Source organism: Excalfactoria chinensis, chromosome 10 (assembly GCF_039878825.1).
Source record: "Excalfactoria chinensis isolate bCotChi1 chromosome 10, bCotChi1.hap2, whole genome shotgun sequence".
Classification (NCBI taxonomy): Eukaryota; Metazoa; Chordata; class Aves; order Galliformes; family Phasianidae; genus Excalfactoria; species Excalfactoria chinensis.
In genome coordinates, this window is record NC_092834.1 from 10,957,129 (window position 1) to 11,012,520 (window position 55,392).

A 55,392-nucleotide genomic window follows, 5' to 3' on the forward strand; every position below is an offset into this window, starting at 1 on the left:
CAGGAGGGACTGACATGTGCAGGGGCAGCCGGGAGCTGCCACTCCTGGTTTTCTGCCTCTGCTGCAGCAGGACGTGCACTCTGTGAGGGCTGTGCAAAGTGCTGCTTTCCTTCATGTGAAGAACGGGCACAAATGCTTCTCCCTGTGCGTGACTGTCTTTGTAGCACTCAGAGGCCCCGTGGGAAGCAGCGCTGCAAATGTCAGGTATTAAAGCTGCAGGAGGAGGCCCGCAGCAGAAGAAATAATGGCTGGTTGCTTTTATCCCAGCAATCTGCCTGTTTCTGAAACACTTGAGTGAAATAGAGGTGGAAGCTCAGCCAAGCATTGCACTCGAGCAGCAGCTTGTGTTTACAGTGTAAGACTGTAGATGGGGAGTGTGTGCACATGAAGTGTGTGTGCATGTGTGGAGCTGGTGGTGTTGTGTGCGCACACAGCAGATGCTCCCTGCATGTGCAGCTACACTGCCTTGTGCCTGAGTCCTGGCCAGCAGCCCGTGGTTTGCTTTGGGACTGTATCGGTGTGGCTGCTGGCCTTCCCAGCAGAGTTAAAGTGTGGCAGGGGAGCACTGATGTACATGGGGAAGAATTTGATTTTGTTATCTGCAAGGCTCCTGTGCTGAGCTCCTTTGGGCCATGAGAATTTTTGCAGCCAAGGTTGTATCTTCTGCAGGCATCATGGATGGTAGAAATAAGGCACAGAGCAGGGAGATGCCTTTGCCTTTAATCCCTCGGAGACTCCGCAGCCACGTGCACAGGCAGTTTGAGCAGCTCTAGGGACTGCACTGTGGGACCCAAGGTGCTTGGTGGCTTTGCAAAGAGACAGCTGCACAATGAGCAATGTCAGACAACTTCAGTATGTTTCTTTAAACCAAGAAGGGGCAGGAGCAATGTTCCTTGTGCTTGCTGAGAGAAACTTGAAAACATGTAAGGACATAAGCAGAAAGTCAGGAGCCAAAGAGGAACTCACTGTTGTTCTGTGACCACTTCTGGGATGGGGTGGGTATGAGTAGAAAGACCAACAGCAAACCACACAAAGGGTGATAATCCCCTTTTCATGCTGAGCATTAGTATTGAGTTCTGATCCATGCAAACCTGTGTCCTGGTACTGCTGCCTTTCAGAGAATCACCTGTTTCAGAGTATTCCACTCCCAGGTACTGTGCAGGGCTAAGGAGCAGCACAGTATGGAGCTGGCTGCTAAAACAGCACTGCAGTGCCTTCTAGGTTAAGGCTGTCCATAATTTCTGTCCCTGAGAGCCTTGCCATGACCTGGCTGGAGCCAAGCTCCCCTGATGGCTGCAGGACACCTTGAAAAGATGCTTCAGCACAACTCTGCTTCTGTGGAGGAGCTGAGAGCTCTGTGCAGCTTGCTTATTGAAATGCAAACCTCATCACAGCACAGCTCTTCTGGCATCCCCTTTGACAAACCGATAATCCATGATAATAGGGAATTTTATCTCCACCCTTAACCATCGCCAGGCATGATTAATGACTCCTTATTGCACGTGGTTACATGGAGCCCTCAGCTTTTCTGAAAGCAGGAGGCATTCAGGTTACACCTGCACTGTGGGTGAGCTGTGCATTCACTGCTCCCGCAGTCAGCCAACAAACCCCTCCAGATTTCCGAGGCCAGAATGTTGCTGCTGGCAGTTTCTGTCTTTACTCAACACCAGAGCAGACTCTCAGGGTGAAAAGCCGGGCCGGCTGGAATCAGTGGACAAAGTTCTGCTCACTGCACTTCAGTCAGGATTTTGTGGTTGAGCTCTTCATTTCTGAGTGGGCAGATGAAAAGGTCCTTTCTTCCCTGAGAGCCTTTTTTGGAGTGCAGACCATGTAGACGTTCTGCTTTTGATTGCTCAAAGGGTGAGTGTGCTGCTGGCTGCTGCAATCTCTCGGTAACTTTCACTTGATGCCCTCATCTGATGAAGCAAACAGTACTGCAAGAACCAAACTCCTCATTCTCTTTGCGAAGCGTGAACTTTCCTACAAGCAGCCCTGATTTATTTGCAGGTGTGTGGGCAGAGCGCTGCTCATGCATATAGCAGTAATACAATGGTATTGCATATCCTCAAAATACAAAGGTTTGTGTCCCCTTCCTGATGGCTGCAGCAGGCTGTGACGTGGCTGAGATCAACCGTGACAGTCTCCAAAAGCTACAGCAGTTATCACACAATGCATATGTTCAGTTCTCAGTAGGAGGAGCCCTGGAACCAGCAGCTCGAGGGAGATTTCTGACCAAGTATAGATAGAACTGCTGCTATGCCTCGTCTAATTCAGAATAAAAACTTTTATCACTTTAAACAGTTGCTCATCGTGATGCAATCATGGCATGAGCACTGCCAGGCACAGTGAGGAGTTCAGCTTTGCCTCCCTGAAGGTATCCTGCACTGCCCATTGGCCTCTTCTTCTTCTGTGAGCAAAGCAGAGCTGTCAGAGCCAACTGTTCTGGAGGGCAAAGACCTGCACCTCACTGGTGTCACTGCAGCTGGTTGGCTTTCATTCCACTGAGACCTGCCCTGAGTTGCTCTCACTGTCTAAAGAGCAATTACACAACCCTTTATCTCATCTCTCTTTTCTGCTGAAGACCTCAGCTGTACCTGTTTGGGGGCAGGGTTGGGGTTTTTTCATTTGTTCTTGGGGTTTGGTGGTTTTTTGCTTTTAAGAATCCTTTTACTTCCTAGAGTCTGTGATGGGCCCAGCCACTCGTTTTTAAGAAGGACAACACTTTGATCACAGAGGACCTTAGAGATAAGTCTGGTTGTGTTTTTTCAAGTCATTTCCTCTTTTTCTTTCCATGGTAAACGTTGGTAGAGCCCCATTGAAACACTGGCTGAATCTCTAGCCTGGTATGTGCTTTTGCCATTGGAAAAATCCTTCTAAAATGTCTTTCCTTGTGCTCCTGAAGTGCCAGCAATAAAACCCCAGGTGAGGGGGAGGTGGTGGCCAGAGCTCAGCTGTGTGTGCTGGCAGCGCTGTGGGATTGCTCGCTGGGACCTGAATGCCGCCCGGTGCTACATGCCCATGCTGCGCCTTGCGGGGCTGACGTGAGCTTGAGTCATTGCTCAGATCTGCTCCTGGCACAGCTTGCGTCAGCCTCAATCAAACAGGGAGAAAATAGGAGCAGAGGCAGAGGCTGGCTTCTCTGCAGCCAAAGTGTTGTAGGCTCTAGACTGGAGCTGGGCACTTTCTAGCAGTGCGGGCCCGATGCAAGCAGAAGGCTGGTGCAGAAGCACACTGGAGAGCTGCTGTGCCAGGGGCTACTGTGCTCCAGAAGGGATGCTGGACTGGCAGTGCACATGTACCAGAAGGGCAGGCTGTGTCCCTTACTTCTCCCCTCCACTGGAATAGGGATGACCCCCAACCTGCTTCTTTGTATGGGGGCTGCTCTACACAGCCCCATGGTGCTGTGTGAATCCTGTGCAGGCGTTTCCCCTAAGTTCCCCTTGCAGGATGGCTTCCAGATTGAACTCGGGCTTCAGCAAAGGTTCTGTCATTGCTGCCCTGTTTTAGTAAACCAACCAGCACAGCCTGAGACTTTCATTTTCTTTCCCAGCACCTTTCCCCTCTCTTCCTTTCTGCTGTCATATGGTACTTGCAGTCATATGCTTCCATACATTTTCCCGTGTGCCTTCTGTTTTGATAGCAGTAATGCAAGGTCAGGAATTCCCATCCCTCTCTTTCCTGCCCCCATCCCTCTCTGCATCCCAAGCCCTGTGCAGATGCAGGGCAATGCCCATGAGCAGTTCCCCTGAACAGCCCCACTAAGTGCTTCAGCCTGAACTGGGAGCTGCAGGAGGCCCATGCCCTACTCGTCCTCACTGCCCAGGCCACATTCTGGTCACTGTGGCACATGGCAGCAGGGATGCGTGGCTCTGGCTTGAAGTTGCAATCTCACCATCACTTCTGAATAGCATCAGCCCTGCTGTGCAAAAGAGATGAGGTGCGGTTTGAGAATGTGGCAGGAGGGCTCCTGGCAAAGATTCTGGGTCCCCAGTCTTTGTTGTCATAGGTTTTGTCTGTTCATCCCTCCTTAGCTAGTGCTGGGGGAGCTGGAGTTGTGCTGGCAGGAGTCTAAATGAGCTCAGCTCATGAAACCTGGGCTTTTTGTGCCTCCAATTGGGAATCTGCCCAGGTGCTGTCTTGATGTTCAGGAGCAGGCTTCTGATACAGACAGGACTTTGGCTATGAATCAGAGAACAGGAAAGAGTGAATTATATGCAAATGGTCCATCCACAGTACAGGCTGTTCAGCAGGGGCTGGCAGGCTCTGATCCCCTGGCACTACAGGTAGAAGGCACGCTGTGTTCCACTGTGATGGGCAGGCTGGGTGCTCCCCACAGCACAGCCGGCTGCTGGGGTACAGGAAGCAGCTGCAGACCTCCATGGGCAGCGAGCAGGGGAAGTGAAGGCTCAGTGCATGGCTCTGCTCTAGGCACAAGGCAGCAGCACAAAGGCAGGCCAAGCATTTGCTGAAGCAGTGCTCAGCATGGTGGCCAGCTGCAGCAGGAGCTGCCTTTGCAGAGAAAAATCTGCATTCATGCATGTCTATGTGCACGCTTGCATGACCAAAACATCGAATTGGATAATTTATATTTGCCTTATGATCTGTTCTCTTGTATTTAAACATTGCCAGCTGTGTTAATTATGACTGCATCACCTTGAATGCTTCTGTTTCTCCCTAACATGTTATTTCTCCCACTGGTTGTTCTGTCTAGTTCCAAAGAGTGTCAGAATGCAGTTTATTTCACTCAAGCAGTCGCAGGTAGGAAATTGTTCAGGAGAATATACATATTTTTAGTACTTCTTAATTTGGAATGGCAGTGCCCTGGGTTTGGTAGAGCAGAAAAAGACCTCCTGGCTGTCATCAGCTACTGGGGCTGAGATGGGCTGAAGAGCAGGGAAGTAAATAGATAAAGTGCATGTTATCATCTTTGGGAGATATAAAAAACATATGCCTTCCCTTCAGCCCTCCAGACTATTGAGCTTTATCAGTTTTTACTGCACACTACAAATGCTTTTTGTGTAATGACAGCTCTTTAATTAGAACTTGGAAGCAATAGCATCTGCTGATGATAGCGTGGTCCAGCATGTTCATATCCCTCAGTTTTATTTCCAGCTCTGCATCTAAATTGCTGCATGCCTCAAGGCAAGTGACTTCACTTCTCCATGTCTCCACTTCCACGAATGGGTTTAAAACCTCCATCAGAGACCGAGAGACAGAATCTGCTACTGTGGCAATCTTGGGTTACTTTTCCATGTCCATGTTTGGGAACCATATATCAGTGCAGCTGATGGGGGTCTGGGATTCACCTTGTCCATGCATACTCCTGTGAGATAATCCAGGTTTGAACAATGGAAATTTTATAGGCTTTAATTAAATGTCTGGGCAAGAAACAACAGCTTCTCAGTCATGAGTCCTCACTTGCATGGAATTCCATTTAATGCACAATATCTCCTTACCACAGAGATATTAAAATCTGTCGACCCAGGGTACATTGCTGCAGTGACAAAGAAAGAAGGGCGAAAAATCTTCTCATTCTAAAAACAGTGCTGAGTTCTGTTTGGATTCATTTCCCTGGAGGGATCTGATATACTAACGATTATGGAAAAAAACAAAGCCATACCGTTCAGAAAAAGACACTGTGATTGATTCTGCAGTCTGCATTCTCTCTTCTCACCTTGGAGGGGGTATATGGCTGTTGATGCAGGAAGATGACAGTGGTTGCTGTGATACCTTCCCTTAAATGCTTTGTTTCAGGATTACCAGCTTGAACGACAGGAGTCGAGAATTTACCCCCACAGCCAAAGGCAGCAGAGCTGTGTGGTCTCTGACCAAGTCCCTGCAGTCTGCAGGCAGGGATCTCAAATGGAGGCACAGGAAGGTTTTTAAGCAGCTTCAGTCATTATCTCCAACCGGAGCAGTGTCAGAAGTGAAGTGCCCAAGAAAAAGAAGGTCGGATCAGTGCCAAAAAGTGTCAGGAAGGAGGGTAGACTGGCACTGCGTATCCTTACAGACAGGCAGTGGAGTAAATCATGACAAGCAAGTCCCTTATTATTTTTTTTTAATTATTCTTGCATTAAAACATTCCCCAAATCTGTCCGTACTGCGTAGCAGAACGCCTGATATTTTGTAATGCTGCGCAAGCTGACCTGAAACGACACCAGAAATCTCATTGGGAGTTTTATCCGTTTGCACTGGGAACATAAGGCCTTTAATACTAAGAATGTTTCAACAACTTTCTGGGATTTTTTCCACTTTGGCACAGCTGCTCCCTGACAGATTGCAAAAGAGAGGAATGCAGTAGCAGCAGCGCGATGCTGCGGGACGTCAGCGCCTGTCTGTGTGCCCACCCCATGCACGGGGTGTCAGCCCCTCATAGGGTTACTCAGCTTTCTGCAGCCTGCAGCCTCACTTACCCCCTTGGCCTCACCATCGCCTCTTCTGTTTCTGTTCCTGTGGACGTGAGCCAACACCCACGCCTTTCTCTGAGGGGGCTCCTCAGCCTTCCTGGCTAGGAAAAGGTTCCTTGTTGTTATGTGGAAGCTGAAGAGCGATAATGCTACCAGAAAATTTATGCCTGGATTTCTCCCTCATAGAAAAGGAGCATCTAGGTGCCAGATTTAGCAGCAGCAGCACCATAACTGAATTGCTTATCACGGTGCATTAAGGTTATGGAGAGGAAATGTGACGGAAAACGGCTTCCCCCCTTTCTAAAACTAAGAGTAGGTTCCAAACGGGTGTTTGTTTAACAGAGCTTAACAGTTTGGGAAGATTCCTTAAATCAATTAAAGAGGGAAAAAAAAATGTACTATCTTTGCTGCAGTTGGCGCAGCCAACGTTGATGAAACTCCTTGTTCAGCCCTAGAACACCTCCTGTTGCACAATCAGTCCCCGGGTTTCCCCATGGAGAAGGGTCATGGTGACGTTCTGGCCAGCTGCAGCAGCCAGAGGAGAGCAGGCTGTTCCAGCCCTTCCTGGGACTCACTACTCCCTGTCTCGCAGGGCAGCAGATTGCTGAATCAATCCCCTCTTGTTCAAAAGGCAGAAAACATGTTTTCTCTCCTTTTACCCTTGCCTTTCCTCCATTCCCTGGTGATTCTTAATAAGTTTGTCAGTGATGGACACAAAGCCAAAGAGCTGTTGTTCTGCAGGATGTGATGCTGCTGAATCCCAGAAGGCAGCATGCCTGCTGCCTGCACAAGAGCACAGGGCCAGGGCAGGCTCTGGGCTGCTTGAGCTCCCCAGGAGCCACCTGGGCCTGGTGTGCTTGTTCTCAAAGCTGTCTGCAAGTGTCTTCTATCTTAAAACAAAAAGAGAATTCAAGTGTGCAGTGCCCTTTAAAAACGAGCAACCAAAGCAAGTGTTTGCCTTGCATATTGGGGAGCCTCTGCATCTGCTAATGATAATGGTTACAGATAGTTACAGCATGAAGTGACTTGCAGCTTTGTTTCATAGAATCATGGAATGGTTTGGGTTGGAGGGGACCCAGGTCATGTAGTTCCAACCCCCTGCTATAGTTTGCTCACAGCCCCATCCAGCCTGGCACTGAGCGCCTCCAAGGGAGCAGGCATCCACTGCTGCTCTGGGCAACCTGTTCCACTGCTTTACCAGCCTCACAGTAAAGAATTTCTTCCTGATATCCAGTCTAAATGTACCCTCTCCCAGCATACAACCATTTCCCCTCATCCTGTTGCTACACACCCTTATAAGAAGTCCCTCCCCACCTTTCATTTAAGCTCCATTCGGGTACTTTGTCCCTCATGTCCCTAAGGCCAGGCCTACATTAGTAGCTCATGACAATAAGGAAATGCTGGTTAAAGGCAAGATTTCTTTTATGCCATTTCTGAATTGCTAAAATATCATTGTAGGTGTATAATTAAGTCAACTCATTTTGATCCCATTTTAGGTATTTTACTTCCTGAAATAGAAGATGCTTTCCAGGAAAAATACCCTTACTTGAAAGTTTGTCATTTTTACTGTGCCAGAAAAACCCGGTGTTAGAGACAAGGCAGCTGCATCAAGGCTTTCTGTATCCTAAACTGTATCTTCAGGCCAGGGAAGTGAAAGTGTTGTGGAAGCAGGTAGCTGCCAAACTGCCTGCAGTTGTTGGGAACTGAAGTCCCATCCACTGCCAGTGTCACGTCTGACAGTGTGACAGCCCGCTCTGCGCCCCGGGCCAGCAGCCTCTGCCTTTCTGATGAACGATGAGTTTGGTTGGGGACAGCACACACATTCTCTCCTACACAAATGCAAATGTGGGAAAAAAGATATCTTTCACTTACACGTACTGTTTAAGTGAATAGCATAACTGAGGTATGAAAGCAGTTTTTCAGTAGAGAATCTAAGTGCTTTTTCGATTCTGATTCCAACAGCAAACTGTCGGAGCGTGTGCTTATCTGTGCTGTAGATCTGACTGGTTTAGAAAGAAAAGAGAGAACTGAAGCATAGCAGCTGGTTCTCTGGAGTTATTTAAGGCCTTTCTTCCCTCTGTGATTCTCTTCTGTCTGTGGTTTGTAGGGGACCGACACAGATGAGTAGCTGCTGGCCTCCCTGGCAGTGCTGAGCTGCTCCTGGGTAGTGCCAAGCAACCTTTCATCCCAGGAGCTGAGCATAAGGCCCAGAACACAGAAGGGGTTTGCAGCAGTGTTCATCAAGCAAGGTTTTGACATAGACCCTGCTGGCCAAGTTTAGGCTACTGTGCTTTTACAGTCAACGTGTCCAGCCTGCAGGCAGCACTTGAGAGGGGCAGGGTGAGCTATTTTGACTCCCCACACTGGGTCCAAGTGCCGCTGTGTCCTACATTTCTGACATTGCTGAGCTTGCAGCAAACAAGGAGAACAGGCTGCTAAAAAGAGTAAGCACAATAGGTGCCCAGCTTGGATTACAGCATTTCCAGGAAGGAAGGCACAGAGTGGTGGCTGAGAGCAGGCAGACCACAGGGTGCTCAACCCAGAGCCCCCACCAAGGGGGGTGCATCAGAGAGCTGTGCAATGGAAACATTTCTGGTTCTTACTCCTGTTGGGTAACAAGCAGATATGGTAATTAAGGCAAATAATGTCATCATTGTGTACGGGGATTTATGTCTATCCCAAGCACAGATATAAGCTGTGTGGAGAATGGATTGAGAAGTCTTCAGAAAGCTGGAGAGGGATCTTTTTGAGGCAATGTAGTGATAGGACAAGGAATAATGGATTTAAACTGAAAGAGACTATGTGTATGTTAATTGTGAGGATGAAATTCTTCACCATGAGTGTGGTGAGGCCCAGGCACGGGCCACCCAGATAGCTGTGTGTGCCCCATCCCTGGAGGTGCCCTAGGCCAGGCTGCATGGGGCTGAGCTGGTGGGAGGTGTCCGTACCCCTGGTGGAGGGGTTGGAATGAGGTATCTCTGAGGTCCTTTCCAAAACAAACCGCTCTATGATTCTATAATTCTACTGCTACCAGAAATCTTGACAGCTCAGAAATCAGTTGGGTTGTTGTAGCAATGGATGTCCGGGCTTCCTGTCATGTGCTAGATAGTTTCTGCTACTCTGAGAAGCGGGACGAGACTTGTGGCTTGCCCATTTTCTCCTTGTTTCAGCTCTTCCCACGGTGCTGACAGGCTCCGGGCTGGGAGAGGCACTGGGAGCCAGCGGCTGTTTTCCTCCCAGTCTGAACCTTGATGCCTTGCCCATAGAGATTTGAATTTTGAGCAAAACCTGGACTAAGGTAGTTAGTTTGGGTGGATATTCTGTAAAAGTCTGTGGTTTCAGCAGTTTTGCTTTGAGTTTTGGGTGAAAGCCTGCACTCCAAGTGAGGTTCATGTGCTGCCAAGGAACCTGCAATGGCAGAAACATTCACATAAACTTCTGAAAGTCATCCTTCCTTCTGCTCCTCACCATTTCTTCATCCAAGCACTGGCACTAGTTCTCAGGTAGTTACAGGTCCTGCTGTGCGAGTGGTACCTGGCCTCTTATCAAGCCCAGATTTGACAGGGCTGTATATTACTAAGCTCCATCTTTATTTAAATACCTGTTTGTCAACAGTTCACAGATGTAGTTTTCTTTCCCCCTCCCCTCTGTGCTGCTGGTTGGATGCCTTGCATGCTGTATTCCTGGAGGTTTTTGCCATGCCCTATGAAAGACAAGGCTGTGTCTGAGCCTTTATTCCATGACAAGTTCAGAGTCTTTTGGAAGTATCCAGATTGAGGTTCATGCATAAGGAAAGGAAGGACCCAAACATACCTGGTGGACTCCTTTCTCCAGGAAGAAACAGCATCGGTCTCAGTACTCATTGCTCACTCATAGCTTTGTTCCATTATAGGTCAAATGAAGTACCAAATACTAATACTACAAAATACTGGGGGAGCCACATTAGTGGCATTATTTGTCACTATCAGTATCCATCCTAAAGCCTCCCTGTAAATACATCTAGAAGAAAAGAACTCTGTAACTTCCCAGGCTGAGGACAGAGACACTGCTCCATTTGTACTCGTCCAGCATGCTCTCCATGCTGGAGCTGGAAGTCATAAGCTGGCATGAGTCCATCTAGTTTGGACTCTGATCTAAGCTTATTATGGCAGTTTCCTCTGTAGCTCTGTACAGTGCTGATTTCACTGCTGCCTTGATGAAAGAGTAGCTGTTTGGCAGCTTAAATACTACCTCTTTGCTTCCTTGTGACCTGCTTGTAAGATATGAGCTAATAAGGCAGGACTGTAGGTATTTGCTGTCCCCCACCTGTGCTGTGGGAAGGAAGTGTGTGCCTGTTTCAGTGGGAAGTTGTCTGGGATGCAGGAAGCCTGCTCCGGAACAGGCATAGCTGGAAGGCTCTGGGAACATATATGAGCCATATGTAACTCAGAGCACTACTGAGTGTGTTTCTTGTCCTGAGAGAGAAAATGAGGAAATGAGCCCCATTCATCTTTGCAATCGGTGAGATTTTGTCTGGGTAAGTGGGGTAGGACTCACTGTGTTGACAAACCTCTTGGCAAAAGCAGGGATTAAAACGAAGCTTAATGCCATACTAACTCTGCTCAGATTGAACTCGGTAGGGAGAGACAAAGGGTTTTAAGAGTAGGATATCAAAAGCAAATCTGTGACTAGGTGGTCCTGGAGAAATTTAACTGAGGGATATCTAAACTGTTTATTCTTTCCCTGGGGTAAGGAGAGTCATGAATAAACCAATGTGTGTTTTGATTGATAGTTAATGGCTTCATTCAGTTCTGTCCCTTATCTCTCCATGAGAAATCATTAGTGAACAAAGCCCTGTCCAGGCTGGGTGTATAAATGTATTAAACAGTTTCTGTTTGAACATGATATGCTGATCTGAAGTATTCTGTGAATATACAGGTACATTCCAGTAATGATAGCATCTGGTTCAAAACGAAAGGAATACCATGCCATTTGACTGTTTGTAATAACTACCAAGGATAGACACAGTTTCCCTGAGAACAGCTGCTGTTTCATTTTACTCCAAGGGCATTTATACAAAGGATTTGATGGCACTTTAAGCTGCCTGATCCTCAGATACAATACAACCTCTGTTGAAGTTTTTTCCCTTCCCTCTTTCCTCTATTCCCCCTCCTTCTAACAGTTGTTGAAGAGCTTGAGCTCCTGAGAGAGGCCTTGCTCCTTCACCAGTCTTTGGCACTGTTCATGCACAGAGTCAAGACTGAGCCAGCCGAGGTAAGGATGTCACAGGAGTATTTCCATGTTAAGGGTGGCATATCTGTTGTGGCCATTATGCTTCTAGACTCTGATCCAATCCCCTTGTGTTGGACTGATAGCTAAAAATCAAGACAATCAGCAGCAGGGTGAATTGCTCCTTATGGAATTGCCTCTGACAGTTGGGCATGTGCAGCAGGCACTTGTCTTCACAAAACCTGTAGGTCTCTACCAGGGTGGTTGCATCTGTTCTGCCAGGTGTCAGCTGCCTCTCAGCTGTGACCTTAAGGCTTCTGTCTTTTACTGTCCAGGCTGCTGAGATGACTTTTGCTGGGCCAAGGAAAGGAGGTTGAGCAGGTAGAGCAGGTAAAGCAGGGAGGTGAGTTTCTCAAGCAATATCTAAGCCTGCTTTAGCATCTCTGTTGAAAGTGTCAGAGCTGCTGGTACTGAAGACAAAACAAGAGCCAGCCGCGAGGTCTGGAGGGAGATGCCAGCCAAGAGAACATCCCACAGACAGCTTCTTTCACAGCTCCTGTGTGCTGAGCTGGCAGAAGATTGCAGGCTGCTGGGGGCCTGTGCCTGCAGGCAGGGCAGTTCTTGCAGGTGGCAGCACCAAGGCCAGGTGCCAAGCTGCAGCATCATCAGCCAGGGCGGTGGGTGCTCCAGGATGAGGTGCCTGTCTTGCCTTCAGCTGCTCTTACAGGTAGAGGTGCCATTTGTATACCAAGACTGCTGACGGCCATGTGGTTTTTGAACTTGTTCTGCTGAATCTTGCAGATTGACCATGGGCACTTCTTTCTGACCACACAAACCGACAGCCCAAAACCTGGGTCTCAAGTCCAGAAGCACAGCTTAGGACACTTTGTTACCCCATGCCTAGCAGAGCTTGGGCAGGACACAGTGTGCTTTGTTCCCCAAGTCCCTCAGGAGCTGCCCCAGAAGCACAAGTACCCTAGAAAAGCCAGGCCACAAAGAGAAGAAAGGGACCAAGCTGTGCTGGCTTGGCCAGTCCTGGTGACAGTGTGGGGCCTCCTGGGAGCCGCAGGCTCTGCTGCAAGAACTCATTCCGGTAAACTGACCTAATCTCTCCTAGTCTGTTTGGGCTGTGACTAATGTGTGCAGGTTGCAGTTAGAGGCCCGATGGCTGAGTAAGAGTGGTTTTTTGGTTGGTTGGTTGGTTTGGCTATTTTTTTTTTTTCTCCTAATGAGGCACTGTCAGGTCTGGGCCAGCTACGTGGGATGTGGCAGCCTTTCTTCAGCAGGCCCTGCGGTCTACCTGCACTGAAGGTAAAAGGGTCTTCTTCTCATTGTTTCCTTTGTTGTTTTTTTAATGGAAAACAGCACCTTTTGCCATTTCTTTTCTGCTCTTTGTTGGAACATTGAGTTTATTTTTTTCCTTACCCAGCCCTTTCCACAAAATATTATACCTGTCTTTCTTAACAACTCCTCTTGCTTGGGTGAATTCTGATTACAAAGCAGCTCTGGACTGTGAGTAGAGGCTTGGCAAGGTCACAAAGACCCCTGACATGGGCAACTGTGCAAGACAGTTCCAGTGTGTGTAAACCTATTTCAGAGAAGGGCAGGAATGGGGATCCTGTGCTCACCTTAGTTTGTGCCCCAAGAGCAGGGTCCTGAACAAGACTGCCTTTTCTGGTCCTGCTAACAAGGGTGAGCTGTGTGGTGTGGGCTTGTCAGCACAGCCAGGCTGCGTGTCATGACAGATGGAGGGAGAGAGAACCGTAGGCGTGGAGAACTGTGGGTGTAGAGAAACTGTTCATAGAGGGGTGAGGCTGGAAGGAGTGCATAGGGAAGAGCCAGAGGCATAGGTGTTGATTAGGATACCAGAGAGGCCACTCCTGCTGCTGTGGCAAACAGTATGACCTTCTGAGCAAACCCACTGTCTGGGCTTTTGGAGTGAGGAAGGGTTTTGCAGAGCATCTCATCCAATGAACTCCCTCAAAAACTTGCCACGGGGTCCTACAGCTCTGTGGAATGATAGGCCTGGTCGTTCTCCAGTGTCACAGGTCCCAGCTGGCAGCAACAGGCATGTATTTGTGCCAGCTGCAGCCACTAGCACAACCAAATGCGGAATGGCATTCAGGTATGTGCTGGCCGTGTCACTCACCAATTCTTACAATAGGTAAATAAATTAACAAATCAGACTTTAAACTAGACTCCCCTATTTCTGATTCTTTCCCTGCCTATGGCAACAGAGGACATATGTGATTTATGTTTCCGGAGTGAAAATGATGGCAGAAGACCTGGGAGAATAAGCAGTGTTATCGTCTGTCCCCTTTCTCTGTAAATAGGGCCGGTAGAGAACAGGGAGAAATGAAAGCTGCCTTTTCCTATCTGCTTCTTTAAGTGTAGGTGCAGTGTAACTCAATATCGAACCTCAAGGAGTTGTGCTGAAAATGAGCTGGTCTGTACCAAGGTCGCTCATGGGTCAGGAAGCAACAAAACAGAGTCTGTGCTACCCCGGGCAAGGAAGGAAGTTATTGTTTCACGATACGGTCAGCTGAGTGGAGTCTCTGTTAATGTTTCACTTGGTAGAAACTGTATTGACAAGGAAGATTTCCAGACCTTCCTGAGGAAAATTCCTTGGGATTCTGTTGGGCTTTCTTCCAGGCAAAGAATAACTGTTTGGATCATAAGCTGAAAACTGACCCAGGGATGCACACTCCCTGTTCACCAGTTACCTTTAGGAAAGAAAAGGTTAAAAAACTCCAAGGCAGAGCCAAACACTTGAAGTCAGAATTCTTTGCACAGATTCCAGTGGTAAAAATGCCAAGCCTTGTGCTTTTATGGACTAATTGCAAAGAAGTGGTGAATGTGAAAAGGCCAAATACTGAGATCCTCATTACAGAAAAGAGCCACCTGAGAATGCCTAAGGTCTGGCCTTTCATCAGGAGGATACAATTACTGGGGAAGCTCTCGTGGCAGTCCCCAGCCATAGCTTTGTGCTCAGCATCCTCAGCAGCCTTCTTTTTCCTCATGTGTCATCTTTCTTTTTGCTTCTGTGCCAACAGCAACAACAACAAGAACAAAAAAAAGCAAGAAAGAAAAAGAAAGACGAAACTACCTGCTCTATTTTTAATCCTATTTGTCTGTAGATAAACAGCATGTTAGATGATTCACAGATTTTTATCACTTCATAAAGTTTAGACTATAAAAAGCCTACCCCTCTTTTTTGACTGGTAAACAACTATGTAAGCCTTGCTGCTGTTACTCAAAATCTAAGCTGCACTGCTGAGATCATTTGTTAATTCCCTAACAAATAGTTTCCCATTGTGAACTCAGTGGCCATTGCAGAGCCAGCATTGTGTATGCCCACTTTTGTGGCCTTCGGGAAGCACAACTGCCTGGTTTCATCCAAAGACCAAGCCACGGAGCCCATCTAATTTGAGAAATGTTTGGGCATGAGCATAATGTGTTCAACTCTGTCAGTGTCTGGGCCCGACAGTCTTCATCCCATGGTTCTAACTTTAAATCCTAGTGCTGCTAATGAAGAATTTGCATGTGATGAGGGCTAGGTGGTCTGGTGCCAGTGGGGCTCTTCACGCTGATCTCTCTGTTCTTAGCACAAGTGTGGTGGCCAGCCTTGCAGTAAACTTTATTTCCATCATTTGCTCGGCAGCTGTGGCAGAGACTTGATGTCTGGCTGCGAGAGGAATGAATGAGTGGTATGATGTCTCTTGAGTCAGGACTTAGACTACTACTTTTGAAATGAAATTTAGCAGTGGAGCTAATCACCACTGAGCAGTGTTTGAATTTCTTTCTGAGGGGAGTGGAGACTACCCCAAATCCCCAGGAGAGAAGTTTCAGTGCAAAAGTACACCCAGCAGCATTTGTGAAACTAGTGGTGTCCACCTTGGGCAGGATTTCCCTTATCGATACCGGGTTTTAGAAACAAAAGAACTGGATGATTTGTTTGTTTGTTTGTTTTCCTTTCTATTTAACTAGGAGCATGGGCTGAGTCGAGTAGGATTTGAGTATACCTTGGACAAAGCCTAAAAAAGCTTTGCCCTCAAGGGAACTTGTCAACATTGGCTGGAGGCCTTTTGTGAATTTATGTTAAACTAGCAACTTCTCTGGTGGCTGCAAGGAGAGCAAATCTAAGCATGGACTTCTGGGCCTCCTCAGACTTTGTACACAAATCTAGTTGCCACCTAGGCCAGCTGGAAGCTTCTGATTGCCCTTACAGACAGTATAATGTTGCAATGCAGTATTTTATGGAACCTATTAAATCTGTCAGCTGACCCAATCTGTACTTGAAGGTGTTTATCTTCTATCACACTTTCACCTTCAATTAGCAATTCAGCAGTTGCACAGCCTGTTTAACCTTTGTCTGAAATTTTTCTTGTGACTTAAAACCACACATTAGCGTTCTCTCCTTGTTAATGTGTGTTACTATGTTTTGTGTGCTTGGTTTTTAAAAAGGCAGACTAAAAGGTAGTGAGCCCTCCCTGCCTTGCTAACCTTTTCATCTCGCTGAGTATCAGTGGAAAAACTGGAGGCTGCTTTGTAGATTGTTTCAACAATTCTATGTGAATGCTTTGAAATCTGGGCAACGGCTTGCACAAGGAAGATTTTGGTACTAAATAGTATGCGGTAGTAGTAAGGAGGTCGAACAAAGAGAAGCAAATTTGGCTTCTCTTATAACGTGTTTGGTACTACAAACAGAAGGCAGAAAATGTTTTACATTCTTGTTTAACCCCAGAGGGCTAGACCTAACCTCATCACCGAGAAAGAGAGGCTTGTTGCTTCTTTTGCTTCTTCTAGAATTTTCCCCCAACACTTTTGTGACCAGTAACACACCATCCAAGCTGGCTGAAGACCGAGCCCTCCAATTGCTGAGATATTAGTGAGGGTGCATCAGTGGGAGTGCAACTGGTCTTCAACCTCATGGATGCCAGATGATGCTTGTTAGGGCTGGAGCTGTCACCAAAGGGTGACGCAGAAGCTCAAGGAACTGGAGAATGGCTTCCACCTTTCAGTGTGGTTGAGAACATGTGGGTCACAGCTGTGAGCACTAACGGGGTAGGTGGCCAATTCTAGCCTTGTGTATCAGAGCTCTGCACTGCTTGGAGCTCCTATCCATGAGGCAGCAGTGTTGGTGGAGCTGGAAAGAGGACTCTATCAGTAATTAAGGCTAGATTGGGCAGGAGGAGCACAACTTCTCCAGCCTTAATTACTAACACAGAGAGGAGGTTATCCTCTTGGAGACCTCCGTGGTTTACTCCTGTTAGCAGTTTAGGTACTCTTTGTTCTTCCTGCATGACCAGGGGGTTGATCTTCCTTCAGGCACAGATCTTTGTGGCAATTTATGAAGGCCAGTTTTATATGGTCACTCAATGGTGACACTAACAATGGATATGGAGAAGCTCTGCAGAACTGTGTTTCCTGCTGTGTGTTAATAACACAAACCCTGTTGTGCAGGATGAAGCAAATAAAATCTGTATTGATCAGTTAAAATTAATATCAGCTCTAACCCGGGTGGTTTGCAAAGTTGATCTTGCAGGATTACGCTGAAGAAATAAAAGGGAGAAATATCTGCTTGAATAGGAGAAAATGGGAAATTTCAGATGAAGAACTTATCTCAGAGCACTGGTGCTACTGCATTAGCTTTGCATCTCTTAATGATTTTAATTTGCATATCTTCTGTTTTCCCAGTGAGCATCGAGCTGAATCTCTCTGTGTGGATTTGTTCTAAGCTATTTGTTACACATCACCCTCGTCATTTCTGGAGTTTGTGTCTGTATTCCTGGTTAAATGGTTGCTTATTACCTTTATACATCTGTATTGCCAACAATGCAGTGCTCAGCCAGGGGTGTCATAGTAACCCATTTTCTGCTGACAAGGAGGAGTTACACCGAATTTGAAAAGAAACCCAACACCTCAAAGGGTAGCATGTGAGAGGTGGCGTTCATACTGAAGTTGTGCAACCCTATACGCAGCCAAGCGTGGCCAGGTTGTCGCTCCTGCCAGGGATGCCACCCACATCTGTCTGGGTTGTGCCTGCATCAGCTGTTTCCTGCAGCCCCGTGCTGTTGCTGGGTGTTGCTGTGCCTCCCGCAGCTCGCTGCAGCTCTCGGCACCCTCTCCTGCAGGCAGGCGCTCCTGCTCTGCCTCAGGTGCCAGCGGTTTCCTGAAGCTGCTTGTGCGAGAGACCCTGCTGGGCTGAGGTGGGAGCAGAAGCCTGAGGTAAGTGAGTGCTGATTAAAGAGAGGGATTTTATCGCCGTGTCTGTAGAAAAACGGCAACGCACAGCAGCGGTTCAGTTCCCTGAGTCAGGCAAGGCTCCCACGGGCAGCTCTTTGCAAGAAGCGAAGCTCTCTGGAAATATACTGAAATCATAGAAACAACGTGCCGACCTGGAGCACTAATTCCCCAGTCAGTTTGTTCTTCAGGCAGTGGCTTCTTCTGAAAGCAGACACAGAATTCAGCTTTCAGCAGTAAAAGCAGCGTAGTTTGCAGACCGATTCGGGGACCAGTTTGCCCACTTTTATTCAAGAGGAAATAAAAACGAACCTTCCCACTCTGTGGCTCCTAATGCTCTGTCCGTATTGGTGGCCTATTTTTCTGCTTAAGGACAGGGAGGGACTGTTGAGTCACACACAGTCTCATGCCCTCCTCCTCCTCTCATTTAAATATTAATATGATGAATTATTACTAGAGTAACAGCTGTGCACTGCTCGTATCACAGAAACATAACCTCCTCCTCCTCATCAGGTCGCGGCTATTCCTGACTAGCATTTTCTGGTCGACCTTCTCACTTGTTCTGTATGACTTTTTAAACATCATTTTGTTAGTTCTGGTGTGGTGTCATTAGGATAATTGTTTCGCTCTGTTCTTTCTGCTTAAATATTAATGATACTGAGGAAGTCAAAAGATAGCTTCAATAATGGTAAGTTAAATGTCTGTGTATGCTCCTATGAGATTTGTATGTTTAGAGAGAAAAGTATAAAGGATTAAGGAGGAATTTTCTACCTAACATTTAAAAACCTCTCTCTTGAGAATAACCAAAATAGCGATAGATGGTCTGTTCTACAAATGAAAGCATTGTACTTTAGCCAGCTAATGCCTCCAGATAATTCAAAGGAATAACTAACACTGTACCAAGAAGTACTAACGCATTGCATTCTCTGTAGATAAAGCATTATAAGACAGGCCGCTAATTAATAGGGAGGCAATCTGTAAAGACTGCTGAAAATAAGTATTTAGCATCAAAGAAGGGGAGGGGGTATGAAAGAAATTCATAACTACAGGTTATCTCAGTAGGATCGGGAACACCAAGGTGGAGTATTCACAGGGAGATCGGAAAACGTTCAGTCCTGTGAGTAAAGACCTTCCTCTGCTAAACACCTTTAGAATGTTTCTTGTGTTTGTGTGTGTGTGTGTGAGTGGTTTAACAAACCCACGAGCTCTTTCTCATCTCGAGTGTCACTTCTTGTAGTGCCTTCACGCTGCAGAAAGGGTGGCTGGTTTTGTTGGTGCCTGGACTGCTGCTGGGAGGGCTTAGTGCCAGCTGGGCTGTGTAGAAAGCAGCTTTCCTGGATTTTCCTAATTGCTGATGCTTAACATTGAATGAAAACTTGCCCAAACTTCCTTGAATTTTAACTCGCTGCTCTTGTTACTTAGGGAGAAAAATCTGAGATACTCTTACGGAGACTTTAAAATGAAATGTCCGTATTTTGATCTGAAAATCCTCACTTTAATTTTTTCCCCGTAAGTGAGCCGTGTTCTAAAGCCAAACAAAACGCTTTCAGCTTGAATAAAATATTGTGTAATTTGTTGTTTTTATTTTTAAAGCTGCTCGCAAATTGAATGGGGAACCTTAAAAAAACAAACAACAAATGGAGTGTGACCCCATTTGTAAATCGTGCCCTTCTTTTCCCAAGCCTGAAGAAACTGGTAGAAACTCAGTGCCCCAGTCAGCCCAGTGCCCCAGTCAGCCCAGTGCCCCAGTCAGCCGGGACAGTGGCTGCAGGAGGGTGACAAGGTGCTGAAAAGGAAGAGTGGGAACAGAGTACTGAAAAATCTCTCTCTTCAGTCCCGGAGCCTTCTAATGCAGTGCTAAAAGTAGTGCTGCTACCTCTTGAATAACTTTCCTACTCTGTGCTCTTTTCTTTCTGAGCAAGTACTTCACTGGATGCAAAACGCCCAGTCCTGACCGCTCTCGATTCCCACTGTAGCCTGCAAGGGTAAGCTCAGGGCTTGGGACGCGCTTGGTGCCAGGCAGCGCTGGCTGGCAGGGAGCTGTGTGCTCTCTCTGTCTATATAGATAAACAGATATTTTTTCCCATCTGTGTTCTGTTCCTCCTAAGGTTTATGGGAGTCGGAGGTTGTTATGTTTTTTTCTTTAACTTACCGTTCACATCAGTTGTTGTCGATCTTTAATTTGTGTGAAGGTTACTGTGCTGCAAATTATTTATCAAATATGCTGCTTCTTTATTAAGGCTTTTATACCTTATTAAACTCAGCGTGTATCCCTAGGTAAGATCCCATTCCAAACAGTGCCTTCAGATGATTATTGGCTGTGATTGCAAAGGAACCTTGTAGCAATCTCCTAACAGCCATCCGTCCTTGTGGACAGAAGAGAAACCTGCTGTCAGAACTACAAATAATTTACGTAACCCAATTTAAAGCTCTAACAAAATGTTCCCTTGTTAAGAGGATTGCTATACTTAATGTGCGAGATGGAAATACTTTCTGAAGGTCAGGAATGCACAGAAGATAGATTAGATCTCTGGAAAAGACCAAAAATATATTTTTAACAGAAGATTTTCCTGTCAGACATTGGGCTTGGCAATGTGTGAAGCTTTATGTAAGCACAGCTCCGTTCCTGTAAATATAAACACTGTGCTCTCTCTGCAGAGGGAGAGGAGTGTCAAAGCTTCATCTCGGCACGTGGGAAAACATGAGTGAGTGAGGGTAGACTGGGGGCTGCCATCACCTGCAGCACAAATAAACGCTGGTTTTAAAGAACAGAAGGGTGAATTTGGAGATGTATTTCCTAGGCTTCTGCTTGCTGTAACTGGGAGCATTTTGCTGAAGGATCACAAGCAGCTTGTGTGCCTTCTTCAGGTGATGTGGGGTGGCAGAGGGCAGCTCACGTGGGCAGGGGCAGCAGGAGGGACAGGTCTCACTTTGGGATCTCCTGTCCCTCACTCAGTAAAGACCCCAGGAGCAGACCTGCTGCTAAATGACAGGCAGGTGGATCAGCCTCCATGAAAGCCAGAGAGCGGGGATGTGCAAAGGGCCTGTCAGCCAGGTCAGGCTCCGGCTCATGCTCCTCAACTGTGACCCATCTTTGTGAAACTGTCTGGGGAAGCCACAAAACCTGGGTATGACATGTTGGAAAACAGCTTTGTGAAATCTAGCTTTTCATAATAGGATTGGTGTGGGGGTGTCTTGGAGTGCTTGTCATGTGGAGATAATAACAAGTTACAGCCTCTGTCACCACCTGAAAGCCAAGCTAACGCTGCCTTGTTGCTGTCTCTTCCTATTCTCTGAGCACAGTCCCTCCAACCAGCCAAAAGCTGAGGTTATGGAGAAGCTAACAATGGAGATTAGTCCATAGAATCGTGCAATATTTTTACGGAACAGGGAATCATTGGGTATATCAAATAGAGCCTTCCATACCCCCAGCAGCAGCACACAGCCTCCCTGTGCCTCCACACCTCCACACTGCCACTGCTCCTTTGGTCTCGTTTCTCAGCATGCCTAGTGGCTTTCAAGCTCTCAGGGCATTTCAGGAAAAGGCCGCCTAGAAATGCAGTGCAGCCTGATAAGGGGTCTGGGTGCAGAGAAGCAGCTGTGTATCTGTTCCTTTGCCCTCAAGGAGAAGTGATGGGGAGCAGCTTTAGGGCAGTGGCATGGCAAAGCACAGCGTGGCTCTGGCGAGGCTGCAGAGCTCCTGCATTGCCACGGTCTGGAGGAGTACTTGCCTCTTTTTGGGTAGATGCAACTTGACTGACTGCTGAGTCAGTCTTTGGATAGAAAGGTTTTGTGCCAGATACACTTCCAAGTCCGAACTTGAGCTAGAAAATTTAGCTCAACTGCTTTGTCATTTTACAAGAACTGGGCTGGAGGAAAGCATTGATTTTGCCCTACTTTTAACACAGGTGAACAAAGAGAGTCTTTAGAAGCCCCTTGCCTGTTCCAGAACAGGAGGGAATTCTTGAAATCAGGAATCAAAGCTGTGTTTTATCCTTGTGGAAAATCTCTTAATGTACATGAACTGGAGACCTCAGGTTTTGCAGGCTGGATAGATGTGGGAGCAGGCAAATTCCCTGAGCGGTCTGTCACAACTGGGTGTGTTCCAGCTGAGAAAACTTCTGCACAGGAATTCTCCTATGACTGTATCTGTGGGCTGCTGCAGGTTTTGCTGGGTTGGGGCACCTTAATGTGATGTAAGCAGACCGTTCCTCCCATGTGCTGCTCTCAAAGGCAGGTAAGGAGCTGGAAGCAGCTGGTTGGCTTAAAAGCAGAAATGAGGACTGAATGAGTTGGGAATTTTTAAGGAATAGGTTGGGGAGAAAACTTTGTGAAAAAATATTTTAAAAAATCTTACTTGAATTTGAAAGGAGAAAAGCAAATAGCAACTGGGCATTGAATGGGAAATGAGAGCTGGAGAAGTCAGCGGAGCACCTGAAAGGGGGTGAAGGGGCTGGTGTGGAGGCTGTGCAAACACAGCTACATGGGGATGTTCTGGTGCTGGGGGAAGAACCTGGACAAAGCCCAGAATTATCCACAAATGCTCAAAATTCAGAACTTTGTGGTTCTGCAGTTGGTGAAAGAAGTACCAACCACTTTGAACACCTGAATGGCAGAATAAAGTACCAATTGCTTTGAAAGTTCTAGGAATTTCGAATTGGCTGCTATTAACGGTTACTGTGACCTTGATCTTTGTGACTCAGATCACAAAAGGGGAAATGATAATGTCCTGGTAGCTTTGCAGATTGTAGAAATAAAATTAATGGATATTTGCAGAACCCTTAAGCCCTGTAAAGCAAAAAATTCCCCCCTCATTCTGTCCTTAGACCAGGGCAGGACGCAATGAATAAGACATAGGGCAGTACATGGATTTTATTTTTCCTGGTATCCAATTACTGCTAATCAGGTGAGCACTATCTGTCTTGTACAATGAATGAAGCAAAGCACTGAGCACTTGTGGAGACAAAAAGAGGTATCTGCTCACACAGCCAACCTATGTGAGAGCAGATAGAGCTTGTTCTGATTACCATGATCATCATGGCAGATATAGCTCCCTTGAAAGGTCACAGAAGTTTACTAGTTGACATTAAGGCCATATTCCCATGTTCTCCTGCTATCTGAAACATTAGAGCAATCAGGAAGATAAATTTTCTTGCTCCTCTGTGTAAAAAGGTTCAAAAGTTTCAATTACTGCTCTGCTTTTTCATTTGATTTCAGCAGTTACTGCATGTTCTTGGCTGAAGTTTTCCAACTTGACAGTGGCCTGTACGAGCCTTGCCACTGATTTACTATTACTCCTAGCAGTGATTACATCCGTCTTGTTTACTAACAAGTATCATCGGACCAAGGAAGATAAACACTGGGTTCGGGGTAGTACTTTGAACACCAATTGTACGTATAGTCCTTGAATCATTTTTTTCTACAAGTAAATGAATTGCCTAAATTATTTAAACAGGAGTATTATCACAGACAATTATAATCTCTTTTTTCTCAAGTATTTAGACAGTCCGTGCAGCTGTGGAAATACCAGCCTGGGTAGTCTGACAGCAAAAAATAAATAGCTGACATTCTGAAACCTTTGCTGGGCTGGGGCAGAAAACAGCAATTTGGTTTTAGTGAATATTGCACTGCATTTTGAAGACAGCGTGTGTGTAACAGGCCAGCCTGAGGGTCAGGTCTTCCTTGGAGCTGCCCTTGAAGAAGGATGTTGGAGCAGCACAAAGGAGACTCTTTGTCCAGACCTGTCAGGATGGTTGGACTCTGAGGGCAAGGGGTGAGACTTGCACCCATCCTTGGCATAAAGGGTATGTCTTTTCTGAGACAACTTGTAGCTTAGAGAGGCTGTTTTGGAGAATTTAATAATGAGGAAAAGATGAGAGTTTTGTAGGCTGCATTCTGTCCCTCTGGGCTGCTCTTTCAAGACAGACTACCAGAAGAGTCTTCTCACTGTTCCATGGCTAAAGCCTAACACTTCATTGCTTTGGATCACCAAGTGTAATCTCACATTGAGCAGCCTGGTTTGTCACAAGTATTCTCCTGCAGCTGAACAGGAATGAACGGACTTGTGTGCCTGTCTTCTGTGATAATGGGTGCAAAGGAACTGAGACTGGGCTTTCACCTGGCTTGTGGCACTGCCAGCTGCCAGGAACATTAGACACAGTGTCCATATGTGCTCAGTTACATTGCCCTGGATGACAGCAAGAGCAGTCATGTAATTTCTGTTATGACATCAAGGTCTGCTGAATTGCAGCAATCGTGAGAATGAAGTATTGCAATTAGAGCTGATCCAAAGGTTGAAACTCTCCTTCTTCGATTATCTCAGATGCCTTGTTTTGGGAGTGTCCAGATTAAATAATAAGAAGGATACTGAGATAAGGGTTAGCAACATTTCTGTTTATTAAATAGTGCTGTCAGTAATTGATTTTAGATGAGGCTTAAATGTTTCTCCAGTGTTTCATTAAACAAAGAATGAGGGCAGAATATATTCTGCCACAGAATACAGCTTTAGGTACATGTGGTGTCTCATAAGTTTCGGTTCTAACAGCTTTGTACCAAACATTGTATGTGATGTGACTGGGCTGCTTCTCAGTGATTTCTCAGCACTGTGATGTCCTGTGGAGATATTTCTGTGAAGCAGTCTGCATTAGCTCTTTACAAGAGGAGCGTGTCTTTGTGGAGCAGACTGTTCAATAAATAGGCATGTAGATACATTTTCTTGTAGGTCAAGAGGCAAACAGCATATATAGGTTTTCTTTCCAAGTGCGGAAAAGAATGAGGTCCAGGTTTATAGTTCTAGGTTTTTTTTTATGCTGGTGATCATTAAGGACAGTTGGATCTCATGCCCTGGCATTCTCATTGAGCTCTGCAGAGGCTGAGAGCTTTGCCCACCTTCTCCTGTATCCTCTCAGACTCTTTTTCTCTCGTGCTCACACACCATGCATGAACAGCACTAACGAGTAGACTTGCTTTTATTCCTGGAATTTGTACACAGGCAGACGGATTCTGTTTCTGTTTGCACAGCCTTTAACAGAGAAGGTTTGGGACGGTTCAGTTTCAATACTGTCTGATAGAGGTTATAACTGTATATCTCCAAAATAACAAAAATTCAGTCAGATTCATTGCTTTCGTTGAAAAAAAAAAAAAATCAAGTTCTTCTTTAGAGTTTAATAAATTCAGAGCTCTGGTAAAGTCAGTTACTTGGTTCAGAAGCTTAAGAAATGTGTTGTGTATTATGTATTCCTGTCATAGGTAGGAAGCAATTCGAGGCTGCTTTGTCTGTTGTGGGAACAGATAAGTAACAAACAGTGAGCAGAAACTCTCCACTTCTGAAAGCAGGGCCACCAGAAGGAACAAATGCTAGCTCTTTGTCGAAGAAAAACACCAGCAGAGGCCTCATGCTACTGTGCCTGGGGCTGACCCTGCATGAGATGGCACTGCGAGTGGCTGTGGGGATGCTGCCAGGCAGAGGAGCTCTGTGCAAATGCACCTTGAGTGCTTGATGACCCACCAAAGAAAGACAGCTCTTCTGCATGCTGCAGCCGTGCTGCTCTCAGCACTGAGAGACTCAGCAGGCACATCTGTCGGGTAGGTCACTGTGTCTCACTAACACTTGTAGCCTGCTGTACATAGAACACTGTCAGTCAGCGGTGGTGTGAAAGCGTGGTGAGGAATGGGATGAGCAGGGCTCGCTGGTGATGGGAAGAGATGCGCCTTGGTAGGGAGCACTGCGGGAAAGCTGCAGTTAACGTGCTGAACTTCAGCCCATTGAGAATACTACTGTGGACTTTACCCCTGTTGCAACTATATGGGGGTATGTGGTTGAGTTTTACCTTCGTAAACGAAATGAGACAGTGAATTGCTTATCCAATCTGTACTAATATTGCGAAGAGGAACAGATAGTTATTAGGATCAAATGAATAGATAAAGATGAACTTCTAAGCAGCTATTATTAGAGCCCATTTAAAGCAGTTTGAATTGGAAGAGACTTTGCTGAAGCTGATGGTAAATGCCAGGGTAAGAAGATGATCCTGGTGTTTGGCACCAGCCACAGTCTGGAGAATCTCCAATGCCTGCTGGCATTTAGAGCATGTCAGGAGCAGAAAGCTCCACCTTATTAGTAAAAGACAAAGCGAGTTTAGACAATTCTGCTCAGTTTTTCCTCTTCAAAGGAAAATTTAATTGTCCTGGTTTTCACTGTAGTGTAGTTGCAAGCAAATACTTTTTTTGCTGGAGCTGTAATATGGAGGGTAGAGATCTTGTGCTACACAAACCTGAAACCCTCTGCATAAATGATGCTTCTCTGCAGTTGTTTTGGGGTTTTGTTGTGGGTTGTTTTTTTCCTGTGCAGTAGTCAAAAGTGCAAGTCTCTCTTTCCCGGGCACTACAGGCAGTTGCCCTCTGTGGAGTGGACTGATACTTTACATCATTTCCTGTCCAAAGCTATTTATAAAACGTCTGCTGATCGTGGCATCCAGGCAAAACTCAGTTTTCATGATAAAACAAATCGTTTGGAAATGCATTCCCTCCCAGCAAGTGTCTCAAAACTGTTGAAAAAGGCTTGAAGTATCTTTGAAAATCATAATGAAAGTTGAGATTTAATGGGGTTGGAGAAAGTGGGGAAACAAAGTATCTCATATAGTTACACTGGAAACCTTTAGAAATAGGTGGTGGAATGTATACTGAGAAAAAAGTTATGGATGAAGAGAGAGAGGAGTTGATTCCAGAGCTCTCTGTTATTAAAGTAAAATCTTCCAGTTTTGATGTCTGAAGGTACATCAGAAACAACTTAGGCTGCCTTTCGCAGTGCTGAGTACGTGTCATACAATTGGACGGCAGAAGTTCTGTTAAAATGTTCTACTTTTCTGATATCTGCTGAAGGGGAAAAAGAAAAAAAAGAAAAGAAAGAGAGAAAAGAAAAAGATGAGAGAACGTAATTAGCACAGTTAATGACACTTGCGCTCTCTCTCCAGCATCAGGAGGCTGGTGGGGGTAGGAGGCTGATGGTGGCTGTAGGAGGTGCTGGGAGAAGCAGTGTGCTTCCAAGCAGGCTTGCTCTGCTATTTCAGGAATCCTGAATAAGTGTTGGCCATGGCTGACACACACCCCGAGCAGCAGCACTCCCACCTGCTGCCCAACTGCCCTGGCCCCACGGTGCTTCTCACCTGCTGGCCTTTCACCATCCTCTGTTGCATCCCGAGCTCTGGGTACAGGCAGTATGGTATGCAGGGCAAAGTGAATGGAGGATGGTTCCTGCCTGATGGGCTGTGAATTAGTTCCAAAGGTACTCCATGCAACTCGAAGTCCAACTGGTTTCACCCTATTGCACTGTGCTCTGCACAGTGACACAGGTGACCTAGGCTGGATTCGAGCCCGTAACCCAGCCATGCAGGGCTCTGCAGGGGCCGTGTCTGAGTGGCAGCAGTGGTCTAAGACTCCTTCAGCACAACCAGTTAGCAATGTTTTTCCAGCCCCAAACGTCTCGTGGCAGCACCACATCTCCTCCTGATTGCTCACAAAGATTTCCTCCTGGCTGTGAGCCAGCCCATGTGCAGTTTATTGCAAAGTAATCTCGGAAAGTGTTTGAAATGCCTCAGCTTGCTCACTGCTCCTCCCCTTACGAGCCTGCAGATAACATTTGTTGCTATTTGATATGTAAAAGTTGCACAGCCTCAGGCTGAAAGAAGTGTATCAGCTGCTGCACGTGTGTTTGTATTGAGCTTTGCCCCCTGTAAATGTATTTCAAGAGGATTCTGGTGCTAGCGAACATGTTAGCAAATGTTAGTTGGATAATTTTTTCTCTGTCAGTGACAAGCACTGCAATACCAGCTGTATTTACAGTCATACAACAGACACTTCATCTCTGTAATGCAATAGCAATTAAAATGCTGCAAAAAGCTGCAAGTAGGAAGGGTTACTGTTCTATAGGAACTAACTGGAGTAGTTCTGCATGAAAATGTGTATAGTTCTAATACGAAATGCAGTAGCTCTGTAGTGAAATATGATTGTTCTAGGTAAATCCATCATCGGGCCCTTATAACGTGTGCTGAAGTGCCAACATATTTTCAGGTAGCTATACAAAAACAGGTTTTGCTGACACTATCCCAATGTATTTCCAGGGCATCTCTCCACTTTGGAGTGACCAAGGTATTACTGATATTTAAACAACATCTCTGCAGTGATATGCTTCCTTACCGCACTAGCTGTACTGAGGCTGCAAGGACCGGTACAGAGTTGTGCCAGGATAGTAGTGCAGAGATGCCCCTGACAACTAGCTTGGTGCCACTTCTGCAGGCTGATGTTCTCTAAAGAGCTTTGCTTGAGGCTTTGGATGCTGGGATCAGAGCAGGACCGTAGTGCAGTCAGAGGAAGCAGGACTGAATGGGGGAGGACTGTCACACACAGAATTCCCTTGTTCTGAAGAGCTGAAAATAGACCCCAACATTTGGTGCTTCTTGTTTCCACTTCATCCTATGCCTTGCATTACCACAACAGTCCTATTCCTCTTTCTGAGAGTATTTTCCAGCTGTAGATTCATCCACTGACAGGATCTGCACATGGCTACAGCACCCCTCCCGTGTCCTGTGCTGGGGAGTCAGAAGAAACTCAGGTCACTTGGAGCAGCCAGGCAGGAACATGCTGCATCAGTAAGATGCGCTCAAACCTAATACATGCTTTGGTCTCCTGCCTTCATTGCCCACCCTGGTAAATTTTTCTATGTGATTACTATTCTGTGCATGAAATAGTAACATCTAACCTCTATGCAAGATTAGATAGCAAGGAATGAAAATAAAAGGTCCCAATATCTGGAAGAGCTCCTGCTTTGCCAAGTGAATCTCACACAGTGAGGCTGCTTTCAGTGCTGACCCAGCTATAAGTTGGCTCATGTTCTATGGTTTCCTCTTCTCCCAGTACTGCCATGGCTTCACCAGCTGCTGCTTTAGGCAGCTCCTCTGTCCGTGTGCTGAGTGTTGGTAAAGACACAGAAAATGTAGGCAATGGAACTGCCTGTCTTAAAATAAATGCAAGCTATTAAGAGGGGACTCTGCATGCAGTTAAGGCGTACTGTATTGTCCTAGATTGCTGGTCATCTACCAAGGGGGAAGAATTCAGTTCAGTTGTAAGTTTTTAATGACTTTTTTTTTCCTGCAGAATCACAGAATTTCCAAAGTATGTCACAGCACCATTTATTTCTAACCTCAAAGTTAAACATTTTCTGTGAGTGACTTCCTTTTTCCACCTTCGTTTGCCCTTTGTTCATTGCTGCCTTTGCTTTGAATTGGTCTCTTTGTCAACAGTCTTTTCCATTTTCCCGTTGTTTCACAGGGCGATGAAGACCTTAGGGTTTGCCTTTTTCCTTTCTTCTCACTCCTCTAATGTTCTTGTATCTTTTTTTCCTTGTCATACTGTAGATGGATACAAACTTTGCTCCAGCAAACTCAGTTCTACCCAGTGAGTGCACGAGGTGATGGTGTGCTGTCTGTGCAGCAGTAGCTTTGGCTATTGCCTAGCAGAGTGTAACTCTGAAAGGGCTCTGACACCAAAGTCTGGTTAAAAAGAACGTGTAAGATGGTGATTTGTATGTGATTACTTGCTGATCACGTTGGTGTGAAAAGAATGGTGTCAGTGAACTCAGAGAGCGTGCATCAGAAAAATGTGTTTGTGTAAAATAATAAAGGAAAAGAAAAACCTACATCCAGTATGGAAAGGTGCAGTCTAACTTTCCAGTGAAGCTCAGTTGTACCTGGACTTCTGTGTTGAATGCCAGCACTGTAAGTGTATGCTGGCAGAGCAAGGAAGGGGTTTGCAACCTCACTGGGCTGCCAGTGTCACCAAAACACCTTCATCTTCACTGGGAGCAGAGTCTGCTTGGTGTGAGGTAGCTGAGATGAGGAGAGGCCCAGGAAGCAGTGATTTCCCACAGAAAAACTGAGACAAAAGCTTGGAGCTGCCAAGTCACCTTGGGCAACCTTTTCGTGCTCCTCATAATCTTTCTTCCATTGCCAATCTTAATGGGTGTGGCTGCTAAAAAAAAACGCTTGATTCCCTTTTATGCCACAAGTAGTGATTCACACTTGGACTGAAATAGTACCCTGGAATTTACTGTTTGATCTTTTTGAACTTGGATCTAATAAAAGACTCATTGTTTCAGTTCTAATTAGTTTTTAATTGCTGGGCTTTATGGCCTTCTAAGACCAATTCTTTTCTTACTCTGCAGCTAATATCTGCAAATGTTTTTGAATAGAACGGTATCGTATAACATATCATCTACAAGCAATGTAATTGTGTTCTTAGGGGAGCGGGGAAGCAATTCAGTGCAGGAATTTATAGCTAATTAATAAGCTATCAAAAATCCAGGTATGGATTAGCAATTAGGCTGATTAGATAGCTAAAAATTGCAGAGCAACACTTCCCCAAGATAGGAGAATCTCATTCACTACGTTTACGCACAGATTGTGTTCTTAGAATGGCAGAGAATAACTTGAGGGGGGAGGGGGGGGAGAGATCTTGATTCATTGATTAGGAACCCAGAAGAATAGTGATACATCTGGGCTACACAAGATTTGGGAGTGAGCCTGTAGCTCACTGTGTTTGCTGCACGCCTTCACAAATGTCCTGGGCTGCTGTGCAGCAAACTCCACAGTTGTATGACTTTTCCACCTGACGTGACAGTGTGGGTGTTGGCAAACAGTGTAGTACCGTGATAGGGTCTCCAGCTGCTGTTGCAAGGCTGTAGTATATCTTTTTTCCTGCTGCAGTGCCCAAGGATCAGCTTGATTTTTTTGTCTCCCATAATGAGAATACTTTGTATGGGTGGAAGGATTCTTTAATTAAGTAAATAGCTTTGGCTTTCAGACACTTAAGCCACTGCTGCTCCTGCTTTTTTTGTGTGCGTGTCCCAAATCTCTCCTTTTAATGCAAATAAATTTTCCTTTGTGGCTTGGCTATGAGCGCTGTCCTAACATCACCTCTTCCAAGTATGCACTCTTGCAGTTTTTTATAGACTGTATTTAAATACAGGCCTCTGTAGCAGCCAGTCCTGCAGTCCTCCAGCGCTGTTCTGCCTGGCAGTTAGATGCCACTCTGTTTCTGACTTTTGTCCACCGCTGGCAGCATAGCCGGCCGCCTATAAATTACCAAATATCGTCATGAACAGCAGCCCTTTGGCTACTGGCATCTGTGTGTAAGCTATTTGTCCAGCACCAAGTTAGCAAATGGCCTAGTCACCTCTTCACTGCTCTCAGTAAGAGGGGAGCAGCTGGCTAGCGAGCAGGCATGCCTGTGCACCGGGCAGTACCGGTGGGGCTGTGCCAGTTCCCCTCCTGCAGTCCTTTGTGTCATGGAACCGGCCTTTCCATTCTTCCCTTTCTCACTTACTCTTTAGAGCAGTGCTGATTCTTCCTGCACCCGTCTCTGCCAAGACTTTTATTGTTTACGAGTTGGTGCGATATGGTGACACACTTAACAAAAAATCAAGTTCCGTGATTTACAACTGCCAGGGTCAATAGGACGCTGCTGTGTGGGTAGCAGAGGAGGGAGGCACAGAGCCCTGTGCACTGTGAGCAACTTCTGTACTATCTCAAGCCAGAAATAATCGGTTGAAACAGTAAAAATGAGCATTAATTGTTCTATCTTCTTTTGAGTCATCGCGCGCTGACAGGGCTGTGTGGGACCTGGGGAACGCCCCAGAGCTGTGCTGAAACTCCCTCTGTGGAACCTCAGCTTTCCTTCTGCTGCATGCAGCACTGTGATTTTCCTGCATCTTTCTAAGCCTGAGAACATCTCATCTTGCACCAAGATGTCCGCAGAGAAGTCTCGTGGGGAAAACATTTAAGGATGGAATTATTTCGCTTTATTCTGTTGTACTCGTTGTGATTTAGAGGAAAAAGTAGAGTTTTACTGCCTGTGCCTACATCCAGTTAAGAGGGATGTAATTGCAAGCGAAGAGAGTAGAGAGTGAATGACTGCTGGAGCGAGAGCTGTGGGAAGCAGCTTGCAGGTACTTGTGGGAAAAACATTCAGGGCCCCAGTGACACAGAGACCACAGAAAACGGGAGTGGAGCCATTCTCTTCAGGGCAGGAGAGCCGCTCTGCCCTCCTTCCTGCATGGGCTCCTCCACCACGCAGGCACTGAGCATCAGGACGCTGGTGCAGGGCCTAAGGCCACCAGCCCAGATAACCGCTGCTGCTGAAGCTGGGCCTGCCGCCTCTGCTTCCTGTGCCGGCTGCACGGAGCCAGCACTGAAGGCCGGCACACCCGAGCAGGGAGCCGTGTGCGCCGCCCGGATCCGTGCCTTAAGTCTGTGGTGTCTGAACCGACCCCTGGGCCTCACCCAGCGACACGCTCCCGGGGCAAACGCACAAGTGGCGGAGTGACGGCGGCGTTAGGACGGAGCAGAGACCGCGCCGGAGGAGGAAGGGGCAACTGCTAACTGGAGCTCAGACGGTATCAACAGGGCGCCGACTACGTTTGCGAGCCTCTGACGGAAGCAGGAGCGCAGCGCTCGGCCCCGCGCCGGCGGTCCCTAAAAGACCCCGACCGGCCACCCGAGCCGCGGGGACGAGCGCCGCGAACGGCTCCGGGGGCCGGGCCATCCCCGCTCCGGGACCCCGCAGGCCTGGCCCCGCCCGGCCGAGGCGGAGCCGCCGCCGTCCCCGCCCCCGCCTGCCCTCCGCGCCGGGTTACATGGCGGCGGCTGCGGCGGTGGCGACTGCGGCGAGGCGGGAGGGCGCCGGGCGGGAGCCGGTGTCGGGGCCGCGGGGCCCGGCCGTGTGAGCAGCGACAGCGCCCGATGAGCCTGGGGAGGCCCGTGAGTGCGGTCGGGGGGTTCGGGGGAAGGCGGGGCAGGACGCGGGGCTCGGCGACCGCCCGCGCGGCCCGGCCCTCCGCACAAAGGCGCTTTGTTCCCTCCCGCCGCGGCGCCCCCTGCCCGGCCCGCTCCGCTCCTCTCGCCCGGCGCGGCCCTGCGCACTGCGGCGGCGGAGCGGGGGCGGCGGGGAGGCGGGCCGCGCTGCGCTGCGCCCCGGGAACGGCCGCCGCGGCGCCTCCCTGGCGGGGCGCGGGGCTCCCTCCGCCGGGCCGGGGGGCAGCGCGGCGCGGCCTGAAGGGCGTTTGAAGGTAGGGCCGGGCCGGGCCTCGCGCCGAGTTCCCCCCTCGGTTCGTTGGCGGGTGCGCGGCGTGCGTTTGACCCCGGGGAAGGATGCGGCCGGCGGGAGGCGGCCGGACGTCCGAGCGGGGCCTCTAGCGGGCCCGGCCTCGTGAAGTCGGCGGAAGTTTGGCCGCACCGCGTCGGCGGCCGCTGCGGGACTGCCGGGCGGCTGTGCACGGAGCTGAGGGCCGCACTCCGCCCCGGGGCAGCGCCGAGCGGAACGGAACGGAGCGGAACGCGCTTCTGCTGAGCGCTCGTTCTGTGCGGAACTCGGTGCCGTTTGTGGCCGGCGGGACGCTGAGGTAATCGTGTCCCGGGGGAAGGAGCGGTCATTGTCTGCCGTCATGTGCCCGGTGTGCGTTGTTGTAAGCACCATTGTCAGAGGGCGTATATCTGTGCGTGCCTATCTAAACATTGTGATAGCGCCGAGTGTTTATAAACCAGTTGTGCGTTCCAGAAAGCAGTGGCTTAAAGTTGAGGCAAGTTCTGGTTTGGTAGCAGGGGCCAGTAAGTGTTTCACGCAGCCAGCACGGGGACTGGGAGCTCTGCATCTCGCCCAGCCCTGTGCTGAGGCTGTAGCCGGGCAGACGTTACGATTCTTCAGCAGCGGTAAGGAGCAGCGGCAGCTCCTATCCAGTCGGCCATAGGGAGGGCTGCGCTGCCATCCCAGCGTTGCTCACCGGGCTCCGTGGCTCCTCCATCTCCTCCTTGTGACCCAGCAGCGGTCGCTGGCGCTCCGGGAGCGGTGGGAGGCAGCGAGCAGCGGTTCTGAGCTGGCGATGACTCACTGCCTACTGACTGCAACGTGGCTGCTCCGAAACAACGCTGCTGCCCTGTATTTTTGTAGTCAGAAGATAGCACTTAGCAGGTTGTATAACGCGCCGTTAGTCATTCCTGGGCTTTCTGTTGTGAGTAATGATTTGATCGTTATGCGGTTTGCATGTGATTAATTTGACTCGTATCTTGCCTCTTTCCGTCCTGTTTGGATTTCAGATAAAGTAAACCTCTCGTACTTGCCCGTGTCGTAGTGCACATCCTGTTTCCTGAATGCGGCAGGAGAGCCCTGTGCTCAGGTTGAGCACGGAGTTGGGCTTGCATAGTGGGGTGAGCTGCAGTCTGCTGGGAGAGCTGTGGGGGAAGGGACAGGAAAAAAAAGTAGTAATAATAATCATTTCTAAAAGGTGCTCTTGGAAAGGTGAGGGATGATGTAAGCAGAGCCATCGGGGTCCGAGTGAACGGCCTGCTGGGCACAAATCAGGGTGATTAACCCCTGTCTGTAATGCGCTGCCGTGTGTGACGGACCTTTTGGATTTAGGTTTGTTACGTGACCGAGGAAGGGGTGATCGGGTTCTTTATTTACTGCTTGTTTTCCAGACAGGTGCTTGGGGGCTGGTGGTTCTGGCTGACAGCGAAACTGAAAATGCACTGAGTGTGTCGGTGTTGATCTTTAAGCATGAGAGCCTGGAAAAACAAACCCTAATTTCTCTGAAGTTAAAATTAGCTCTGAAGAAAAGTTGTTATTTTGACCTTATTTTGGCTTTTAAAAAGTCGTGATTTAATCTGGATTATCCTTCAGTTATTATTTCAGTTTGAGTGAAAGGAAGTTTAGGGTTAACTTTATTTTCTGTCGCTCCTACCCACATCTGGTCGCAGAACTGCTGGTGAGGTGTCTGTTTGCCATTAACTAGATGGGGAACCACGAGCAGTGTTTCCAACCCCAAGCAGAGCCCTGGGGCTGTGTGGGGCAGCAGGAAGGGCAAAGCACAGCACGGCTGTAGTGCTGCTTGTGAGAGGGGGGTGGGCTGAAGTAGGGACCGTAGTGCAGAAATGTGTTTTTTGGTTCAGGCATGGGTCTGCATGAACCTGCTGCACACCTGCTATTCGTTAAGATATGATAAAAGATCACTCTTAAATTACTGAATCCTAATTTGGGTTGCTTTAAAGCAGGCTGGTTTTTGCGGGGGCTGTTTCTGCTCTGACAGTCTCTGCTTGTCCTCATCCTTGCCCCGTGAGGCACTGTCTCTGTTTGGGGGTCTGATTCCCAGCATTTCCTCCTGGTCCAAGTGCTGGCTGGGCTTTGGGAGCAGGCTGCTTGCTCGGAGGGCGCTGGTAGCAGGATGGGGTCAGACTGAAGGCTGCAGCAGGTTGCTGGTGTCATCAGCAGATGCTTGCTTCCTTGGCTAAGTTGCTCTGATTCTTAGAGTGGTGATGATCCTTCTGAAAAGGTCTTAAGATCCTTCTGAAAAGGTCTTAATTAGAGGTTATGTAGTGGAAGGGTACAGTGGAAGCTGGTGATTGAAAGAGTATCATTTGGGGGGTTTCAGAGTGAAACCATTGGGACCCCCAGCTGGGTGAGCAACTGGGACATAGCTCTGCTCTCCAGGAGGCAAGCTGTAATGTCATCCTCTTCTGGTGCTGCTGCTTTCGTGGTGTTTGGGGTAGCAGCTGGGTTAGTGAAGAGCCCTGCAGTGCTGCTCCCTGCTGCTGGTGGGTCAGTTCTTGTTTGAATTATTTTCCGTGTTCTTCAGTGGAACCAGCTGAAGTGGAGGTTCCAGATGCATTACACAACTGCTGCAACCCAGCCGTGTGCTGCTGAATGTTGAAGACATCAGTGATGTGAAACAATAGGCTTAATTAGAAGGGGAGAGTAAAACTGTATGAGATGGCCCTATGGGTATAAAACACAATGCAGCTGAGGGTGCTGGGGTAGCGGCTTGGACCTGGGGTAAGTGTGAGATGTGATGTGCGGGAGCTCCAGCAAAGGATTTCTATGACAGTTTGTGGGATATGAGGATTGGAAGGGAAAATGACTAAAGTGAACTAGTTCGTCAGCAGGCAGCAGCTCAATGCGAGTGAGCCTGAAACTGGTGCATGCAGAGGAGAAAATATTTTTAGGCTTTTATTTAAAAAAATAAAAACCAAGAGGCTGGGCAGCAAAGCTTAATGCTTTTTGGTATAGGAGCACTGCACTCGGTAATGTCAATTCAGACAACAAAGCCAGCAGAGGGTGACTTGTTTCCTTGCCTTCCTCCTTGCTGCAGGCTGTCCTGGGTGCGCACACCTGGGTGCAGGGGGAGGCTTAGTGTGCTGCACGTGTAGGGTATCTGCTTATCTCTTTATAGGGCAGCCTTGTGCTGCAGGAGTGAGTGGTGGTCCAGAGGGCTTTGCAGCACTCTTGTTTCTGTTTGCCAGTCTGCCTTTTGTATTATTTCTTCATGCAATACTGATTAGCGAATTAGGAGGCTGTTGCTGATATTAAATTGTCAGCTGCTGTGCTGCTAGGAGTATGGAAACTTGTTCTGCTTATTCCTGGTTGTTTCACTGAAATATTAAGTGCAGGAATGCTCTCCCTTTAAGCTGCTGATTCTAAATACTAGGATAGCTTGGAGAACCTTTATGTTTGCAGAGATGGCTGGCTGAAGAGCTCAGATGTGTTCAGTGATAAACTATGTTTAGATTGAAGCTGGGACATCCTGTGTCTTGCTGTCACTCTGGTCCTTGGGGAAGAGCATCCGAGTGGAACTGGCCAAAGCTTGCCTTGCTGTGCAGGGTGTGCTTTCTGACTCTTGTTTTGTGGTGTCTGAGCTTCTGGAAGGAACAGTGGGGATATTCTGCAGGAATCTAATGTGGTCTTCATAACAGCGTTCTGCTGCTGCAGACAGGGGAACCTACCGAGAAAATTGCTACTTTTGTTTTCATAACTAGTAATTGCATTTATTAGGCTATTAGAGAAATTAATGATGTCTGAAAGTGCCCGTACATTAGAGGAAACGGAGACTGTATTGGTTGTTATGTGAAATGCTGTCCTTGTGATTTCTTTCTTTCTGTAATCTAGCATGACTAAATGTGGAGGTAGTTGGTAAACTGTAATTTATGTAATATCTAGGAGGTGTCCTTGTGATTCCAGCAGCAATCAACCTGCAGAGGTAGAACAGGGCTCTGAGTAAGCTTCGTGCAAAGTCACAAGGGTTTATGGTGGTGAATGTCTGGAATTCAGTCAAAACTGGGCACTTCACTATTCTGGCTTTAAACAGAGTGGAAAGAATGACTTCAAAATGTGGTGGCTGAGGTACAGGATATTTATTGTTGCTGACTTGTGTCTAACAGCTGTCATGGAGAATTCCAGGTTCTGTGTGGTGCTTCCTTTCTTAAACTCTGGAAGATTTTCCATTGACGTGCCCTATGTTTTCACTAGGTTATGTATACAAACTTTTGCTACGCGTGTTTAGAAGTGATGGTCTGGTGATTATTGCCAGTTCCTTTCTGCAAGAAGTATGAAAAGGGTATGTCACTTCTAGTAGCTCAGCTTTAGTGGTGACCCGGCGTTTTGTGAATGAAAACTAAGCTGTATATCAAGGACAGCTTTAGGAGATGGGGGAGGAAGAAGGCTTCTGTATGTGCTGGAATACTGATCTCTCTTTGTCTTCTTTTCAGGTTGCCACGGAGTAAGATGGATGGTAGCTTTGATTGTGATTGTGGTGAGCTGGAGCCACCTGATCATTAACAGAAGGCATCTTTTGTAAATCAAGAGCTGCCAGTTTCCTGTTTAACCAGACTGTAAACAAAGGAGAGGAAAAAGAAGGAAGAAGTAAAAAATAGTGCTTACCAGCACCGTAGAATGACGCTGCTCAGGACCAGTCCAACACTGAATGTATCTGCACTGTGAGGAGGAGGATGTTAATAGAAGCCTATTATGTGCATATTTATTCACATTTTTGTTAAATGTTAACCAGTTTAGCACAGTAGAGCTGAGTGCATAGTATGTCATTTCATTCCGTTTGAGTTTCTTGTGAGTATTTTCTTTAATGTCTGCAGAAATGCTGCACCTTTCTTGAACTATGAATGCTGCAATCTTTCTATCTTATGCTCGGTTTGAGTTCTAGAGCTGACGGGCTCTAAATTCAAGGGGACACAACAGGCCTGGCTGGCTCACAATGAAATGAGAGTGTCAAGAAACCATCTTGCAGTCGAAGCCAAGTGTTTCTTCTCCCTTTCCGTAAGACCTTTCCTTCAGATTCCAGTGGAAGTGTCTCCGTGTGTTTACAGAAGCTTAGTAGTCTGAGGAAAAAGAAAACGTAAAGAATTTTAAAATGGCAGAGAAATTTGAAAGTCTCATGAACATTCATGGTTTTGATCTGGGCTCTCGGTATATGGACTTAAAACCACTGGGCTGTGGTGGAAATGGCTTAGTTTTTTCTGCTGTCGACAATGACTGTGACAAGAGAGTGGCTGTCAAGAAAATTGTCCTTACGGATCCCCAGAGTGTTAAACATGCTCTACGTGAGATCAAAATTATTAGAAGACTTGACCACGATAACATTGTCAAAGTATTTGAAATCCTTGGTCCTAGTGGAAGCCAGTTAACAGATGATGTGGGCTCCCTGACAGAGCTGAACTGTGTTTACATTGTCCAGGAATACATGGAGACGGATCTGGCTAATCTGCTAGAGCAAGGCCCTTTACTGGAAGATCATGCCAGACTTTTCATGTACCAGCTGCTACGTGGGCTCAAGTATATCCACTCTGCAAATGTTCTGCATAGAGATCTCAAACCAGCTAACCTTTTCATTAATACCGAAGACTTGGTGCTGAAGATTGGGGACTTTGGTCTTGCACGAATCATGGATCCTCATTATTCCCACAAGGTATGTGGAGAGTGGAAATATTTAAGTGATATGCCGACAACCGTGCCTCCTTAAAATAGTATCTTTCTTCCCTCTTGCAGAATTAAATAAAATTGCTGGTTCTCGTTGAGGTACTTAGTGTAAAATCCAGTCTGTAGAAAGCTTCTTTAGCAGTGGGATATCAGATTAGGGGTCGTACGCACAGTAGACATGAAGTACTTGCAAATCAAATGAAACAGGTCTCTAGGTGACATCTTTTATCTCAAATAGGGGCAATTAACAATTACTGCAGCATAAAATAAAGCATAATTAGATATATTCAAGAAAAGCAGGTTATTTTTAACTGTGAATACCGAACTTGGGATTTTTCAAGAGCATCATGTAGAGGCATAAGAGTAAGCCTTAGGTAAGATTATGAATGGTACATGCATAGTGTATGTGTGGCCAGTTTCCTGGGATTTATTCAGAGATGCTGCGTTCCTGGTTCAGCTGATGTCTCCTCAGAGAGTTAATTATTTTGTCTGCATTTATTTGGCACCTGGGAATTACAAAGTTTTATTGTAGTGTCTGATTAATAAGTGGAATCACGCTTGTCTGGTGTTGGTTCATAAAGATGGTGCTGTTCATTTTAAAAGGTAGTACGTGACTTAGAACTATTCCTGAGACCACAAGACCAAAATCTTCAAGCATTGCATTGAAACATAAGGAAAGAAAGTAATTAAAAACGCACCTCTTTTTTAAGAATTAAGCATTTTCTTTGTCTGTTTTTCTGTGTTTGTCAGGGCCATCTTTCTGAAGGATTGGTAACTAAATGGTACAGATCACCCCGGCTTTTACTTTCTCCTAACAACTACACTAAAGCCATTGACATGTGGGCTGCAGGTTGCATCTTTGCTGAAATGCTGACTGGGAAAACCCTCTTTGCAGGTAAGCAGAAGAAAAATATTGTTTGTGTTCCTAAAAGGAACAGTATTGCCTGGTGATATTCCTAAGGAAGGGTTTGTTCTCCTGGTTAGTATCAATTCTCTCCAGATGTCAGGATAATGCTGTATTATTATACAGTTGTGCTGTAAATCGATGTGTTTCTGTGCCTTAGTTGTGTATTTCAATCAATAGCAGAGTTTAACTTAGTGAGCACACACGTGGTAAATCTTCCTGTGGTTTGGTTAAGCTCTGTTTATTGGCTGTAGAAGAAGTGTTCTAAACACGTGTTCCATGCGTTGACATTTGCAGGAGTGTTAAGGGTTGTGAATGGTCCGAGTATCGCATTCATAAGTATTTCTCAATTTAGGCAACCTAATTGCATCTTGCTTCTTTGTATTTTAAATGGTGAAAGAGTGGACTGTTTTCCCCCCCCCTCCTTTTTTTTCCTGATTTTTTTCCTGTTTCAGTGTACCCAATTTTCACCTGAGAAAATTGCCGGCTTTGGTAATCTTCAGATGTTCTTGTGTTCCAGTGGTATAAGCAGGACTCGAGGGTTTTGAAATGCAGTGTAGCATACCAAGGAGACACGTAACATCCTGATGGATAGAGCAGCGCTCTAGTTTCATGGGGTGCTTTAGTTAGGATGAGAAGTGCTTTTTTGAGACAAATCTCTGGATAGCCTTCCTGATGGAGGTATTGATTTAGTTCAGTGCACAGACAGGACTCTTCTCAGGTGAACCTGGAGTGCTGTTTGCACTGTTGAGATGACTTCGTGTGCTCCCCCTGCTGATGGGGATTCAGTCTGTGGAGCGGATGTGCTAATCAAGAGCAGTCCCCTGAAATGCTGATTTTTGTGTGGCCTCTGGGCCTTCAACAGCAGCTGTTCTGTTGCACTTGGCTCCTGCTGGCTCAGCTTACTGGGGTTGTATAGATAAAACCCTCAAAGATTTGAGCTTGTGGTTCAAAAGTCACATTCCTCCTAGATACGTGTGGACTAGAACCTCTGCAGTAATTCTTACCTTTATACACCAAGATAATGAAGGTTTTTTCTCATTAAGTACTATTAAAGGAATACTGTCACCCTGAAATCAGAATTTTACATTAGTCAGTGAATAATGGACAAGGAGGATTTTCTTAGATTACACAGAGTTGCTAACACCGAGCTAATAATTACTGGAGTAATGCTCCCAACTTATAAGAGAGATATTAGATTGCTTTGCCCCAAGTACTCCTACTGAAAAACAGCAAATCATGGGAGAAAGCCTGGATTTTGGCATTGGCACAGACGGACTGCAGTTGCCGTGCAGTGCCACCAGTAGCACTTGAGCTGTTTGTTTTGCTTTCTTCCCTTGAATTGCATTAATATTTGCCAAAGTAAGCCTTGATTTAGGCTTTTTTAACTTGGTCTTAATAACTAAAGTCTTACTTATGTACCCCAGTTGCACTGCACAAACACATTAGAAAAAAAAGTTATTTAGATACAGCTGTGCCCTTCTGATTAATTTAGCACTGCCTGTGTTTTCTGATTTGAAGATAAATGGACTTTGTAAAGTCATGCATTTGGAAAGTGACCATGTTTGGAGACATGCCACTTAACCTGTCCTGAGACTCTGAATCAAGTTATTTTACCAAGTTGTTTGGAGGGCTTGTTTTGATCAGTCTGTAACTTCTTGCCTTCTCCTGAATCATCCCCTCAGCATCTTGCTTTCTAGAAAGCTAAAGGGAACAGGAAGAAGGATGGGCCCTGAACACCTGGGGTGGGGGGGAGACGCAGTGTCATGGCTGAGGAGTCCAGTAGCTGTTTCAAATACCGTTGACTTTTATTTTTTTCTCTTAATAACTATTTTAGAATGTTAATCCCACCTAGACGGGGGTGAATAAAGCTGATTAATTTTAGCGTGGAATGGACATGAAGTAATAGTAGAGTAGAATTCTATTTGCAGCAAATTATGGGCAGTCTGCTGGGTTGTATTAGGAATTGATTAGGGATGTTGATGTGAGGTGGTGCTGACTCAGCTGGGGATTGTAGGGCTTAGTCACTTTCTCTTCAGTGACTTGGCTTTTCTTTACTCAACCTGGTAAAAATGCATGGCAGGGTGTGCACTGCAGGCTGGACATGCAGACCACTGGAGCAAACCAACAGCATGTAGATCTTGAGATGGTGCAGCCTGTTTCTGTATTTATTGAGACGTGTCAGTATCTCTGATTGCCCTGAGCTCTTTGGGAAAGGAGGGAAGCAGTGGCATGCAAATAGCCCTGTATACAGGAGTGGAAGTGCTTGAAGGAGAAATGACAGCGCGTGTCTTCTCTTGGTCTTCAGGTGCGCATGAACTTGAACAGATGCAGTTGATTCTAGAATCAATTCCTGTTGTACATGAGGAGGACCGTCAGGAGCTTCTCAATGTAATTCCAGTTTACATTAGAAATGATATGACTGAGCCACACAAACCTTTAACTCAGTTGCTTCCAGGCATCAGTCCTGAAGGTAAGTAATTCCAAAGAAATATTTCTTATAATTAAAAAAAAAAATCATAGAATAGCGGTGATCACCATAGCAGTGCACATCTGTAAGTGTTACAGGGAAGTTTCAGGTGGAAGAGTCTGTATTCTGTGATGGATTGTCCTCTGCTGTAATAAAGTAAAAAACAACACCACAGTTTGATATATGATAGCTACTTGGTCATGTTGGGAGTAGAATTATGCATCTGTGCTGGACCTGCTAATGCTGGGAGACTGACAGAACTGCTCTATTTTGAGATGCTAGCGTTCTAAATATAAAGGAATGTTGGGATTGAGTCGATTTACTCTCACAAATGTTGGTTTGTGTTTTGCTTTTTTTTCCTTAAGTCCCCAAAACAATCTGTTTTGAGCTTTGTTACTGACAGCAGTGTTTCATGACAGTTGGTGGGTATTGATTCCATTGGAAGCATTCTGTCTTGTAGTATTTCTTTTTTTTTTCCCGTGTTAGGCTAAATTAGTGTAGATCCTAGGACTGACCTCTACTCTTCTGTTTGCTGTGGTTGCCAAATGGTAGTTCGGGGGGGTTGTTTTGGCAGTGAAGTGGTAGTAATAGATACCTCACAGTTAGTGAGCTGTGCTTTCTAAGCAGACGCACACCTCCAGAGCTGAGCATTACTCCATGATCTTCAATTCGAGATGTCTGAGATGTCCTTTTTCTCCTTTTAAATATCTTTTACTCTGCAGCACTGGACTTTCTAGAGCAAATTCTGACATTTAGTCCCATGGATCGATTGACAGCAGAAGAAGCTTTGTCCCATCCTTACATGAGCATTTATTCCTTTCCAACGGATGAGCCTATTTCAAGTCATCCTTTTCACATTGAAGACGAGGTTGATGATATTCTGCTGATGGATGAAAGTCACAGCCATATTTATAATTGGGAAAGGTAAATTTGTTACTTACTGTGGCGTGTAGCATGACTGAATTGTTTCCTATTTGAAGTCATGTTGCTTCTTGGGCATTGTTTCCTTTTCTACTTGTTTCTCAAGAAAGAATCATTGGGCTTATGACTCATAAGGCTGACGTGGGTACACTTATATATTCCTGAGATATGTTTGGGAACCTAAAATCTAAAGTTCAATTTCTCCATTACTGTTTAGTTTCTTTTCCCTCCCCCCTCCATGTTTTCACTTGTGTAGATTGCTCTCATCCAGTGCTCGGTACATACAGCAATAAAGAGAATTACGGTAGCGGTATTAGAAGCGCGTTACACTTTACCGAAGAGCTCTGTAGATGGAGTGAGCTGTTGTACATAATTCTGGATTTGAATCTTTCCGATGTGCATATGAGGATTGCTTTATGCCAGATTAAATTTAAAAAACAAACAACAGTATGACAAACAGCCTGGAAGAGGTACCTGATTTGATTAACGAGAAACTTCTGTCATCTCTGTTGAATTGTTATTCTGTGAGGGAACTGCTAAATGTAACTGTCTCTGTCTTGGGAGCTAGAAGACTGTTCTTAGCTGCTAACGCTTAGGAAATTGTTTTGCAGATACCATGAAAGTCAGTTTTCAGACCATGACTGGCCTATTCATAATAACTATGAAGCTGATGAAGTTCAGCGTGATCCAAGGGCTCTTTCTGATGTTACTGATGAGGAAGAAGTGCAAGTAGATCCTCGCAAATATTTGGATGGAGATCGTGAAAAGTATCTGGAGGATCCTGCTTTTGACACCCACTTCTCTACTGAGCCTTGCTGGCAGTATTCAGATCACCACGAAAACAAATACTGTGATCTGGAATGTAGTCACACTTGTAATTACAAAATGAGGTCATCTTCATACCTAGATAATTTAGTTTGGCGAGACAGTGAAGTTAACCATTACTATGAGCCCAAGCTTATTATAGATCTTTCAAACTGGAAGGAACAGAGCAAAGAAAAGTCTGATAAGAAAGGCAAGTCTAAATGTGAAAAGAATGGATTGGTGAAAGCCCAGATAGCGCTTGAGGAAGCATCACAGCAACTTGTTGAAAAAGAAAGGGAGAAGAATCAAGGATTTGACTTTGATTCATTTATAGCAGAAACCATTCAGCTTAGTTTACAACACGAGCCTACTGACGTTGATAAATTAAATGACTTGAATAGCTCGGTGTCTCAGATGGAGTCGAAAGGATTAATATCGAAGTCGGTAAGCAGAGAGAAGCAGGAGAAGGGAATGGCTAACTTGGCACAGTTAGGAGCTCTGTACCAAACTTCTTGGGACAGTCAGTTTGTAAGTAACGGGGAGGAGTGCTTCCTCATAGACCAGTTCTGTTGTGAGGTGAGGAAAGATGAACAAGTTGAAAAAGAAAATACTTACACCAGTTATTTGGACAAATTTTTTAGTAAGAAAGAAGATGCTGAAATGCTAGAACCTGAGCCAGTAGAAGAGGGGAAGCTTGGGGAGAAGGAGAGAGGGGAGAGCTTTCTCAGTAACAGTGGAGAACTCCTGTTCAACAAGCAGCTTGAGGCTATAGGTATTCCTCAGTTTCATAGCCCCGTTGGTTCGCCACTGAAATCCATACAGGCCACGCTAACGCCTTCCGCTATGAAATCATCTCCCCAGATCCCCCACAAAACGTACAGCAGCATTCTGAAACACCTAAATTAAAACACTCAGCAGACATTTCTTTTATATCCATGAGCTGTGTTTGTCTTTTTTTATTACTAGTGTAAGTAATTTTTTTACTTGAATCAGACGGTGTAATTTTGGTATGGATTTCATGAGCTTTCTGTTTACCATTGTTTTTACGATCCAGAATTCCTTTCTATACATCAGTTAGCTTTGTTTTTAAACTGGCATGTCGTTTGCACACAGAGTTAAAGAATAGAGCAAAATAATGCAAAATGCAGGAGGTAACAAAAAGTGCACTAAACCAAGTAAAGAAACAAAACCATTCTCTCAGTAAAACGGTGTCCATGTTTTGCAGGAAAAAAAAAGAAACCTTGCCTTGAAATGTACACAGTGAGACTGTACAGAAATTGCATGAGAATATCTATTTTTTTTTTCCCAATAGGTTGTTGGTTTTTTTTTCCCCAGTCGTGCATCTTTGAGAGGGTTTCATACTGTACACATTTCTTAGACACATGATACCAGCAGCAACTGAAACGAATGCAGAATTTGGTACGCATGTGTTATCTACCTCAAGGTAACAGCAGTATGTGGCAAAACGTTCACCACCCATAGTGCTTCTCATGCTGCACTTCTATTTAGCCAGCATTATCGTAGTCGCTCTTCTTACTGAAAATCATTTGGTATTTATAAATGTTCTGGTATGCATTCTTTATAGTGAAGTGTTAATATGCAGCACTTTTATTTATTTTAGCAGATAAGTCTATTTCTGTAATTATAGAAAGCCAACTTAATTTGGGAGTTACGTTTCAGATACGAGTTTTTGTTTAGCACTATGGTTTTATTGCCTACATAGCTGGATATATATCAACATGGGCTTATTCTGAGGCTATCCAATACATGTTTTTTTTTCTAGTTTTCATTTCAAGTAAAGCACTCACTGTGTATAGGAATTTGTAATTGGAGGTGCTTGATCTCTACAAAAGAAATTAGGAATCGCTTTATTATCAAACGCTCCTAGAAGTCTTAATTGTGTTCATTTCTAAAACCTTTTGTAACGTTAGTTGTGTGCATGGAAATAATTAAGGTACAACATTACTGTAGGTTAAAGTTCTATATGGTGAGACATTTTGTTTTTACTGTATGTTTTTACTGAATGATTCCTGCCCCCTTCCCTCCCCCCCCCCCCAAAGCAAGCATGAATTAAAATTAGGTTAAATATAGCATGTAGCATCTCGGTCTTCTGAAAATTTGTTTTCCCTTCTGATTTATTATTATTATTTTTTTTTTTTAATTAAATACTGGATGTATCATTGGCTCCCCTGTTTAAAACGAAAGACAAATAAAAACATGGCCAGCAAAAAAAAAATGACTGTTGTTTCCTGGTGCTTTATACAACAAGAAGCAAACAGCTGTGGCTGTAAAAACCACTGGCTGTGCTATGAGGGCAGGCGTGCTGCTGGGCACTGACTGTGCTGCAAGGAGCTCAGGGAGGGTGGGAGCCTGCCTTGTGTCCTGCAGGCTGGGCAGGCTCCAGAGATGGGACAGGACAAGGGGGAATGGTTTTAAACTGAGACAGGGGAGGTTTAGGTTGGATATTAGGAGTTTTTCACCCAGAGGCTGGTGACGCACTGGAACAGGTTGCCCAAGGAGGCTGTGGGTGCCCCATCCCTGCAGCATTCAAGGCCAGGCTGGATGTGGCTCTGGGCAGCCTGGTCTGCTGGTTGGTGACCCTGCACACAGCAGGGGGTTGGGTCTGGATGATCATTGTGGTCCTTTTCAGCCCAGGCCATTCTATGATTCTGTGCTTCTGCCACCATACAGCTTGTGTGTAAGGGAGTCTTGTGCTGGGCTACATCTGTGGTTAGAGCCTGAGTGTGTAACTGGTTATGGTGCTAACTGTACCTGTTTAATGTGTGATTCAATTTCAGAGTGCAAGTGAGCAGTGATGTCTTATTAACTTTTTAGACTTGTTATCGAAGTGCACCTGCATGCAACTGCCTTCATGTCACTGGGAACCTGAAGTGAAGGTAAGCAGCAGAGAAGCCCACCGATGTTCCATCATAAAGAGATTTCAAGAGCAGGACCAGGTAACCGCTACAGGCTGTTTGGAAACGCACAGCCCAAGTCTCTGTTGCAGCATGCTTTTAGAGCAGCGGTATTTACTTCTTCTCTAGTTCTTCCCACCAGGTAGCTAATTAGCTGTACAATAAAGCTGCATCTTCTTGCAAACTCCTGGAACTTTTTCTCTAATGTTTCCATTTCTGCTTCTCTGGCAGCCGCAGCTTTGTTAGAACAAGGACGCAGCGTGTATTGCTGAGCTTTGGCATAGCCCCTTGCCTTTGTGCAGATGGGGCAGGAGGAAGGATGTTGGCCCTTTCCCATTAGGGAGGGTCTGGACTGGAATGCGGCAACATCTCCACAGGAACAAGGGGAAGCGCTTTGGAACTGCAGTTAAAATCCAGGCTAAAAGCACATCTTGTGCACTTACAACAATACAGTCTCAGCTTGTGATGGCAGAGTGGGAGCGTTTTACACAAGCAAGCAGCAGTCAGGTGCTGAATCTGTGTGGTGCTTCTCTCCTTTGCCATGCAGCTGTGGTGCCAGCCCTGTTTGAAGAGGTTGCACACGCTGGCAATTGGAGGGTATAGACCATTGTGCTTATTAAGGAGGAGTAATCCCCTATGCAGAGATTAAAGAAAGTGGAAGTGCAGAGTTAAATGTACTGCTGGAAAGCAATGATAACCCAGGGATGGAGTCAGGCTCTTCATGGGGGAGAGGCAGAAGCCCCACAGCAGGAGGATGGTGAGAGCAGGGCTTTGAGGAGCACCCAGGGCTGGGGGGTTTCTGTGCTGTGCTCACAGCCCTGCCCACCCCAGAAGGAAAGTAGGACAGATCCGCACCAGGCCCTTGAGCTGTGACCTAGCAACTGAATGGGCTTCTAAAACAAATTACAGGAAAGCCTTAAATTGTCAGCCAGGTAAAGGGATGACTGTTCAGCGCCACTGTGCTTGCCAAGGAGAACAGGACACCTTTGTTTAAGGGAACAGCAAGAAAGGAGGATGCTAACCATCTTTTAGAAGTACCTTTCCTCCTGTATGTGGTCTTTAATTAAAGGCATCATTTAAAACGTATCTAACAGTGACTTCAGCTAGAAGAGATGTTTACCCTTATGTAACAACCAGGACAGATCAAGTTGAACGTACTCTCATCACATGGGCTCTAATAGATGGAAACCGGCACAGCGCCGAACAGTTTGTTCTGATCAAGAGTTCTCAGTCACGGTCAGCCAATTCTGACAATTATATTTAATTTTAACTCAATAAGATTTGCTATATATAATCCCATACGTGGCTGTAAGAGGGCCCACGCTGCACTCAGCGGTGTTCCCGCAGCACAGCTCAGTGAGCTCGGTGGGGCCGGCAGCTCCTCAAGCCCTGCTCAGCTCATTCTTGCCACAGGGTGCAGAGAATTGCAGCCGGGCTCCTGGGGAAGCTGGAGCCAACGCTGTTGTTCAGGTTCCTTCTGATTATTGGTGCAGAGGAAGTAAGCCCCTGAACTAAATCTGCTCGCAGAAATCCTCTTCCCTTTTGTTTATAAGAAGTAGCTTTTCTGTTGGCGAGATTTGAAGTGCTCATCAAGCGCTTCTGTACTGAACAATCGCGTGTCCTTGTTCTTCAAAAGACACGGTCCTGAGCAGCAGCCGCCCCAAACCAAATCTCTCCCTGTTCCTTCAGTGACTTCTGTGCTTACATAAGCTTGCAAACTATTGTTTGCTATTCAGCCTTTACTTGCATCAGACTGGAGCCAGTCTGTGAGGTAACGGAGCTGCGGTGGGCTCAGTGCTGAGCAGCCGGGATCGCTGCTGGTGCCGGGCATTCCTGTGCTTCCATGTCTGTATTTGCAGTGGTTACCTGCTCACACCGGGCTATTTGAGAACTCCTCCAAGTACTGACTGGTGAGAAGATCAACGACTGAGACTTGGCATTACTGGTAGCATGGTGTGCTCCACTGTGGCCTGCCCTCATAGCTCCCATGTGCTGTGACAGCCAGCACAGCACTGCGCTGCAAACACTTCTGTCAGCTGCTGCACACAGGGATTGTCTTTTTGCTGGCATTTGTCTATCATATCCTGACTGCAAAGCAGCCCTTCTATAGTGAAGGGCGATAATAACATTCCTCTCCTAATCTGTGCACTGTTCTACTGCAGCCAAATTTACTTTTAACCTTTATGTCAGCCAGCCAGAATGTTATGTATGGTGAGAAGTGAGGCTGGATGCTGGGTGCAGGACAGGGACCTTGTGACTCGCCTGAATTCAGAGCTGAGAAACGCGATCAATTGTACAACCACTGACCTCCCATTGTTCCCCTTGGGGAAATGAAGGGCTCTGGCAGCTGTGGGCCTCTCAGGAAGCACTTCGGCACTGCCTTCAGGAATCGATCTCTTCTACATGTGGGTCACACTTCTTGTCCAATGGAGGCACCAGCCAAGGTCCTTCTGAACTGTGGCACGCAGTGATGCACCTGTACTGCCTCCCCATCAACCTTGTCCTTCACTCCAGCAGGGACACAGGTGGCTTTAGTTGGTGCTCTGTTGATGTGTCACTATAAACACATCAGCAACCCTGAACTGGTGGTTGGTGAGGAGTTTCCCCCCCCCCCCCCCCCAGTTTTGGGATTTATTTCTTAGTGCAGGACATGGAGGTGATCTCCTGCCCGCCGAGCCCACTGCCCACTCAGAGATGAGACCTGGTGAGATTCAGGCTTCCCTCAGTGCATGAATTCCTCTGTGCTCCTCAGGCTGCGCCCCACTACATATACTGCCAGGATCCATTTCCTTTCATGGTGACCACCACTCTGCTTCCACCCACACCTCCAGGCTGGGGCTAATAGAAATCAGCATGGTTGTCTGGGTCCACACTGGTCATAAATGGACATTTTCCCATCCCTTTCCTTGAGGATGCCATTTGGAGAGTGTTACAATCAGAAAGGTCGATGCAGTGGAAGGGTGATACAGGAATGCAGAGTAGAACAAATGGAATGGTGTTACAAGGAGAACAGAAAGGTACTTACCCATCTCTGAAGATCTGTGCTCCTGAGAATGATCCACAAAAGGACAAAATCCAACCAGAGATCCTTCCCCGCTGGCAGGCAGCCCTTAAATGGGGGCACAGCCAGGCTCCACCCCTTCTGGTAACACAGCTGGATTGCCTTCACCTGTGCTCCCAGGGCTGACAGGGTTCTTTCCCCAGGTGCTCCATCAGTGGGTCAGGCTGTGACTCAACAAGTTCCCACACAGCAAGGATGAGCAGCTAAATCCCCAGTGTTACAAGCTGCACAAAGACGACGTTTCCATCTAATGTTATTCTTGAATTTTATCGTTTTTAATCATTTAAAGCCACAGAAGTGAATAACTGAACAACAGATTTATTGTGGCTTCTGTGTTTGTTTGGATATAGATTTAAACAGTACAGCTCTTGAAACAGCTGCATAGCTAGCAGAGACATTTTTAAAGCCATGATTAATAAAGCAGATGGGTTTGGTTTCTATTTTCTATTATGTCTGCCTCTCACAATTCTTTCTGCTAATACTACAGTTTCTTAGCAAATATGGTGTTGGCACTTACTGAAAGATGGTTACTTCTATGTACATAATTATCACATGGGTGCCTACATGCGATACCGCGCTGATTTTCCACGGTTCTTCATGTTTGTTGGGCCCCAAAATGCGACAGACTGTGACCATGTACATGGTGTGCTCCTAAGCCTGCCCTCAGCACTGCTGTCCCTCTTTTCCATCAGATGAAGGCCATAAAGTATTGCTTATGACCCATCAACCCGGCTCCATATCTATTGACGCAGCCCTAGAGGCGCTGCCAAGCAGCGGGATGAAGCATGGGGGTCTCCAGGGAACGGTATTTCTCTTGCGCTGCTCTCAGGCTGCAATGTATGGCTCTCTCACAGTGCAGGCAACATGAAAATGAAGCCCCCTAATCTCTCAGCTAACTGTCTGCCTACAAACAGCCAGCAGCTGCTAGTGCCAGTGTGCATTTGCTGCAGGCTGATGTGTCCCCAGCTGTGGGGATGCTCCTGAATGATGGCAGTGTCATCAACAGTGTGTAAATGGGTTGGGCACCAACCCAGCCTTGTGCATCCATTGCCACGGAATGGCCACTGCCCCAAGAACTCCTCTGCTCCCCAGTGGGAGGTTTTGCCCCATGGGAGCATCCTGTGAGCTCACCAGCAGTCATGGGAACCCCCTGACCCTTGGGCAGCCCATAGGCTACTTTCCCATTAGTCCTAGTTTTAAATATTTCCCTCCCGGCACCACGTTAATCCAATTTACAGCGTCTGGCTCGAGTGAAGTATGACAAGAATTTGCTTAAGACAGATGATCCATGATGGGGAGTGAGGGGCTGGGATCACACATCCCATGGGAGGCGATGCCACAGGGGAGACCCTGATGCTGCTCACAGGGCGCAGGGCTCGGTGCCCTCCTGCCTGCCTTCTGCGAGTGGGACCATGAGGAACCTGGACAAAATGCATGGTGCCCTCCAGAGGTGGGACAGCCATTGTCCCTGTGCCATTCAGCCATGGCTCACCCGAAGGAGTGAGCTCAGGGATGGACACCTGCTGCAGGCCGGTGAATGTAACACCACGGGCACAGGGACACGTTCTGCTGTAGTCAAGGTGCTGAGGAGGGAGCAGAGAGGATCCCGAGCCCGGCTGCAGGTGACACATTCCGGCTCTGGTTACAAAACGAATCTGAACGCCCCATGCACCGAATGCTCCCTCCCCCTGCTGAAACGCTAAGCCAAAGGATTTATCAGGCTCTTATGTAACACGCTTTTAGGGTTTCCAGCAGAAATAGGTGCTCTAAATATAAATGATTTGCAGATAAAATAGGCTTATATAAACCACTTCTGCTTTATATAACCCCTTGCTGGTGCTGCAGCCAACGCTCACACCAGCTCAGGACGGGCAGCAGTGGTGCTGGTGTGTGCCGGAGCCCAATGGGAGCCCCCACACAGGCACAGCCATGGCTCCTCCGAGAGCAGGAGCCAACAGGAAGATTGTGGAGGGGCTCCCTTAGTCACTCATTGCACCAAGGCCAACCATCTGCTCTGGAAGCTGTGGTTGCAGCAGCTGCTGAGTAGGGAGAAAAATGGTGCAGACAGTTCCTCCAGTGTAGCCACATCCATCCTTTAGGAAAGAGCAGCTCGGCTAGCACTGTTTCGTGCCCATCGCTGCTGCACACCTCCCTGCGCAGCCAGCTGCTCCAAGGGCTCTGCTGATAAACCTCTGCTCCCCTAGCTTGGTTCAGCAACACGCCAGAAGCCACAGCAGTGGCTATTAGTGAGGGCAGCAACAATTAGCTCTGCAACATGGCCTCCCTGGCACCAAGCAGCGGTTGCTATGTTACACCCTGAGCTGGAGGGATCCAGCCAGACCTCGCGCAGGAGCTCCATGCCTCACACCAAGCACGTCTTGGGCAGGGGGACCAACAGCCAGGTGGTTTTGGCTGCTGGTCTGAGTACAACACATGCATGTAATAATGTATAAGTATAGAGAGAAAGGCATAGCTCTGCGCTTCTATCTTCTTCATACACACACCTATATTTTCATACATTCAAGAAATAAGGATGCATTTCTAAGCCGCAGCATATTTTTACAGCAGAGCAGTGTGATTTATATCTCTGCCATTAACATTTTCATTCAAGTAACTGCTTATTTATTCCTATAGCGGAGAAGCTGTTCTGACAACGTAGGAAGATGCTGCTTATGAGGCAGCCAGGGCTCTCAGCAGCCTGCATCATTTCTGGCGGGACTGTCAGTTCTCCAAGCACCAGCACTTCATTTTTAATGCAGATCTGTTGGAAGATATTTGATCCATCCAGCTTTTGTCAGCCACAGACAGCAGACCGGCCATAGAGAGGCTGCATGTGACCTTCTGAAGTGACCACTGCTCCATGCTCCGGAGCTGATGGCAGCAGCATCCCGCTCCTGGGTGTGCTGGGGTCAGGGAGCCCCAGCGGGCAGCCCAGCTCCCCAGGGAGAAGCCTGACCCCGACACAGACAGCACCTGGGGGCACCACGACCCCACGGAGGTTACCTGTCTGGCTGCACACGCACACGTTCGCTTTTGCTGCGCCCTTTTTGCGGCCAGATGGGCAGCACGCAGCTGGTGAGGGCAGGCCGGATTGAGCGCCTGAAGCCGCAAGTGGAAAAGTCATCAGGCTGGCAGTAGTGAGGTAAGTTTGTGCCAGCACAAAGCCCGGGGGCAGGTGGAGATGGCTGAGTGCTGCTGGCGGGTGTGCGACTGGAGCGGGGCTGGTGAAGGTGGGCAGCAGCATTTCCGAGGCAGACAGGAGTCTGCGGAGAGCCGGCAGCTGAAAGCCGCCCTGCCGGCTGCTTTTGCAAGCGCGGAGACGTGCATTTTTCTGTCGGAGTAACAGCGCGAAGCACCACCACCCGCCTGAACTGCGCCTCCCCGGCCGCCCATCCGCACCGGGCCGGCTGCGGGAGAGACACAGGCGGCAGCGCAGTGCCCCCCGGCGGCGGCAGCGCGACCCGGCGGGTGCGATGCGGTGCGCTGCGGTGCGGCCGGGCGGGTGCGCTGCTGCTCCAGGAGGGCGCGGACGGGAACGGCCTCCGGGCGAGTGGACGGGGAAGTGCGGCTCAGCACCTTCGGCTTTCGGCGTTTCCGCAGCGCTTTCATGTCCTGATCTGCGGTCACTTGACCCCGGTGCAGCTGATAGCGCCGTGTGACGCGGGGGCTGTCGTGGCCGTGACTCAGTGCCTCGTGTCGGCCCCATCTGCTGACTGCCCACGGGGGAAACACTCGCACCCCAAGAGCGGCCTTTCCCCGGCTGTGCTGTGACCCGATCCCCAGCAGCGCAGTGCCTGCAGTTCGCGCTCGCAGCACGCGGCTCTGCGGGCCTTTCATTCACCCCATCCCAAACGCCATCCGTGACACGAGCTGGGCTCTGCCACAGCCCCATCCGTGCCCTCGCCTCAAAGCAGAGCGGTGGCACGCAGCCCTACAGCAGGCACGCAGATGCTCTTTGCACTGCGGGCTTCACTGTAGCGCATTTGCATAGGGAAAGGCCGTGTCAGCCCTCGGCAGGCAGCACTGTCCCGGCCTCAGCCCGCTGCCGGCTGCAGCGCTGACAGAATGTTTCTGCGGGCCAAGGGCTGTGGAACAAACAAATCAATCTGAAAGTCGCAGACTCCAGCATCTGTGAGCCATGACTGTGTGCCACACAGCGTGCTCAGCTGACCGGACACGCTGGAGTCATCGCTGTGTGCGGATCAGGATGGGGCCGGTTTGTGCAATTGGTGATAACAGCATTTTGCAAACGTGATGAAAATGTGTGGTAAGGCCCAGGCAAACTGCAGCAGCCTGTGCACACAACCCATGCAAAACGGGTGTGTCAGCTCCAAACTTTGCTGAGCTGCTGCTCATAGCATGGCACGGACCCAAACAGGATTTAGGGCTGGGCACCACGAGGCCACACCGCTCACCCCATCGGGTCCCCAACTACTGCTCCCACTGTTTGCGGTCCATGGGACAGCAGCAGGCTGAGGAACGAGCCTGGGGCACACTTCCAAAGTCTTCATGGAGGCAGAAACCTGCTGCTCCAGACCCAAAAACCCAGCTGCAGGCTGGGGGCAGCCAGAGCGCACACAGACTCGGCAGGGTGGCACTGGCCGTGGGGCTGGTGGCACTGAGGATCGTCCCCATGGGCTGTGCCTGCAGCACTGAGGCTGCCCCGCACCACTGCCTACAGCCTCCTGCGTCTGACTCCAAGCTACGACAACAGCTTTTGGAGTCCTGGGTGGTGACAGGTGAATGCCCACCCAGCCATGGCTGCTCTCAAGGTTCAGAAATAAATGCTTTAGAACTTGTTGCTGTTGTTGTTGTTATCTCCTCGAGAACACTTTGAAGGCTTCAGATTAGATTATGGCCAGTTATGAAGGGAAGAAAGAGTTCACCTCGTGGTATATTTTTGGACAAACAATCCAAGGCAAACAAGGTCTAGCAATCTCTCTGGTTTAGGATCCCAGTAACTCATCCTGATGCTGTAAAACTGACACGCAGGCAGGTCAGCTCAGTGTCCTTGCAGGGTCCCACCTGCCCCAATCACCCGCTGACTGAGGCCCCCAGAGGCCCCTTTCACACCCTGCTTGGGACAAGTGCTGGACGGCCCTGACTCCTGCAACAAGTCCCTCCTTCAGGGAGCTGCTATTTCAGGCCTCTCTCCTGACCCTGTGGTCATCACCGCCTGCTGGACGGGCACCTGGCGCCTCTGTGGCGCTGCCCAGCTGCAAGAAAAGGAGAGGAAGGTAAAATTCCTGTGCCCACACAGCAGTGTCTTTTTATAGCCCAGGGATGAGGTTTTGTACTCTGCTCCTATTTTCCATGCAGACAGTAAACAGGAAAACCAGGCTGACCTGGCTGAGAGGCTCATTTGGAAGCATGGCATGGAAACAAGGGATGTGCCCACCTGGCCTTGCTGAGCCTATCTGTGTCCTGAGCTCTGGGTGCCACTTGCTGGGCACCAGGACATCTCCACAGCACCTGCAGGAGAGGACAACACCAAAACCAAATGAGTGAGTGGCCAGCAGAGCAGCAGTGGGATGCAGGGCACAGCGTGGGGCTCGGTGGCCTTTTGTCACAGTCACAAGGCTCAGGCCAACAGGGGAAGCTTTCTCAAGTGCCTCAAAGGAACTGCCAGGTCCATCAGATGGAGCTGACTTGCGCCT

General features: G+C 47.4%; 1 protein-coding gene across 5 annotated transcripts; it reads left to right on the forward strand.

Annotated features, from left to right (window-relative positions):
- The first annotated feature begins 17,602 nt into the window (after positions 1-17,602).
- MAPK6 (mitogen-activated protein kinase 6) lies at positions 17,603-44,994 on the forward strand. 5 transcript variants are annotated; one of them, XM_072345975.1, is made up of 6 exons: positions 17,603-17,843; positions 37,439-38,649; positions 39,411-39,555; positions 41,873-42,037; positions 42,757-42,958; positions 43,567-44,994. In XM_072345975.1, the coding sequence occupies exons 2-6, from the start codon at positions 38,095-38,097 to the stop codon at positions 44,663-44,665; spliced, it is 2,166 nt and encodes a 721-aa protein (XP_072202076.1). In that variant the 5' UTR covers positions 17,603-17,843; positions 37,439-38,094; the 3' UTR covers positions 44,666-44,994. The 5 variants fall into 5 exon arrangements, with proteins under 5 accessions (XP_072202076.1, XP_072202075.1, XP_072202071.1 ...); XM_072345974.1 differs by lacking the exon at positions 17,603-17,843 and adding an exon at positions 18,342-18,546; XM_072345970.1 differs by lacking the exon at positions 17,603-17,843 and adding an exon at positions 32,516-32,665.
- The last annotated feature ends 10,398 nt before the right edge of the window (positions 44,995-55,392 follow it).

Excerpts from the sequence above, each read along its gene's own strand:
- MAPK6 (XM_072345975.1), top strand. The coding sequence starts at position 38,095 with ATGGCAGAGAAATTTGAAAGTCTCATGAACATTCATGGTTTTGATCTG. Across the intron at positions 42,038-42,756 it reads TCCAGGCATCAGTCCTGAAG|CACTGGACTTTCTAGAGCAA; the intron begins GTAAGTAATTCC and ends TTTACTCTGCAG. Across the intron at positions 42,959-43,566 it reads CATATTTATAATTGGGAAAG|ATACCATGAAAGTCAGTTTT; the intron begins GTAAATTTGTTA and ends ATTGTTTTGCAG.